At 52.4% G+C, this 69,671-nt stretch overlaps 1 protein-coding gene across 2 annotated transcripts; it reads right to left on the bottom strand.

Annotated features, from left to right (window-relative positions):
* Positions 1-48,864: 48,864 nt before the first annotated feature.
* LOC137670256 (membrane-anchored junction protein-like) lies at positions 48,865-64,615 on the bottom strand. 2 transcript variants are annotated; one of them, XM_068412965.1, is made up of 12 exons: positions 64,583-64,615; positions 63,711-63,835; positions 60,791-60,836; positions 59,451-59,526; positions 57,555-57,680; positions 57,080-57,111; positions 56,152-56,261; positions 53,713-53,767; positions 50,588-50,656; positions 50,345-50,353; positions 50,034-50,182; positions 48,865-49,202 (listed from the first exon to the last, which is right to left on the bottom strand). In XM_068412965.1, the coding sequence occupies exons 2-12, from the start codon at positions 63,809-63,811 to the stop codon at positions 49,157-49,159; spliced, it is 819 nt and encodes a 272-aa protein (XP_068269066.1). In that variant the 5' UTR covers positions 63,812-63,835; positions 64,583-64,615; the 3' UTR covers positions 48,865-49,156. The 2 variants fall into 2 exon arrangements, 1 of the variants encoding a protein (XP_068269066.1); XR_011049223.1 differs by lacking the exons at positions 48,865-49,202; positions 50,034-50,182; positions 50,345-50,353; positions 50,588-50,656; positions 64,583-64,615 and adding exons at positions 53,581-53,610; positions 55,228-55,469 and having other exon boundaries at positions 63,711-64,012.
* Positions 64,616-69,671: the final 5,056 nt, after the last annotated feature.

Genomic DNA, 69,671 nt, shown 5'->3' with positions numbered 1-69,671 from the left:
TTGAGGATCCACCTGAGACACCTCCCAGGCATCTCCCAGAGTCTTTTCATCTCCCCTTACAGGTAACTGAGATCCCGGGCAGCAGCCCCAGATTCCTCCAAGGAAGCTGCCTGAGATGATTTTTCTCTTTCAATACAAGTTCTTTCCTCCAGGATCCACCTGAGACTCCTTCCAAACATCTCCCAGAGTCATTTGGCCTCCTCTTTACAGACCTGAGATCCGAGGCAGCAGCCCCAGACTCCTCCAAGGAAGTTGCCCAAGGTGATTTTTTCCCCTTTTGGAGGAAACAGTCCGTTGGAATGCACCTGAAAATCGTCCAAGGCTTCTCCTGACCTCTTCTGACCTCTTCTAGTAGGCAGGTGAGATCCCAGGCAGCAGCCCCAGACTCCTCCAGGGAAGCTGCCCGAAGTGATTTTTCTGCTTTGGAGAAAACTCTCTCATCTGGGGTCCATTGGATAGTCCTCCCCAGCATCTGCTGGAGTCTCTTTACCTCTTCTTGTGGGAAGTGTGATCCTGGGTAGCAGCCCCAGACTGTTCCAAGGAAGCTGCCCGAGATGATTTTTCTCTTTCAATACAAGTTCTTTCCTCCAGGATCCACCCGAGACTCCTCCCAGGCATCTCCCAGAGTCCCTTGACCGCTTCTTTACGGACCTGAGATCCCAGGCAGCAGCCCCAGACTCCTCCAAGGAAACTGCCCAAGGTGATTTTTCCCCTTTTGGAGGAAACAGTCCTTTGGAATGCACCTGAAAATCGTCCGAGGCTTCTCCTGAACTCTTCTGACCTCTTCTAGTAGGCAGGTGAGATCCTGGGCAGCAGCGCCAGACTCCTCCAAGGAAGCTGCCCGAGGTGATTTTTCTCTTTCAATACAAGTTCTTTCCTTGAGGATCCACCTGAGACACCTCCCAGGCATCTCCCAGAGTCCCTTGACCACTTCTTTACGGACCTGAGATCCTGGGCAGCAGCCCCAGACTCCTCCAGGGAAGCTGCCCGAAATGATTTTTCTTTCTCAACGGAATATCTCTCCTTTGGGATCCACCTGAGACTCCTCCCAGGCATCTCCCAGAGTCCTTTGACCTCTTCTTTACGGACCTGAGATCCGGGTAGCAGCCCCAGACTCCTCCAAGGAAGCTGCCCGAGATGATTTTTCTCTTTCAATACAAGTTCTTTCCTCCAGGATCCAACTGAGAGTACTCCCAAGCATCCCCCAGAGTCCTTTGACCAGTTCTTTACGGACCTGAGACCCCGGGCAGCAGCCCCAGACTCCTCCAAGGAAGCTGCCAGAGATGATTTTTCTTTCTCAATGGAGTATCTCTCCTTCAGGATCCACCTGAGACTCCTTCCAAGGCATCTCCCAGAGTCTTTTCATTTCCCCTTAGAGGGACCTGAAATCCCGGGTAGCAGCCCCAGATTCCTCCAAGGAAGCTGCCTGAGATGATTTTTCTCTTTCAATACAAGTTCTTTCCTCGAGGATCCAACTGAGACTCCTTCCAAGCATCTCCCAGAGTCGTTTGGTCTCTTCTTTACGGACCTGAGATCCCAGGCAGCAGCCCGAGACTCCTCCAAGGAAGCTGTCCAAGGTGATTTTTCCCCTTTTGGAGGAAACAGTCCTTTGGAATGCACCTGAAAATCGTCCGAGGCTTCTCCTGAACTCTTCTGACCTCTTCTAGTAGGCAGGTGAGATCCCGGGCAGCAGCCCCAGACTCCTCCAAGGAAGCTGCCCGAGGTGATTTTTCTCTTTCAATACAAGTACTTTCCTTGAGGATCCACCTGAGACACCTCCCAGGCATCTCCCAGAGTCTTTTCATCTCCCCTTACAGGGACCTGAGATCCCGGGCAGCAGCCCCAGATTCCTCCAAGGAAGCTGCCTGAGATGATTTTTCTCTTTCAATACAAGTTCTTTCCTCCAGGATCCACCTGAGACTACTTCCAAGCATCTCCCAGAGTCATTTGGCCTCCTCTTTACAGACCTGAGATCCGAGGCAGCAGCCCCAGACTCCTCCAAGGAAGTTGCCCAAGGTGATTTTTTCCCCTTTTGGAGGAAACAGTCCTTTGCAATGCACCTGAAAATCATCAAGGCTTCTCCTGAACTCTTCTGACGTCTTCTAGTAGGCAGGTGAGATCCCGGGCAGCAGTCCCAGACTCCTCCAAGGAAGCTGCCCGAGGTGATTTTTCTGCTTTGGAGAAAACTCTCTCATCTGGGGTCCATTGGATAGTCCTCCTCAGCATCTGCTGGAGTCTCTTTACCTCTTCTTGTGGGAAGTGTGATCCTGGGTAGCAGCCCCAGACTGTTCCAAGGAAGCTGCCCGAGATGATTTTTCTCTTTCAATACAAGTTCTTTCCTCCAGGATCCACCCGAGACTCCTCCCAGGCATCTCCCAGAGTCCCTTGACCACTTCTTTACGGACCTGAGATCCTGGGCAGCAGCCCCAGACTCCTCCAGGGAAGGTGCCCGAAATGATTTTTCTTTCTCAACGGAATATCTCTCCTTTGGGATCCACCTGAGACTCCTTCCAAGCATCTCCCAGAGTCGTTTGGTCTCTTCTTTACGGACCTGAGATCCTGGGCAGCAGCCCCAGACTCCTCCAGGGAAGCTGCCCGAAATGATTTTTCATTCTCAACGGAATATCTCTCCTTTGGGATCCACCTGAGACTCCTCCCAGGCATCTCCCAGAGTCCTTTGACCTCTTCTTTACGGACCTGAGATCCGGGTAGCAGCCCCAGACTCCTCCAAGGAAGCTGCCCGAGGTGATTTTTCTCTTTCAATACAAGTTCTTTCCTTCAGGATCCACCTGAGACACCTCCCAGGCATCTCCCAGAGTCTTTTCACCTCCCCTTACAGGGACCTGAGATCCCGGGCAGCAGCCCCAGACTCCTCCAAGGAAGCTGCCCGAGATGATTTTTCTCCTCTGGAGAAAGCTCTCTGCTCCGGGGTCCATTGGACAGTCCTCCCTGGCATCTCCTGGAGTCTCTTGACCTCTTCTTGTAAGGAAGTGGGATCCTGGGTAGCAGCCCCAGACTCCTCCAAGGAAGCTGCCCGAGATGATTTTTCTCTTTCAATACAAGTTCTTTCCTCGAGGATCCAACTGAGACTCCTTCCAAGCATCTCCCAGAATCATTTGGTCTCTTCTTTACGGACCTGAGATCCCAGGCAGCAGCCCGAGACTCCTCCAAGGAAGCTGCCCAAGGTGATTTTTCCCCTTTTGGAGGAAACAGTCCTTTGGAATGCACCTGAAAATCGTCCAAGGCTTCTCCTGAACTCTTCTGACCTCTTCTAGTAGGCAGGTGAGATCCCGGGCAGCAGACCCAGACTCCTCCAAGGAAGCTGCCCGAGGTGATTTTTTCCCCTTTTGGAGGAAACAGTCCTTTGGAATGCACCTGAAAATCGTCCAAGGCTTCTCCTGAACTCTTCTGACCTCTTCTAGTAGGCAGGTGAGATCCCGGGCAGCAGCCCCAGACTCCTCCAAGGAAGCTGCCCGAGGTGATTTTTCTCTTTCCATACAAGTTCTTTCCTTGAGGATCCACCTGAGACTTCTTCCAAGCATCTCCCAGAGTCATTTGGCCTCTTCTTTACGGACCTGAGATCCCGGGCAGCAGCCCCAGACTCCTCCAAGGAAGCTGCCCGAGTTGATTTTTCTCTTTCAATACAAGTTCTTTCCTCGAGGATCCAACTGAGACTCCTTCCAAGCATCTCCCAGAGTCGTTTGGTCTCTTCTTTACGGACCTGACATCCCAGGCAGCAGCCCGAGACTCCTCCAAGGAAGCTGCCCAAGGTGATTTTTCCCCTTTTGGAGGAAACAGTCCTTTGGAATGCACCTGAAAATCGTCCGAGGCTTCTCCTGAACTCTTCTGACCTCTTCTAGTAGGCAGGTGAGATCCCAGGCAGCAGCCCCAGACTCCTCCAAGGAAGCTGCCCGAGGGGATTTTTCCCCTTTTGGAGGAAACACAGTCCTTTGGAATGCACCTGAAAATCGTCCAAGGCTTCTCCTGAACTCTTCTGACCTCTTCTAGTAGGCAGGTGAGATCCCAGGCAGCAGCCCCAGACTCCTCCAGGGAAGCTGCCCGAAGTGATTTTTCTGCTTTGGAGAAAACTCTCTCATCTGGGGTCCATTGGATAGTCCTCCTCAGCATCTGCTGGAGTCTCTTTACCTCTTCTTGTGGGAAGTGTGATCCTGGGTAGCAGCCCCAGACTGTTCCAAGGAAGCTGCCCGAGAAGATTTTTCTCTTTCAATACAAGTTCTTTCCTCCAGGATCCACCCGAGACTCCTCCCAGGCATCTCCCAGAGTCCCTTGACCACTTCTTTACGGACCTGAGATCCTGGGCAGCAGCCCCAGACTCCTCCAGGGAAGCTGCCCGAAATGATTTTTCTTTCTCAACGGAATATCTCTCCTTTGGGATCCACCTGAGACTCCTCCCAGGCATCTCCCAGAGTCCTTTGACCTCTTCTTTACGGACCTGAGATGCGGGTAGCAGCCCCAGACTCCTCCAAGGAAGCTGCCCGAGGTGATTTTTCTCTTTCAATACAAGTTCTTTCCTTCAGGATCCACCTGAGACACCTCCCAGGCATCTCCCAGAGTCTTTTCACCTCCCCTTACAGGTACCTGAGATCCCGGGCAGCAGCCCCAGACTCCTCCAAGGAAGCTGCCCGAGATGATTTTTCTCCTCTGGAGAAAGCTCTCTGCTCCGGGGTCCATTGGACAGTCCTCCCCGGCATCTCCTGCAGTCTCTTGACCTCTTCTTGTAAGGAAGTGGGATCCTGGGTAGCAGCCCCAGACTCCTCCAAGGAAGCTGCCCGAGATGATTTTTCTCTTTCAATACAAGTTCTTTCCTCCAGGATCCACCTGAGACTCCTCCCAGGCATCTCCCAGAGTCCCTTGACCACTTCTTTACGGACCTGAGATCCTGGGCAGCAGCCCCAGACTCCTCCAGGGAAGATGCCCAAGGTGATTTTTCCCCTTTTGGAGGAAACAGTCCTTTGGAATGCACCTGAAAATCGTCCGAGGCTTCTCCTGAACTCTTCTGACCTCTTCTAGTAGGCAGGTGAGATCCCGGGCAGCAGCCCCAGACTCCTCCAAGGAAGCTGCCCGAGGTGATTTTTCTCTTTCCATACAAGTTCTTTCCTTGAGGATCCACCTGAGACTTCTTCCAAGCATCTCCCAGAGTCATTTGGCCTCTTCTTTACGGACCTGAGATCCCGGGCAGCAGCCCCAGACTCCTCCAAGGAAGCTGCCCGAGTTGATTTTTCTCTTTCAATACAAGTTCTTTCCTCGAGGATCCAACTGAGACTCCTTCCAAGCATCTCCCAGAGTCGTTTGGTCTCTTCTTTACGGACCTGACATCCCAGGCAGCAGCCCGAGACTCCTCCAAGGAAGCTGCCCAAGGTGATTTTTCCCCTTTTGGAGGAAACAGTCCTTTGGAATGCACCTGAAAATCGTCCGAGGCTTCTCCTGAACTCTTCTGACCTCTTCTAGTAGGCAGGTGAGATCCCAGGCAGCAGCCCCAGACTCCTCCAAGGAAGCTGCCCGAGGGGATTTTTCCCCTTTTGGAGGAAACACAGTCCTTTGGAATGCACCTGAAAATCGTCCAAGGCTTCTCCTGAACTCTTCTGACCTCTTCTAGTAGGCAGGTGAGATCCCAGGCAGCAGCCCCAGACTCCTCCAGGGAAGCTGCCCGAAGTGATTTTTCTGCTTTGGAGAAAACTCTCTCATCTGGGGTCCATTGGATAGTCCTCCTCAGCATCTGCTGGAGTCTCTTTACCTCTTCTTGTGGGAAGTGTGATCCTGGGTAGCAGCCCCAGACTCATCCAAGGAAGCTGCCCGAGATGATTTTTCTCTTTCAATACAAGTTCTTTCCTCCAGGATCCACCCGAGAGTACTCCCAGGCATCTCCCAGAGTCCCTTGACCGCTTCTTTACGGACCTGAGATCCTGGGCAGCAGCCCCAGACTCCTCCAGGGAAGCTGCCCGAAATGATTTTTCTTTCTCAACGGAATATCTCTCCTTTGGGATCCACCTGAGACTCCTCCCAGGCATCTCCCAGAGTCCTTTGACCTCTTCTTTACGGACCTGAGATGCGGGTAGCAGCCCCAGACTCCTCCAAGGAAGCTGCCCGAGGTGATTTTTCTCTTTCAATACAAGTTCTTTCCTTCAGGATCCACCTGAGACACCTCCCAGGCATCTCCCAGAGTCTTTTCACCTCCCCTTACAGGTACCTGAGATCCCGGGCAGCAGCCCCAGACTCCTCCAAGGAAGCTGCCCGAGATGATTTTTCTCCTCTGGAGAAAGCTCTCTGCTCCGGGGTCCATTGGACAGTCCTCCCCGGCATCTCCTGCAGTCTCTTGACCTCTTCTTGTAAGGAAGTGGGATCCTGGGTAGCAGCCCCAGACTCCTCCAAGGAAGCTGCCCGAGATGATTTTTCTCTTTCAATACAAGTTCTTTCCTCCAGGATCCACCCGAGACTCCTCCCAGGCATCTCCCAGAGTCCCTTGACCACTTCTTTACGGACCTGAGATCCTGGGCAGCAGCCCCAGACTCCTCCAGGGAAGATGCCCAAGGTGATTTTTCCCCTTTTGGAGGAAACAGTCCTTTGGAATGCACCTGAAAATCGTCCGAGGCTTCTCCTGAACTCTTCTGACCTCTTCTAGTAGGCAGGTGAGATCCCGGGCAGCAGCCCCAGACTCCTCCAAGGAAGCTGCCCGAGGTGATTTTTCTCTTTCCATACAAGTTCTTTCCTTGAGGATCCACCTGAGACTTCTTCCAAGCATCTCCCAGAGTCATTTGGCCTCTTCTTTACGGACCTGAGATCCCGGGCAGCAGCCCCAGACTCCTCCAAGGAAGCTGCCCGAGGGGATTTTTCCCCTTTTGGAGGAAACACAGTCCTTTGGAATGCACCTGAAATTTGTCCAAGGCTTCTCCTGACCTCTTCTGACCTCTTCTAGTAGGCAGGTGAGATCCCAGGTACCATCCCCAGACTCCTCCAAGGAAGCTGCCTGAGGTGATTTTTCTTTTTCATTGGAATATCTCTCCTTTGGGATCCACCTGAGACTCCTCCCAGGCATCTCCCAGAGTCCTTTGACCTCTTCTTTACGGACCTGAGATCCGGGTAGCAGCCCCAGACTCCTCCAAGGAAGCTGCCCGAGGTGATTTTTCTCTTTCAATACAAGTTCTTTCCTTCAGGATCCACCTGAGACACCTCCCAGGCATCTCCCAGAGTCTTTTCACCTCCCCTTACAGGTACCTGAGATCCCGGGCAGCAGCCCCAGACTCCTCCAAGGAAGCTGCCCGAGATGATTTTTCTCCTCTGGAGAAAGCTCTCTGCTCCGGGGTCCATTGGACAGTCCTCCCCGGCATCTCCTGCAGTCTCTTGACCTCTTCTTGTAAGGAAGTGGGATCCTGGGTAGCAGCCCCAGACTCCTCCAAGGAAGCTGCCCGAGATGATTTTTCTCTTTCAATACAAGTTCTTTCCTCCAGGATCCACCCGAGACTCCTCCCAGGCATCTCCCAGAGTCCCTTGACCACTTCTTTACGGACCTGAGATCCTGGGCAGCAGCCCCAGACTCCTCCAGGGAAGATGCCCAAGGTGATTTTTCCCCTTTTGGAGGAAACAGTCCTTTGGAATGCACCTGAAAATCGTCCGAGGCTTCTCCTGAACTCTTCTGACCTCTTCTAGTAGGCAGGTGAGATCCCGGGCAGCAGCCCCAGACTCCTCCAAGGAAGCTGCCCGAGGTGATTTTTCTCTTTCCATACAAGTTCTTTCCTTGAGGATCCACCTGAGACTTCTTCCAAGCATCTCCCAGAGTCATTTGGCCTCTTCTTTACGGACCTGAGATCCCGGGCAGCAGCCCCAGACTCCTCCAAGGAAGCTGCCCGAGGGGATTTTTCCCCTTTTGGAGGAAACACAGTCCTTTGGAATGCACCTGAAATTTGTCCAAGGCTTCTCCTGACCTCTTCTGACCTCTTCTAGTAGGCAGGTGAGATCCCAGGTACCATCCCCAGACTCCTCCAAGGAAGCTGCCTGAGGTGATTTTTCTTTTTCATTGGAATATCTCTCCTTTGGGATCCACCTGAGACTCCTCCCAGGCATCTCCCAGAGTCCTTTGACCTCTTCTTTACGGACCTGAGATCCGGGTAGCAGCCCCAGACTCCTCCAAGGAAGCTGCCCGAGGTGATTTTTCTCTTTCAATACAAGTTCTTTCCTTCAGGATCCACCTGAGACACCTCCCAGGCATCTCCCAGAGTCTTTTCACCTCCCCTTACAGGTACCTGAGATCCCGGGCAGCAGCCCCAGACTCCTCCAAGGAAGCTGCCCGAGTTGATTTTTCTCCTCTGGAGAAAGCTCTCTGCTCCGGGGTCCATTGGACAGTCCTCCCCGGCATCTCCTGCAGTCTCTTGACCTCTTCTTGTAAGGAAGTGGGATCCTGGGTAGCAGCCCCAGACTCCTCCAAGGAAGCTGCCCGAGATGATTTTTCTCTTTCAATACAAGTTCTTTCCTCCAGGATCCACCCGAGACTCCTCCCAGGCATCTCCCAGAGTCCCTTGACCACTTCTTTACGGACCTGAGATCCTGGGCAGCAGCCCCAGACTCCTCCAGGGAAGATGCCCAAGGTGATTTTTCCCCTTTTGGAGGAAACAGTCCTTTGGAATGCACCTGAAAATCGTCCGAGGCTTCTCCTGAACTCTTCTGACCTCTTCTAGTAGGCAGGTGAGATCCCGGGCAGCAGCCCCAGACTCCTCCAAGGAAGCTGCCCGAGGTGATTTTTCTCTTTCCATACAAGTTCTTTCCTTGAGGATCCACCTGAGACTTCTTCCAAGCATCTCCCAGAGTCATTTGGCCTCTTCTTTACGGACCTGAGATCCCGGGCAGCAGCCCCAGACTCCTCCAAGGAAGCTGCCCGAGGGGATTTTTCCCCTTTTGGAGGAAACACAGTCCTTTGGAATGCACCTGAAATTTGTCCAAGGCTTCTCCTGACCTCTTCTGACCTCTTCTAGTAGGCAGGTGAGATCCCAGGTACCATCCCCAGACTCCTCCAAGGAAGCTGCCTGAGGTGATTTTTCTTTTTCATTGGAATATCTCTCCTTTGGGATCCACCTGAGACTCCTCCCAGGCATCTCCCAGAGTCCTTTGACCTCTTCTTTACGGACCTGAGATCCGGGTAGCAGCCCCAGACTCCTCCAAGGAAGTTGCCCAAGGTGATTTTTTCCCCTTTTGGAGGAAACAGTCCTTTGGAATGCACCTGAAAATCGTCCAAGGCTTCTCCTGAACTCTTCTGACCTCTTCTAGTAGGCAGGTGAGATCCCAGGCAGCAGCCCCAGACTCCTCCAGGGAAGCTGCCCGAAGTGATTTTTCTGCTTTGGAGAAAACTCTCTCATCTGGGGTCCATTGGATAGTCCTCCTCAGCATCTGCTGGAGTCTCTTTACCTCTTCTTGTGGGAAGTGTGATCCTGGGTAGCAGCCCCAGACTGTTCCAAGGAAGCTGCCCGAGATGATTTTTCTCTTTCAATACAAGTTCTTTCCTCCAGGATCCACCCGAGAGTACTCCCAGGCATCTCCCAGAGTCCCTTGACCGCTTCTTTACGGACCTGAGATCCTGGGCAGCAGCCCCAGACTCCTCCAGGGAAGCTGCCCGAAATGATTTTTCTTTCTCAACGGAATATCTCTCCTTTGGGATCCACCTGAGACTCCTCCCAGGCATCTCCCAGAGTCCTTTGACCTCTTCTTTACGGACCTGAGATGCGGGTAGCAGCCCCAGACTCCTCCAAGGAAGCTGCCCGAGGTGATTTTTCTCTTTCAATACAAGTTCTTTCCTCGAGGATCCACCTGAGACTTCTTCCAAGCATCTCCCAGAGTCATTTGGCCTCTTCTTTACGGACCTGAGATCCCGGGCAGCAGCCCCAGACTCCTCCAAGGAAGCTGCCCGAGTTGATTTTTCTCTTTCAATACAAGTTCTTTCCTCGAGGATCCAACTGAGACTCCTTCCAAGCATCTCCCAGAGTCGTTTGGTCTCTTCTTTACGGACCTGACATCCCAGGCAGCAGCCCGAGACTCCTCCAAGGAAGCTGCCCAAGGTGATTTTTTCCCCTTTTGGAGGAAACAGTCCTTTGGAATGCACCTGAAAATCGTCCGAGGCTTCTCCTGAACTCTTCTGACCTCTTCTAGTAGGCAGGTGAGATCCCAGGCAGCAGCCCCAGACTCCTCCAAGGAAGCTGCCCGAGGGGATTTTTCCCCTTTTGGAGGAAACACAGTCCTTTGGAATGCACCTGAAAATCGTCCAAGGCTTCTCCTGAACTCTTCTGACCTCTTCTAGTAGGCAGGTGAGATCCCAGGCAGCAGCCCCAGACTCCTCCAGGGAAGCTGCCCGAAGTGATTTTTCTGCTTTGGAGAAAACTCTCTCATCTGGGGTCCATTGGATAGTCCTCCTCAGCATCTGCTGGAGTCTCTTTACCTCTTCTTGTGGGAAGTGTGATCCTGGGTAGCAGCCCCAGACTGTTCCAAGGAAGCTGCCCGAGAAGATTTTTCTCTTTCAATACAAGTTCTTTCCTCCAGGATCCACCCGAGACTCCTCCCAGGCATCTCCCAGAGTCCCTTGACCACTTCTTTACGGACCTGAGATCCTGGGCAGCAGCCCCAGACTCCTCCAGGGAAGATGCCCAAGGTGATTTTTCCCCTTTTGGAGGAAACAGTCCTTTGGAATGCACCTGAAAATCGTCCGAGGCTTCTCCTGAACTCTTCTGACCTCTTCTAGTAGGCAGGTGAGATCCCGGGCAGCAGCCCCAGACTCCTCTAAGGAAGCTGCCCGAGGTGATTTTTCTCTTTCCATACAAGTTCTTTCCTTGAGGATCCACCTGAGACTTCTTCCAAGCATCTCCCAGAGTCATTTGGCCTCTTCTTTACGGACCTGAGATCCCGGGCAGCAGCGCCAGACTCCTCCAAGGAAGCTGCCCGAGGGGATTTTTCCCCTTTTGGAGGAAACACAGTCCTTTGGAATGCACCTGAAATTTGTCCAAGGCTTCTCCTGACCTCTTCTGACCTCTTCTAGTAGGCAGGTGAGATCCCAGGTACCATCCCCAGACTCCTCCAAGGAAGCTGCCTGAGGTGATTTTTCTTTTTCATTGGAATATCTCTCCTTTGGGATCCACCTGAGACTCCTCCCAGGCATCTCCCAGAGTCCTTTGACCTCTTCTTTACGGACCTGAGATCCGGGTAGCAGCCCCAGACTCCTCCAAGGAAGCTGCCCGAGGTGATTTTTCTCTTTCAATACAAGTTCTTTCCTTCAGGATCCACCTGAGACACCTCCCAGGCATCTCCCAGAGTCTTTTCACCTCCCCTTACAGGTACCTGAGATCCCGGGCAGCAGCCCCAGACTCCTCCAAGGAAGCTGCCCGAGATGATTTTTCTCCTCTGGAGAAAGCTCTCTGCTCCGGGGTCCATTGGACAGTCCTCCCCGGCATCTCCTGCAGTCTCTTGACCTCTTCTTGTAAGGAAGTGGGATCCTGGGTAGCAGCCCCAGACTCCTCCAAGGAAGCTGCCCGAGATGATTTTTCTCTTTCAATACAAGTTCTTTCCTCCAGGATCCACCCGAGACTCCTCCCAGGCATCTCCCAGAGTCCTTTGACCTCTTCTTTACGGACCTGAGATGCGGGTAGCAGCCCCAGACTCCTCCAAGGAAGCTGCCCGAGGTGATTTTTCTCTTTCAATACAAGTTCTTTCCTTCAGGATCCACCTGAGACACCTCCCAGGCATCTCCCAGAGTCATTTGGCCTCTTCTTTACGGACCTGAGATCCCAGGCAGCAGCCCGAGACTCCTCCAAGGAAGCTGCCGAAGGTGATTTTTCCCCTTTTGGAGGAAACAGTCCTTTGGAATGCGCCTGAAAATTGTCCGAGGCTTCTCCTGACCTCTTCTGACCTCTTCTAGTAGGCAGGTGAGATCCCAGGCAGCAGCCCCAGACTCCTCCAAGGAAGCTGCCCGAGGGGATTTTTCCCCTTTTGGAGGAAACACAGTCCTTTGGAATGCACCTGAAAATCGTCCAAGGCTTCTCCTGAACTCTTCTGACCTCTTCTAGTAGGCAGGTGAGATCCCGGGCAGCAGTCCCAGACTCCTCCAAGGAAGCTGCCCGAGGTGATTTTTCTCTTTCAATACAAGTTCTTTCCTTGAGGATTCACCTGAGACTTCTTCCAAGCATCTCCCAGAGTCATTTGGCCTCTTCTTTACGGACCTGAGATCCGGGTAGCAGCCCCAGACTCCTCCAAGGAAGTTGCCCAAGGTGATTTTTTCCCCTTTTGGAGGAAACAGTCCTTTGGAATGCACCTGAAAATCGTCCAAGGCTTCTCCTGAACTCTTCTGACCTCTTCTAGTAGGCAGGTGAGATCCCAGGCAGCAGCCCCAGACTCCTCCAGGGAAGCTGCCCGAAGTGATTTTTCTGCTTTGGAGAAAACTCTCTCATCTGGGGTCCATTGGATAGTCCTCCTCAGCATCTGCTGGAGTCTCTTTACCTCTTCTTGTGGGAAGTGTGATCCTGGGTAGCAGCCCCAGACTGTTCCAAGGAAGCTGCCCGAGATGATTTTTCTTTCTCAACGGAATATCTCTCCTTTGGGATCCACCTGAGACTCCTCCCAGGCATCTCCCAGAGTCCTTTGACCTCTTCTTTACGGACCTGAGATCCGGGTAGCAGCCCCAGACTCCTCCAAGGAAGTTGCCCAAGGTGATTTTTCTGCTTTGGAGAAAACTCTCTCATCTGGGGTCCATTGGATAGTCCTCCTCAGCATCTGCTGGAGTCTCTTTACCTCTTCTTGTGGGAAGTGTGATCCTGGGTAGCAGCCCCAGACTGTTCCAAGGAAGCTGCCCGAGATGATTTTTCTCTTTCAATACAAGTTCTTTCCTCCAGGATCCACCCGAGACTCCTCCCAGGCATCTCCCAGAGTCCCTTGACCGCTTCTTTACGGACCTGAGATCCTGGGCAGCAGCCCCAGACTCCTCTAGGGAAGCTGCCCGAAATGATTTTTCTTTCTCAACGGAATATCTCTCCTTTGGGATCCACCTGAGACTCCTCCCAGGCATCTCCCAGAGTCCTTTGACCTCTTCTTTACGGACCTGAGATGCGGGTAGCAGCCCCAGACTCCTCCAAGGAAGCTGCCCGAGATGATTTTTCTCTTTCAATACAAGTTCTTTCCTTCAGGATCCACCTGAGACACCTCCCAGGCATCTCCCAGAGTCATTTGGCCTCTTCTTTACGGACCTGAGATCCCAGGCATCAGCCCGAGACTCCTCCAAGGAAGCTGCCGAAGGTGATTTTTCCCCTTTTGGAGGAAACAGTCCTTTGGAATGCACCTGAAAATTGTCCGAGGCTTCTCCTGACCTCTTCTGACCTCTTCTAGTAGGCAGGTGAGATCCCGGGCAGCAGCCCCAGACTCCGCCAAGGAAGCTGCCCAAGGTGATTTTTTCCCCTTTTGGAGGAAACAGTCCTTTGGAATGCACCTGAAAATCGTCCAAGGCTTCTCCTGAACTCTTCTGACCTCTTCTAGTAGGCAGGTGAGATCCCGGGCAGCAGTCCCAGACTCCTCCAAGGAAGCTGCCCGAGGTGGTTTTTCTCTTTCAATACAAGTTCTTTCCTTGAGGATCCACCTGAGACTTCTTCCAAGCATCTCCCAGAGTCATTTGGCCTCTTCTTTATGGACCTGAGATCCCGGGCAGCAGCCCCAGACTCCTCCAAGGAAGTTGCCCAAGGTGATTTTTTCCCCTTTTGGAGGAAACAGTCCTTTGGAATGCACCTGAAAATCGTCCAAGGCTTCTCCTGAACTCTTCTGACCTCTTCTAGTAGGCAGGTGAGATCCCAGGCAGCAGCCCCAGACTCCTCCAGTGAAGCTGCCCGAAGTGATTTTTCTGCTTTGGAGAAAACTCTCTCATCTGGGGTCCATTGGATAGTCCTCCTCAGCATCTGCTGGAGTCTCTTTACCTCTTTTTGTGGGAAGTGTGATCCTGGGTAGCAGCCCCAGACTGTTCCAAGGAAGCTGCCCGAGATGATTTTTCTCTTTCAATACAAGTTCTTTCCTCCAGGATCCACCCGAGACTCCTCCCAGGCATCTCCCAGAGTCCTTTGACCTCTTCTTTACGGACCTGAGATGCGGGTAGCAGCCCCAGACTCCTCCAAGGAAGCTGCCCGAGGTGATTTTTCTCTTTCAATACAAGTTCTTTCCTTGAGGATCCACCTGAGACACCTCCCAGGCATCTCCCAGAGTCTTTTCATCTCCCCTTACAGGGACCTGAGATCCCGGGCAGCAGCCCCAGACTCCTCCAAGGAAGCTGCCCGAGATGATTTTTCTCTTTCAATACAAGTTCTTTCCTCCAGGATCCAACTGAGAGTACTCCCAAGCATCTCCCAGAGTCCTTTGACCAGTTCTTTACGGACCTGAGATCCCGGGCAGCAGCCCCAGACTCCTCCAAGGAAGCTGCCCGAGATGATTTTTCTCCTCTGGAGAAAGCTCTCTGCTCCGGGGTCCATTGGACAGTCCTCCCCGGCATCTCCTGGAGTCTCTTGACCTCTTCTTGTAGGGAAGTGGGATCCCGGGCAGCAGCCCCAGACTCCTCCAAGGAAGCTGCCAGAGATGATTTTTCTTTCTCAATGGAGTATCTCTCCTTCAGGATCCACCTGAGACTCCTTCCAAGGCATCTCCCAGAGTCTTTTCATTTCCCCTTATAGGGACCTGAGATCCCCGGTAGCAGCCCCAGACTCCTCCAATGAAGCTGCCCGAGATGATTTTTCTCTTTCAATACAAGTTCTTTCCTCCAGGATCCAACTGAGAGTACTCCCAAGCATCTCCCAGAGTCCTTTGACCAGTTCTTTACGGACCTGAGATCCCGGGCAGCAGCCCCAGACTCCTCCAAGGAAGCTGCCCGAGATGATTTTTCTCCTCTGGAGAAAGCTCTCTGCTCCGGGGTCCATTGGACAGTCCTCCCCGGCATCTCCTGGAGTCTCTTGACCTCTTCTTGTAGGGAAGTGGGATCCCGGGCAGCAGCCCCAGACTCCTCCAAGGAAGCTGCCAGAGATGATTTTTCTTTCTCAATGGAGTATCTCTCTTTCAGGATCCACCTGAGACTCCTTCCAAGGTATCTCCCAGAGTCTTTTCATTTCCCCTTATAGGGACCTGAGATCCCGGGTAGCAGCCCCAGATTCCTCCAAGGAAGCTGCCTGAGATGATTTTTCTCTTTCAATACAAGTTCTTTCCTCGAGGATCCAACTGAGACTCCTTCCAAGCATCTCCCAGAGTCGTTTGGTCTCTTCTTTACGGACCTGATAAAGGTCCGATGAGATAAAGGAAAACTCATCGAAAAAGAGGAAAGAGACACAAGTCAAGAGGAAATGAAAGATACATGCATCTATAACTCAGACGTGGGGTTTGATAACTTTTCAGCAAATTATGAAGATGATTTTGAAGATTATGAAGATGATTTTGATGATGATGAAGACAAAAGTGATGAAGAAAGAGATGCAGAAGAAAACCTAAGAGAGATTCTGTTTTCCAGAACATCAGAAATTGAAGAAATTCAAAGAGCAATTAGTGCAGAAAATGATAGAATTTGTATTTCACTGCCAAAGAAAATTGAAAATGAAAAAAAGGAACCAATCATGGAAAGGCAATACCCTTCTGTCAGAAACTCTTTTTGTGGAATATTCATGGATTTTCAAATGGCAAACCAACGACAAAGTAGCCGACGTATGGCTAGTAAGCAGAAAAAACGGAGTTCAGAACTTCTTCCACTAATTGATCTGGACTTCTCAGTTAGTTTTTCTTTATTGGATTTTTTTCTTTATTGGATCTTTATTGCTGCCTGAGATCCCGGGCAGCAGCCCGAGACTCCTCCAAGGAAGCTGCCCAAGGTGATTTTTCCCCTCTTGGAGGAAACAGTCCTTTGGAATGCACCTGAAAATCGTCCGAGGCTTCTCCTGAACTCTTCTGACCTCTTCTAGTAGGCAGGTGAGATCCTGGGCAGCAGCCCCAGACTCCTCCAAGGAAGCTGCCCGAGGCGATTTTTCTCTTTCCATACAAGTTCTTTCCTTGAGGATCCACCTGAGACTTCTTCCAAGCATCTCCCAGAGTCATTTGGCCTCTTCTTTACGGACCTGAGATCCCGGGCAGCAGCCCCAGACTCCTCCAAGGAAGTTGCCCAAGGTGATTTTTTCCCCTTTTGGAGGAAACAGTCCTTTGGAATGCACCTGAAAATCGTCCGAGGCTTCTCCTGAACTCTTCTGACCTCTTCTAGTAGGCAGGTGAGATCCTGGGCAGCAGCCCCAGACTCCTCCAAGGAAGCTGCCCGAGGCGATTTTTCTCTTTCAATACAAGTTCTTTCCTTGAGGATCCACCTGAGACACCTCCCAGGCATCTCCCAGAGTCTTTTCATCTCCCCTTACAGGGACCTGAGATCCCGGGCAGCAGCCCCAGATTCCTCCAAGAAAGCTGCCCGTGATGATTTTTCTCCTCTGGAGAAAACTCTCTCACCTGGGTTCCATTGGACAGTCCTCCCTGGCATCTCCTGGAGTCTCTTGATCTCTTCTAGTAGGGAAGTGGGATCCCGGGCAGCAGCCCCAGACTGCTCCAAGGAAGCTGCCCGAGGGGATTTTTCCCCTTTTGGAGGAAACACAGTCCTTTGGAGTGCACCTGAAATTTGTCCAAGGCTTCTCTTGAACTCTTCTGACCTCTTCTAGTAGGCAGGTGAGATCCCAGGTACCAGCCCCAGACTCCTCCAAGGAAGCTGCCTGAGGTGATTTTTCTTTCTCATTGGAATATCTCTCCTTTGGGATCCACCTGAGACTCCTCCCAGGCATCTCCCAGAGTCCCTTGACCACTTCTTTACGGACCTGAGATCCTGGGCAGCAGCCCCAGACTCCTCCAGGGAAGCTGCCCGAAATGATTTTTCTTTCTCAACGGAATATCTCTCCTTTGGGATCCACCTGAGACTCCTCCGAGGCATCTCCCAGAGTCCTTTGACCTCTTCTTTACGGACCTGAGATCCGGGTAGCAGCCCCAGACTGTTCCAAGGAAGCTGCCCGAGGTGATTTTTCTCTTTCAATACAAGTTCTTTCCTTCAGGATCCACCTGAGACACCTCCCAGGCATCTCCCTTTTCATCTCCCCTTACAGGGACCTGAGATCCCGGGCAGCTGCCCCAGACTCCTCCAAGGAAGCTGCCCGAGATGATTTTTCTCCTCTGGAGAAAACTCTCTCACCTGGGTTCCATTGGACAGTCCTCCCTGGCATCTCCTGGAGTCTCTTGACCTCTTCTAGTAGGGAAGTGGGATCCCGGGCAGCAGCCCCAGACTCCTCCAAGGAAGCTGCCCGAGATGATTTTTCTTTCTCAATGGAGTATCTTTCCTTCAGGATCCACCTGAGACTCCTTCCAAGGCATCTCCCAGAGTCTTTTCATCTCCCCTTATAGGGACCTGAGATCCCGGGCAGCAGCCCCAGACTCCTCCAAGGAAGCTGCCCGAGATGATTTTTCTCCTCTGGAGAAAGCTCTCTGCTCCGGGGTCCATTGGACAGTCCTCCCCGGCATCTCCTAGAGTCTCTTGACCTCTTCTTGTAGGGAAGTGTGATCCTGGGTAGCAGCCCCAGACTCCTCCAAGGAAGCTGCCCGAGGCGATTTTTCTCTTTCAATACAAGTTCTTTCCTTGAGGATCCACCTGAGACACCTCCCAGGCATCTCCCAGAGTCTTTTCATCTCCCCTTACAGGGACCTGAGATCCCGGGCAGCAGCCCCAGATTCCTCCAAGAAAGCTGCCCGTGATGATTTTTCTCCTCTGGAGAAAACTCTCTCACCTGGGTTCCATTGGACAGTCCTCCCTGGCATCTCCTGGAGTCTCTTGATCTCTTCTAGTAGGGAAGTGGGATCCCGGGCAGCAGCCCCAGACTGCTCCAAGGAAGCTGCCCGAGGGGATTTTTCCCCTTTTGGAGGAAACACAGTCCTTTGGAGTGCACCTGGAATTTGTCCAAGGCTTCTCTTGAACTCTTCTGACCTCTTCTAGTAGGCAGGTGAGATCCCAGGTACCAGCCCCAGACTCCTCCAAGGAAGTTGCCTGAGGTGATTTTTCTTTCTCATTGGAATATCTCTCCTTTGGGATCCACCTGAGACTCCTCCCAGGCATCTCCCAGAGTCCCTTGACCACTTCTTTACGGACCTGAGATCCTGGGCAGCAGCCCCAGACTCCTCCAGGGAAGCTGCCCGAAATGATTTTTCTTTCTCAACGGAATATCTCTCGTTTGGGATCCACCTGAGACTCCTCCGAGGCATCTCCCAGAGTCCTTTGACCTCTTCTTTACGGACCTGAGATCCGGGTAGCAGCCCCAGACTGTTCCAAGGAAGCTGCCCGAGGTGATTTTTCTCTTTCAATACAAGTTCTTTCCTTGAGGATCCACCTGAGACACCTCCCAGGCATCTCCCTTTTCATCTCCCCTTACAGGGACCTGAGATCCCGGGCAGCTGCCCCAGACTCCTCCAAGGAAGCTGCCCGAGATGATTTTTCTCCTCTGGAGAAAACTCTCTCACCTGGGTTCCATTGGACAGTCCTCCCTGGCATCTCCTGGAGTCTCTTGACCTCTTCTAGTAGGGAAGTGGGATCCCGGGCAGCAGCCCCAGACTCCTCCAAGGAAGCTGCCCGAGATGATTTTTCTTTCTCAATGGAGTATCTTTCCTTCAGGATCCACCTGAGACTCCTTCCAAGGCATCTCCCAGAGTCTTTTCATCTCCCCTTATAGGGACCTGAGATCCCGGGCAGCAGCCCCAGACTCCTCCAAGGAAGCTGCCCGAGATGATTTTTCTCCTCTGGAGAAAGCTCTCTGCTCCGGGGTCCATTGGACAGTCCTCCCCGGCATCTCCTAGAGTCTCTTGACCTCTTCTTGTAGGGAAGTGTGATCCTGGGTAGCAGCCCCAGACTGTTCCAAGGAAGCTGCCCGAGATGATTTTTCTCTTTCAATACAAGTTCTTTCCTCCAGGATCCACCCGAGACTCCTCCCAGGCATCTCCCAGAGTCCTTTGACCTCTTTTTTACGGACCTGAGATCCGGGTAGCAGCCCCAGACTCCTCCAAGGAAGCTGCCCGAGGTGATTTTTCTCTTTCAATACAAGTTCTTTCCTCCAGGATCCAACTGAGAGTACTCCCAAGCATCCCCCAGAGTCCTTTGACCAGTTCTTTACGGACCTGAGATCCCGGGCAGCAGCCCCAGACTCCTCCAAGGAAGCTGCCAGAGATGATTTTTCTTTCTCAATGGAGTATCTCTCCTTCAGGATCCACCTGAGACTCCTTCCAAGGCATCTCCCAGAGTCTTTTCATTTCCCCTTATAGGGACCTGAGATCCCGGGTAGCAGCCCCAGATTCCTCCAAGGAAGCTGCCTGAGATGATTTTTCTCTTTCAATACAAGTTCTTTCCTCGAGGATCCAACTGAGACTCCTTCCAAGAATCTCCCAGAGTCATTTGGTCTCTTCTTTACGGACCTGAGATCCCAGGCAGCAGCCCGAGACTCCTCCAAGGAAGCTGTCCAAGGTGATTTTTCCCCTTTTGGAGGAAACAGTCCTTTGGAATGCACCTGAAAATCGTCCGAGGCTTCTCCTGAACTCTTCTGACCTCTTCTAGTAGGCAGGTGAGACCCCGGGCAGCAGCCCCAGACTCCTCCAAGGAAGCTGCCCGAGGTGATTTTTCTCTTTCCATACAAGTTCTTTCCTTGAGGATTCACCTGAGACACCTCCCAGGCATCTCCCAGAGTCTTTTCATCTCCCCTTACAGGGACCTGAGATCCCGGGCAGCAGCCCCAGACTCCTCCAAGGAAGCTGCCCGAGATGATTTTTCTCCTCTGGAGAAAACTCTCTCACCTGGGTTCCATTGGACAGTCCTCCCCGGCATCTCCTGCAGTCTCTTGACCTCTTCTTGTAAGGAAGTGGGATCCTGGGTAGCAGCCCCAGACTCCTCCAAGGAAGCTGCCCGAGATGATTTTTCTCTTTCAATACAAGTTCTTTCCTCCAGGATCCACCCGAGACTCCTCCCAGGCATCTCCCAGAGTCCCTTGACCACTTCTTTACGGACCTGAGATCCTGGGCAGCAGCCCCAGACTCCTCCAGGGAAGATGCCCAAGGTGATTTTTCCCCTTTTGGAGGAAACAGTCCTTTGGAATGCACCTGAAAATCGTCCGAGGCTTCTCCTGAACTCTTCTGACCTCTTCTAGTAGGCAGGTGAGATCCCGGGCAGCAGCCCCAGACTCCTCCAAGGAAGCTGCCCGAGGTGATTTTTCTCTTTCCATACAAGTTCTTTCCTTGAGGATCCACCTGAGACTTCTTCCAAGCATCTCCCAGAGTCATTTGGCCTCTTCTTTACGGACCTGAGATCCCGGGCAGCAGCCCCAGACTCCTCCAAGGAAGCTGCCCGAGGGGATTTTTCCCCTTTTGGAGGAAACACAGTCCTTTGGAATGCACCTGAAATTTGTCCAAGGCTTCTCCTGACCTCTTCTGACCTCTTCTAGTAGGCAGGTGAGATCCCAGGTACCATCCCCAGACTCCTCCAAGGAAGCTGCCTGAGGTGATTTTTCTTTTTCATTGGAATATCTCTCCTTTGGGATCCACCTGAGACTCCTCCCAGGCATCTCCCAGAGTCCTTTGACCTCTTCTTTACGGACCTGAGATCCGGGTAGCAGCCCCAGACTCCTCCAAGGAAGCTGCCCGAGGTGATTTTTCTCTTTCAATACAAGTTCTTTCCTTCAGGATCCACCTGAGACACCTCCCAGGCATCTCCCAGAGTCTTTTCACCTCCCCTTACAGGTACCTGAGATCCCGGGCAGCAGCCCCAGACTCCTCCAAGGAAGCTGCCCGAGATGATTTTTCTCCTCTGGAGAAAGCTCTCTGCTCCGGGGTCCATTGGACAGTCCTCCCCGGCATCTCCTGCAGTCTCTTGACCTCTTCTTGTAAGGAAGTGGGATCCTGGGTAGCAGCCCCAGACTCCTCCAAGGAAGCTGCCCGAGATGATTTTTCTCTTTCAATACAAGTTCTTTCCTCCAGGATCCACCCGAGACTCCTCCCAGGCATCTCCCAGAGTCCCTTGACCACTTCTTTACGGACCTGAGATCCTGGGCAGCAGCCCCAGACTCCTCCAGGGAAGATGCCCAAGGTGATTTTTCCCCTTTTGGAGGAAACAGTCCTTTGGAATGCACCTGAAAATCGTCCGAGGCTTCTCCTGAACTCTTCTGACCTCTTCTAGTAGGCAGGTGAGATCCCGGGCAGCAGCCCCAGACTCCTCTAAGGAAGCTGCCCGAGGTGATTTTTCTCTTTCCATACAAGTTCTTTCCTTGAGGATCCACCTGAGACTTCTTCCAAGCATCTCCCAGAGTCATTTGGCCTCTTCTTTACGGACCTGAGATCCCGGGCAGCAGCCCCAGACTCCTCCAAGGAAGCTGCCCGAGGGGATTTTTCCCCTTTTGGAGGAAACACAGTCCTTTGGAATGCACCTGAAATTTGTCCAAGGCTTCTCCTGACCTCTTCTGACCTCTTCTAGTAGGCAGGTGAGATCCCAGGTACCATCCCCAGACTCCTCCAAGGAAGCTGCCTGAGGTGATTTTTCTTTTTCATTGGAATATCTCTCCTTTGGGATCCACCTGAGACTCCTCCCAGGCATCTCCCAGAGTCCTTTGACCTCTTCTTTACGGACCTGAGATCCGGGTAGCAGCCCCAGACTCCTCCAAGGAAGTTGCCCAAGGTGATTTTTTCCCCTTTTGGAGGAAACAGTCCTTTGGAATGCACCTGAAAATCGTCCAAGGCTTCTCCTGAACTCTTCTGACCTCTTCTAGTAGGCAGGTGAGATCCCAGGCAGCAGCCCCAGACTCCTCCAGGGAAGCTGCCCGAAGTGATTTTTCTGCTTTGGAGAAAACTCTCTCATCTGGGGTCCATTGGATAGTCCTCCTCAGCATCTGCTGGAGTCTCTTTACCTCTTCTTGTGGGAAGTGTGATCCTGGGTAGCAGCCCCAGACTGTTCCAAGGAAGCTGCCCGAGATGATTTTTCTCTTTCAATACAAGTTCTTTCCTCCAGGATCCACCCGAGAGTACTCCCAGGCATCTCCCAGAGTCCCTTGACCGCTTCTTTACGGACCTGAGATCCTGGGCAGCAGCCCCAGACTCCTCCAGGGAAGCTGCCCGAAATGATTTTTCTTTCTCAACGGAATATCTCTCCTTTGGGATCCACCTGAGACTCCTCCCAGGCATCTCCCAGAGTCCTTTGACCTCTTCTTTACGGACCTGAGATGCGGGTAGCAGCCCCAGACTCCTCCAAGGAAGCTGCCCGAGGTGATTTTTCTCTTTCAATACAAGTTCTTTCCTTCAGGATCCACCTGAGACACCTCCCAGGCATCTCCCAGAGTCATTTGGCCTCTTCTTTACGGACCTGAGATCCCAGGCAGCAGCCGGAGACTCCTCCAAGGAAGCTGCCGAAGGTGATTTTTCCCCTTTTGGAGGAAACAGTCCTTTGGAATGCGCCTGAAAATTGTCCGAGGCTTCTCCTGACCTCTTCTGACCTCTTCTAGTAGGCAGGTGAGATCCCAGGCAGCAGCCCCAGACTCCTCCAAGGAAGCTGCCCGAGGGGATTTTTCCCCTTTTGGAGGAAACAGTCCTTTGGAATGCACCTGAAAATCGTCCGAGGCTTCTCCTGAACTCTTCTGACCTCTTCTAGTAGGCAGGTGAGATCCCGGGCAGCAGCCCCAGACTCCTCTAAGGAAGCTGCCCGAGGTGATTTTTCTCTTTCCATACAAGTTCTTTCCTTGAGGATCCACCTGAGACTTCTTCCAAGCATCTCCCAGAGTCATTTGGCCTCTTCTTTACGGACCTGAGATCCCGGGCAGCAGCCCCAGACTCCTCCAAGGAAGCTGCCCGAGGGGATTTTTCCCCTTTTGGAGGAAACACAGTCCTTTGGAATGCACCTGAAATTTGTCCAAGGCTTCTCCTGACCTCTTCTGACCTCTTCTAGTAGGCAGGTGAGATCCCAGGTACCATCCCCAGACTCCTCCAAGGAAGCTGCCTGAGGTGATTTTTCTTTTTCATTGGAATATCTCTCCTTTGGGATCCACCTGAGACTCCTCCCAGGCATCTCCCAGAGTCCTTTGACCTCTTCTTTACGGACCTGAGATCCGGGTAGCAGCCCCAGACTCCTCCAAGGAAGCTGCCCGAGGTGATTTTTCTCTTTCAATACAAGTTCTTTCCTTCAGGATCCACCTGAGACACCTCCCAGGCATCTCCCAGAGTCTTTTCACCTCCCCTTACAGGTACCTGAGATCCCGGGCAGCAGCCCCAGACTCCTCCAAGGAAGCTGCCCGAGATGATTTTTCTCCTCTGGAGAAAGCTCTCTGCTCCGGGGTCCATTGGACAGTCCTCCCCGGCATCTCCTGCAGTCTCTTGACCTCTTCTTGTAAGGAAGTGGGATCCTGGGTAGCAGCCCCAGACTCCTCCAAGGAAGCTGCCCGAGATGATTTTTCTCTTTCAATACAAGTTCTTTCCTCCAGGATCCACCCGAGACTCCTCCCAGGCATCTCCCAGAGTCCTTTGACCTCTTCTTTACGGACCTGAGATGCGGGTAGCAGCCCCAGACTCCTCCAAGGAAGCTGCCCGAGGTGATTTTTCTCTTTCAATACAAGTTCTTTCCTTCAGGATCCACCTGAGACACCTCCCAGGCATCTCCCAGAGTCATTTGGCCTCTTCTTTACGGACCTGAGATCCCAGGCAGCAGCCCGAGACTCCTCCAAGGAAGCTGCCGAAGGTGATTTTTCCCCTTTTGGAGGAAACAGTCCTTTGGAATGCGCCTGAAAATTGTCCGAGGCTTCTCCTGACCTCTTCTGACCTCTTCTAGTAGGCAGGTGAGATCCCAGGCAGCAGCCCCAGACTCCTCCAAGGAAGCTGCCCGAGGGGATTTTTCCCCTTTTGGAGGAAACACAGTCCTTTGGAATGCACCTGAAAATCGTCCAAGGCTTCTCCTGAACTCTTCTGACCTCTTCTAGTAGGCAGATGAGATCCCGGGCAGCAGTCCCAGACTCCTCCAAGGAAGCTGCCCGAGGTGATTTTTCTCTTTCAATACAAGTTCTTTCCTTGAGGATTCACCTGAGACTTCTTCCAAGCATCTCCCAGAGTCATTTGGCCTCTTCTTTACGGACCTGAGATCCGGGTAGCAGCCCCAGACTCCTCCAAGGAAGTTGCCCAAGGTGATTTTTTCCCCTTTTGGAGGAAACAGTCCTTTGGAATGCACCTGAAAATCGTCCAAGGCTTCTCCTGAACTCTTCTGACCTCTTCTAGTAGGCAGGTGAGATCCCAGGCAGCAGCCCCAGACTCCTCCAGGGAAGCTGCCCGAAGTGATTTTTCTGCTTTGGAGAAAACTCTCTCATCTGGGGTCCATTGGATAGTCCTCCTCAGCATCTGCTGGAGTCTCTTTACCTCTTCTTGTGGGAAGTGTGATCCTGGGTAGCAGCCCCAGACTGTTCCAAGGAAGCTGCCCGAGATGATTTTTCTTTCTCAACGGAATATCTCTCCTTTGGGATCCACCTGAGACTCCTCCCAGGCATCTCCCAGAGTCCTTTGACCTCTTCTTTACGGACCTGAGATCCGGGTAGCAGCCCCAGACTCCTCCAAGGAAGTTGCCCAAGGTGATTTTTCTGCTTTGGAGAAAACTCTCTCATCTGGGGTCCATTGGATAGTCCTCCTCAGCATCTGCTGGAGTCTCTTTACCTCTTCTTGTGGGAAGTGTGATCCTGGGTAGCAGCCCCAGACTGTTCCAAGGAAGCTGCCCGAGATGATTTTTCTCTTTCAATACAAGTTCTTTCCTCCAGGATCCACCCGAGAGTACTCCCAGGCATCTCCCAGAGTCCCTTGACCGCTTCTTTACGGACCTGAGATCCTGGGCAGCAGCCCCAGACTCCTCCAGGGAAGCTGCCCGAAATGATTTTTCTTTCTCAACGGAATATCTCTCCTTTGGGATCCACCTGAGACTCCTCCCAGGCATCTCCCAGAGTCCTTTGACCTCTTCTTTACGGACCTGAGATGCGGGTAGCAGCCCCAGACTCCTCCAAGGAAGCTGCCCGAGGTGATTTTTCTCTTTCAATACAAGTTCTTTCCTTCAGGATCCACCTGAGACACCTCCCAGGCATCTCCCAGAGTCATTTGGCCTCTTCTTTACGGACCTGAGATCCCAGGCATCAGCCCGAGACTCCTCCAAGGAAGCTGCCGAAGGTGATTTTTCCCCTTTTGGAGGAAACAGTCCTTTGGAATGCACCTGAAAATTGTCCGAGGCTTCTCCTGACCTCTTCTGACCTCTTCTAGTAGGCAGGTGAGATCCCGGGCAGCAGCCCCAGACTCCGCCAAGGAAGCTGCCCAAGGTGATTTTTCCCCTTTTGGAGGAAACAGTCCTTTGGAATGCACCTGAAAATCGTCCAAGGCTTCTCCTGAACTCTTCTGACCTCTTCTAGTAGGCAGGTGAGATCCCGGGCAGCAGTCCCAGACTCCTCCAAGGAAGCTGCCCGAGGTGGTTTTTCTCTTTCAATACAAGTTCTTTCCTTGAGGATCCACCTGAGACTTCTTCCAAGCATCTCCCAGAGTCATTTGGCCTCTTCTTTATGGACCTGAGATCCCGGGCAGCAGCCCCAGACTCCTCCAAGGAAGTTGCCCAAGGTGATTTTTTCCCCTTTTGGAGGAAACAGTCCTTTGGAATGCACCTGAAAATCGTCCAAGGCTTCTCCTGAACTCTTCTGACCTCTTCTAGTAGGCAGGTGAGATCCCAGGCAGCAGCCCCAGACTCCTCCAGTGAAGCTGCCCGAAGTGATTTTTCTGCTTTGGAGAAAACTCTCTCATCTGGGGTCCATTGGATAGTCCTCCTCAGCATCTGCTGGAGTCTCTTTACCTCTTTTTGTGGGAAGTGTGATCCTGGGTAGCAGCCCCAGACTGTTCCAAGGAAGCTGCCCGAGTGGATTTTTCTCTTTCAATACAAGTTCTTTCCTCCAGGATCCACCCGAGACTCCTCCCAGGCATCTCCCAGAGTCCTTTGACCTCTTCTTTACGGACCTGAGATCCGGGTAGCAGCCCCAGACTCCTCCAAGGAAGCTGCCCGAGGTGATTTTTCTCTTTCAATACAAGTTCTTTCCTTGAGGATCCACCTGAGACACCTCCCAGGCATCTCCCAGAGTCTTTTCATCTCCCCTTACAGGGACCTGAGATCCCGGGCAGCAGCCCCAGACTCCTCCAAGGAAGCTGCCCGAGATGATTTTTCTCTTTCAATACAAGTTCTTTCCTCCAGGATCCAACTGAGAGTACTCCCAAGCATCTCCCAGAGTCCTTTGACCAGTTCTTTACGGACCTGAGATCCCGGGCAGCAGCCCCAGACTCCTCCAAGGAAGCTGCCCGAGATGATTTTTCTCCTCTGGAGAAAGCTCTCTGCTCCGGGGTCCATTGGACAGTCCTCCCCGGCATCTCCTGGAGTCTCTTGACCTCTTCTTGTAGGGAAGTGGGATCCCGGGCAGCAGCCCCAGACTCCTCCAAGGAAGCTGCCAGAGATGATTTTTCTTTCTCAATGGAGTATCTCTCCTTCAGGATCCACCTGAGACTCCTTCCAAGGCATCTCCCAGAGTCTTTTCATTTCCCCTTATAGGGACCTGAGATCCCCGGTAGCAGCCCCAGACTCCTCCAATGAAGCTGCCCGAGATGATTTTTCTCTTTCAATACAAGTTCTTTCCTCCAGGATCCAACTGAGAGTACTCCCAAGCATCTCCCAGAGTCCTTTGACCAGTTCTTTACGGAACTGAGATCCTGGGCAGCAGCCCCAGACTCCTCCAAGGACGCTGCCCGAGATGATTTTTCTCCTCTGGAGAAAGCTCTCTGCTCCGGGGTCCATTGGACAGTCCTCCCCGGCATCTCCTGGAGTCTCTTGACCTCTTCTTGTAGGGAAGTGGGATCCCGGGCAGCAGCCCCAGACTCCTCCAAGGAAGCTGCCAGAGATGATTTTTCTTTCTCAATGGAGTATCTCTCCTTCAGGATCCACCTGAGACTCCTTCCAAGGTATCTCCCAGAGTCTTTTCATTTCCCCTTATAGGGACCTGAGATCCCGGGTAGCAGCCCCAGATTCCTCCAAGGAAGCTGCCTGAGATGATTTTTCTCTTTCAATACAAGTTCTTTCCTCGAGGATCCAACTGAGACTCCTTCCAAGCATCTCCCAGAGTCGTTTGGTCTCTTCTTTACGGACCTGATAAAGGTCCGATGAGATAAAGGAAAACTCATCGAAAAAGAGGAAAGAGACACAAGTCAAGAGGAAATGAAAGATACATGCATCTATAACTCAGACGTGGGGTTTGATAACTTTTCAGCAAATTATGAAGATGATTTTGAAGATTATGAAGATGATTTTGATGATGATGAAGACAAAAGTGATGAAGAAAGAGATGCAGAAGAAAACCTAAGAGAGATTCTGTTTTCCAGAACATCAGAAATTGAAGAAATTCAAAGAGCAATTAGTGCAGAAAATGATAGAATTTGTATTTCACTGCCAAAGAAAATTGAAAATGAAAAAAAGGAACCAATCATGGAAAGGCAATACCCTTCTGTCAGAAACTCTTTTTGTGGAATATTCATGGATTTTCAAATGGCAAACCAACGACAAAGTAGCCGAAGTATGGCTAGTAAGCAGAAAAAACGGAGTTCAGAACTTCTTCCACTAATTGATCTGGACTTCTCAGTTAGTTTTTCTTTATTGGATTTTTTTCTTTATTGGATCTTTATTGCTGCCTGAGATCCCGGGCAGCAGCCCGAGACTCCTCCAAGGAAGCTGCCCAAGGTGATTTTTCCCCTTTTGGAGGAAACAGTCCTTTGGAATGCACCTGAAAATCGTCCGAGGCTTCTCCTGAACTCTTCTGACCTCTTCTAGTAGGCAGGTGAGATCCTGGGCAGCAGCCCCAGACTCCTCCAAGGAAGCTGCCCGAGGCGATTTTTCTCTTTCCATACAAGTTCTTTCCTTGAGGATCCACCTGAGACTTCTTCCAAGCATCTCCCAGAGTCATTTGGCCTCTTCTTTACGGACCTGAGATCCCGGGCAGCAGCCCCAGACTCCTCCAAGGAAGTTGCCCAAGGTGATTTTTTCCCCTTTTGGAGGAAACAGTCCTTTGGAATGCACCTGAAAATCGTCCGAGGCTTCTCCTGAACTCTTCTGACCTCTTCTAGTAGGCAGGTGAGATCCTGGGCAGCAGCCCCAGACTCCTCCAAGGAAGCTGCCCGAGGCGATTTTTCTCTTTCAATACAAGTTCTTTCCTTGAGGATCCACCTGAGACACCTCCCAGGCATCTCCCAGAGTCTTTTCATCTCCCCTTACAGGGACCTGAGATCCCGGGCAGCAGCCCCAGATTCCTCCAAGAAAGCTGCCCGTGATGATTTTTCTCCTCTGGAGAAAACTCTCTCACCTGGGTTCCATTGGACAGTCCTCCCTGGCATCTCCTGGAGTCTCTTGATCTCTTCTAGTAGGGAAGTGGGATCCCGGGCAGCAGCCCCAGACTGCTCCAAGGAAGCTGCCCGAGGGGATTTTTCCCCTTTTGGAGGAAACACAGTCCTTTGGAGTGCACCTGGAATTTGTCCAAGGCTTCTCTTGAACTCTTCTGACCTCTTCTAGTAGGCAGGTGAGATCCCAGGTACCAGCCCCAGACTCCTCCAAGGAAGCTGCCTGAGGTGATTTTTCTTTCTCATTGGAATATCTCTCCTTTGGGATCCACCTGAGACTCCTCCCAGGCATCTCCCAGAGTCCCTTGACCACTTCTTTACGGACCTGAGATCCTGGGCAGCAGCCCCAGACTCCTCCAGGGAAGCTGCCCGAAATGATTTTTCTTTCTCAACGGAATATCTCTCGTTTGGGATCCACCTGAGACTCCTCCGAGGCATCTCCCAGAGTCCTTTGACCTCTTCTTTACGGACCTGAGATCCGGGTAGCAGCCCCAGACTGTTCCAAGGAAGCTGCCCGAGGTGATTTTTCTCTTTCAATACAAGTTCTTTCCTTGAGGATCCACCTGAGACACCTCCCAGGCATCTCCCTTTTCATCTCCCCTTACAGGGACCTGAGATCCCGGGCAGCTGCCCCAGACTCCTCCAAGGAAGCTGCCCGAGATGATTTTTCTCCTCTGGAGAAAACTCTCTCACCTGGGTTCCATTGGACAGTCCTCCCTGGCATCTCCTGGAGTCTCTTGACCTCTTCTAGTAGGGAAGTGGGATCCCGGGCAGCAGCCCCAGACTCCTCCAAGGAAGCTGCCCGAGATGATTTTTCTTTCTCAATGGAGTATCTTTCCTTCAGGATCCACCTGAGACTCCTTCCAAGGCATCTCCCAGAGTCTTTTCATCTCCCCTTATAGGGACCTGAGATCCCGGGCAGCAGCCCCAGACTCCTCCAAGGAAGCTGCCCGAGATGATTTTTCTCCTCTGGAGAAAGCTCTCTGCTCCGGGGTCCATTGGACAGTCCTCCCCGGCATCTCCTAGAGTCTCTTGACCTCTTCTTGTAGGGAAGTGTGATCCTGGGTAGCAGCCCCAGACTGTTCCAAGGAAGCTGCCCGAGATGATTTTTCTCTTTCAATACAAGTTCTTTCCTCCAGGATCCACCCGAGACTCCTCCCAGGCATCTCCCAGAGTCCTTTGACCTCTTTTTTACGGACCTGAGATCCGGGTAGCAGCCCCAGACTCCTCCAAGGAAGCTGCCCGAGGTGATTTTTCTCTTTCAATACAAGTTCTTTCCTCCAGGATCCAACTGAGAGTACTCCCAAGCATCCCCCAGAGTCCTTTGACCAGTTCTTTACGGACCTGAGATCCCGGGCAGCAGCCCCAGACTCCTCCAAGGAAGCTGCCAGAGATGATTTTTCTTTCTCAATGGAGTATCTCTCCTTCAGGATCCACCTGAGACTCCTTCCAAGGCATCTCCCAGAGTCTTTTCATTTCCCCTTATAGGGACCTGAGATCCCGGGTAGCAGCCCCAGATTCCTCCAAGGAAGCTGCCTGAGATGATTTTTCTCTTTCAATACAAGTTCTTTCCTCGAGGATCCAACTGAGACTCCTTCCAAGAATCTCCCAGAGTCATTTGGTCTCTTCTTTACGGACCTGAGATCCCAGGCAGCAGCCCGAGACTCCTCCAAGGAAGCTGTCCAAGGTGATTTTTCCCCTTTTGGAGGAAACAGTCCTTTGGAATGCACCTGAAAATCGTCCGAGGCTTCTCCTGAACTCTTCTGACCTCTTCTAGTAGGCAGGTGAGACCCCGGGCAGCAGCCCCAGACTCCTCCAAGGAAGCTGCCCGAGGTGATTTTTCTCTTTCCATACAAGTTCTTTCCTTGAGGATTCACCTGAGACACCTCCCAGGCATCTCCCAGAGTCTTTTCATCTCCCCTTACAGGGACCTGAGATCCCGGGCAGCAGCCCCAGACTCCTCCAAGGAAGCTGCCCGAGATGATTTTTCTCCTCTGGAGAAAACTCTCTCACCTGGGTTCCATTGGACAGTCCTCCCTGGCATCTCCTGGAGTCTCTTGACATCTTCTAGTAGGGAAGTGGTATCCCGGGCAGCAGACCCAGACTCCTCCAAGGAAGCTGCCTGAGGTGATTTTTCTTTCTCATTGGAATATCTCTCCTTTGGGATCCACCTGAGACTCCTCCCAGGCATCTCCCAGAGTCCTTTGACCTCTTCTTTACGGACCTGAGATGCAGGTAGCAGCCCCAGACTCCTCCAAGGAAGCTGCCCGAGGTGATTTTTCTCTTTCAATACAAGTTCTTTCCTTGAGGATCCAACTGAGACTCCTCCCAAGCATCTCCCAGAGTCCTTTGACCAGTTCTTTACGGACCTGAGATCCCGGGCAGCAGCCCCAGACTCCTCCAAGGAAGCTGCCCGAGATGATTTTTCTCCTCTGGAGAAAACTCTCTCATCTGGGGTCCATTTGACAGTCCTCCCCGGTATCTCCTGGAGTCTCTTGACCTCTTCTTGTAGGGAAGTGGGATCCCAGGCAGCAGCCCCAGACTCCTCCAAGGAAGCTGCCCGAGGTGATTTTTCTCTTTCAATACAAGTTCTTTCCTCGAGGATCCACCTGAGACTCCTTCCAAGCATCTCCCAGAGTCGTTTGGCATCTCCCCTTACAGGGACCTGAGATCCCGGGCAGCAGCCCCAGACTCCTCCAAGGAAGCTGCCCGAGGTGATTTTTTCCCCTTTTGGAGGAAACAGTCCTTTGGAATGCACCTGAAAATCGTCCAAGGCTTCTCCTGAACTCTTCTGACCTCTTCTAGTAGGCAGGTGAGATCCCAGGCAGCAGCCCCAGACTCCTCCAGGGAAGCTGCCCGAAGTGATTTTTCTGCTTTGGAGAAAACTCTCTCATCTGGGGTCCATTGGATAGTCCTCCTCAGCATCTGCTGGAGTCTCTTTACCTCTTCTTGTGGGAAGTGTGATCCTGGGTAGCAGCCCCAGACTGTTCCAAGGAAGCTGCCCGAGATGATTTTTCTCTTTCAATACAAGTTCTTTCCTCCAGGATCCACCCGAGACTCCTCCCAGGCATCTCCCAGAGTCCCTTGACCACTTCTTTACGGACCTGAGATCCTGGGCAGCAGCCCCAGACTCCTCCAGGGAAGCTGCCCGAAATGATTTTTCTTTCTCAACGGAATATCTCTCCTTTGGGATCCACCTGAGACTCCTCCCAGGCATCTCCCAGAATCCTTTGACCTCTTCTTTACGGACCTGAGATCCGGGTAGCAGCCCCAGACTCCTCCAAGGAAGCTGCCCGAGGTGATTTTTCTCTTTCAATACAATTTCTTTCCTTGAGGATCCACCTGAGACACCTCCCAGGCATCTCCCAGAGTCTTTTCATCTCCCCTTACAGGGACCTGAGATCCCGGGCAGCAGCCCCAGACTCCTCCAAGGAAGCTGCCCGAGATGATTTTTCTCCTCTGGAGAAAACTCTCTCACCTGGGTTCCATTGAACAGTCCTCCCTGGCATCTCCTGGAGTCTCTTGACCTCTTCTAGCAGGGAAGTGGGATCCCGGGCAGCAGCCCCAGACTCCTCCAAGGAAGCTGCCCGAGATGATTTTTCTTTCTCAATGGAGTATCTTTCCTTCAGGATCCACCTGAGACTCCTTCCAAGGCATCTCCCAGAGTCTTTTCATCTCCCCTTATAAGGACCTGAGATCCCGGGCAGCAGCCCCAGACTCCTCCAAGGAAGCTGCCCGAGATGATTTTTCTCTTTCAATACAAGTTCTTTCCTCCAGGATCCAACTGAGAGTACTCCCAAGCATCTCCCAGAGTCCTTTGACCAGTTCTTTATGGACCTGAGATCCCGGGCAGCAGCCCCAGACTCCTCCAAGGAAGCTGCCCGAGATGATTTTTCTCTTTCAATACAAGTTCTTTCCTCGAGGATCCACCTGAGACTCCTTCCAAGCATCTCCCAGAGTCATTTGGCCTCTTCTTTACGGACCTGAGATCCTGGGCAGCAGCCCCAGACTCCTCCAAGGAAGTTGCCCAAGGTGATTTTTTCCCCTTTTGGAGGCAACAGTCCTCTGGAATGCACCTGAAAATCGTCCAAGGCTTCTCCTGAACTCTTCTGACCTCTTCTAGTAGGCAGGTGAAAAACCAGGCAGCAGCCCCAGACTCCTCCAGGGAAGCTGCCCGAAGTGATTTTTCTGCTTTGGAGAAAACTCTCTCATCTGGGGTCCATTGGATAGTCCTCCCCAGCATCTGTGTAGTCTCTTTACCTCTTCTTGTGGGAAGTGTGATCCTGGGTAGCAGCCCCAGATTCCTCCAAGGAAGCTGCCTGAGATGATTTTTCTCTTTCAATACAAGTTCTTTCCTCCAGGATCCACCCGAGACTCCTCCCAGGCATCTCCCAGAGTCCTTTGACCTCTTCTTTACGGACCTGAGATCCGGGTAGCAGCCCCAGACTCCTCCAAGGAAGCTGCCCGAGGTGATTTTTCTCTTTCAATACAAGTTCTTTCCTTCAGGATCCACCTGAGACACCTCCCAGACATCTCCCAGAGTCTTTTCATCTCCCCTTCCAGGGACCTGAGATCCCGGGCAGCAGCCCCAGACTCCTCTAGGGAAGCTGCCCGAAGTGATTTTTCTGCTTTGGAGAAAACTCTCTCATCTGGTGTCCATTGGATAGTCCTCCCCAGCATCTGCTGGAGTCTCTTTACCTCTTCTTGTGGGAAGTGTGATCCTGGGTAGCAGCCCCAGACTGTTCCAAGGAAGCTGCCTGAGATGATTTTTCTCTTTCAATACAAGTTCTTTCCTCCAGGATCCACCCGAGACTCCTCCCAGGCATCTCTCAGAGTCCTTTGACCTCTTCTTTACGGACCTGAGATCCGGGTAGCAGCCCCAGACTCCTCCAAGGAAGCTGCCCGAGGTGATTTTTCTCTTTCAATACAAGTTCTTTCCTTGAGGATCCAACTGAGACACCTCCCAGACATCTCCCAGAGTCTTTTCATCTCCCCTTACAGGGACCTGAGATCCCAGGCAGCAGCCCCAGACTCCTCCAAGGAAGCTGCCCGAGATGATTTTTCTCCTCTGGAGAAAACTCTCTCACCTGGGTTCCATTGGACAGTCCTCCCTGGCATCTCCTGGTGTCTCTTGACCTCTTCTAGTAGGGAAGTGGGATCCTGGACAGCAGCCCCAGACTCCTCCAAGGAAGCTGCCCGAGATGATTTTTCTTTCTCAATGGAGTATCTCTCCTTCAGGATCCACCTGAGACTCCTTCCAAGGCATCTCCCAGAGTCTTTTCATCTCCCCTTATAGGGACCTGAGATCCCGGGCAGCAGCCCCAGATTCCTCCAAGGAAGCTGCCTGAGATGATTTTTCTCTTTCAATACAAGTTCTTTCCTCGAGGATCCAACTGAGACTCCTTCCAAGCATCTCCCAGAGTCGTTTGGTCTCTTCTTTACGGACCTGAGATCCCAGGCAGCAGCCCGAGACTCCTCCAAGGAAGCTGTCCAAGGTGATTTTTCCCCTTTTGGAGGAAACAGCCCTTTGGAATGCACCTGAAAATCGTCCAAGGCTTCTCCTGAACTCTTCTGACCTCTTCTAGTAGGCAGGTGAGATCCCAGGCAGCAGCCCCAGACTCCTCCAGGGAAGCTGCCCGAAGTGATTTTTCTGCTTTGGAGAAAACTCTCTCGTCTGGGGTCCATTGGATAGTCCTCCCCAGCATCTGCTGGAGTCTCTTTACCTCTTCTTGTGGGAAGTGTGATCCTGGGTAGCAGCCCCAGACTCCTCCAAGGAAGCTGCCCGAGGTGATTTTTCTCTTTCAATACAAGTTCTTTCCTTGAGGATCCACCTGAGACACCTCCCAGACATCTCCCAGAGTCTTTTCATCTCCCCTTACAGGGACCTGAGATCCCGGGCAGCAGCCCCAGACTCCTCCAAGGAAGCTGCCCGAGATGATTTTTCTCCTCTGGAGAAAACTCTCTCACCTGGGTTCCATTGGACAGTCCTCCCTGGCATCTCCTGGAGTCTCTTGACCTCTTCTTGTAGGGAAGTGGGATCCCGGGCAGCAGCCCCAGACTCCTCCAAGGAAGCTGCCCGAGATGATTTTTCTTTCTCAATGGAGTATCTCTCCTTCAGGATCCACCTGAGACTCCTTCCAAGGCATCTCCCAGAGTCTTTTCATCTCCCCTTATAGGGACCTGAGATCCCGGGCAGCAGCCCCAGATTCCTCCAAGGAAGCTGCCCGAGATGATTTTTCTCTTTCAATACAAGTTCTTTCCTCCAGGATCCAACTGAGAGTACTCCCAAGCATCTCCCAGAGTCCTTTGACCAGTTCTTTACGGACCTGAGATCCCGGGCAGCAGCCCCAGACTCCTCCAAGGAAGCTGCCCGAGATGATTTGTCTCCTCTGGAGAAAGCTCTCTGCTCCGGGGTCCATTGGACAGTCCTCCCCAGCATCTCCTGGAGTCTCTTGACCTCTTCTTGTAGGGAAGTGGGATCCCGGGCAGCAGCCCCAGACTCCTCCAAGGAAGCTGCCCGAGGTGATTTTTCTCTTTCAATACAAGTTCTTTCCTTGAGGATCCACCTGAGACACCTCCCAGGCATCTCCCAGAGTCTTTTCATCTCCCCTTACAGGGACCTGAGATCCCGGGCAGCAGCCCCAGACTCCTCCAAGGAAGCTGCCCGAGATGATTTTTCTCCTCTGGAGAAAGCTCTCTGCTCCGGGGTCCATTGGACAGTCCTCCCCGGCATCTCCTGCAGTCTCTTGACCTCTTCTTCTAGGGAAGTGGGATCCCGGGCAGCAGCCCCAGACTCCTCCAAGGAAGCTGCCAGAGATGATTTTTCTTTCTCAATGGAGTATCTCTCCTTCAGGATCCACCTGAGACTCCTTCCAAGGTATCTCCCAGAGTCTTTTCATTTCCCCTTATAGGGACCTGAGATCCCGGGTAGCAGCCCCAGATTCCTCCAAGGAAGCTGCCTGAGATGATTTTTCTCTTTCAATACAAGTTCTTTCCTCGAGGATCCAACTGAGACTCCTTCCAAGCATCTCCCAGAGTCGTTTGGTCTCTTCTTTACGGACCTGATAAAGGTCCGATGAGATAAAGGAAAACTCATCGAAAAAGAGGAAAGAGACACAAGACAAGAGGAAATGAAAGATACATGCATCTATAACTCAGACGTGGGGTTTGATAACTTTTCAGCAAATTATGAAGATGATTTTGAAGATTATGAAGATGATTTTGATGATGATGAAGACAAAAGTGATGAAGAAAGAGATGCAGAAGAAAACCTAAGAGAGATTCTGTTTTCCAGAACATCAGAAATTGAAGAAATTCAAAGAGCAATTAGTGCAGAAAATGATAGAATTTGTATTTCACTGCCAAAGAAAACTGAAAATGAAAAAAAGGAACCAATCATGGAAAGGCAATACCCTTCTGTCAGAAACTCTTTTTGTGGAATATTCATGGATTTTCAAATGGCAAACCAACGACAAAGTAGCCGACGTATGGCTAGTAAGCAGAAAAAACGGAGTTCAGAACTTCTTCCACTAATTGATCTGGACTTCTCAGTTAGCTTTTCTTTATTGGATTTTTTTCTTTATTGGATCTTTATTGCTGCCTGAGATCCCAGGCAGCAGCCCGAGACTCCTCCAAGGAAGCTGCCCGAGGCGATTTTTCTCTTTCAATACAAGTTCTTTCCTTGAGGATCCACCTGAGACACCTCCCAGGCATCTCCCAGAGTCTTTTCATCTCCCCTTACAGGGACCTGAGATCTCGGGCAGCAGCCCCAGATTCCTCCAAGAAAGCTGCCCGAGATGATTTTTCTCCTCTGGAGAAAACTCTCTCACCTGGGTTCCATTGGACAGTCCTCCCTGGCATCTCCTGGAGTCTCTTGACCTCTTCTAGTAGGGAAGTGGGATCCCGGGCAGCAGCCCCAGACTCCTCCAAGGAAGCTGCCCGAGGGGATTTTTCCCCTTTTGGAGGAAACACAGTCCTTTGGAGTGCACCTGGAATTTGTCCAAGGCTTCTCTTGAACTCTTCTGACCTCTTGTACTAGGCAGGTGAGATCCCAGGTACCAGCCCCAGACTCCTCCAAGGAAGCTGCCCGAGATGATTTTTCTCCTCTGGAGAAAACTCTCTCACCTGGGTTCCATTGGACAGTCCTCCCTGGCATCTCCTGGAGTCTCTTGACCTCTTCTAGTAGGGAAGTGGGATCCCGGGCAGCAGCCCCAGACTCCTCCAAGGAAGCTGCCCGAGATGATTTTTCTTTCTCAATGGAGTATCTCTCCTTCAGGATCCACCTGAGACTCCTTCCAAGGCATCTCCCAGAGTCTTTTCATCTCCCCTTATAGGGACCTGAGATCCCGGGTAGCAGCCCCAGACTCCTCCAAGGAAGCTGCCCGAGATGATTTTTCTGCTTTGGAGAAAACTCTCTCATCTGGGGTCCATTGGATAGTCCTCCCCAGCATCTGCTGGAGTCTCTTTACCTCTTCTTGTGGGAAGTGTGATCCTGGGTAGCAGCCCCAGACTGTTCCAAGGAAGCTGCCCGAGATGATTTTTCTCTTTCAATACAAGTTCTTTCCTCCAGGATCCACCCGAGACTCCTCCCAGGCATCTCCCAGAGTCCCTTGACCACTTCTTTACGGACCTGAGATCCCAGGCAGCAGCCCCAGACTCCTCCAAGGAAGCTGCCCAAGGTGATTTTTCCCCTTTTGGAGGAAACAGTCCTTTGGAATGCACCTGAAAATCGTCCGAGGCTTCTCCTGAACTCTTCTGACCTCTTCTAGTAGGCAGGTGAGATCCTGGGCAGCAGCCCCAGGCTCCTCCAAAGAAGCTGCCCGAGGTGATTTTTCTCTTTCAATACAAGTTCTTTCCTTGAGGATCCACCTGAGACACCTCCCAGGCATCTCCCAGAGTCTTTTCATCTCCCCTTCCAGGGACCTGAGATCCCGGGCAGCAGCCCCAGACTCCTCCAAGGAAGCTGCCCGAGATGATTTTTCTCCTCTGGAGAAAACTCTCTCACCTGGGTTCCATTGGACAGTCCTCCCTGGCATCTCCTGGAGTCTCTCGACCTCTTCTAGTAGGGAAGTGGGATCCCGGGCAGCAGCCCCAGACTCCTCCAAGGAAGCTGCCCGAGATGATTTTTCTCCTCTGGAGAAAACTCTCTCACCTGGGTTCCATTGGACAGTCCTCCCTGGCATCTCCTGGAGTCTCTTGACCTCTTCTAATAGGGAAGTGGGATCCCGGGCAGCAGCCCCAGACTCCTCCAAGGAAGCTGCCCGAGGGGATTTTTCCCCTTTTGGAGGAAACACAGTCCTTTGGAGTGCACCTGAAATTTGTCCAAGGCTTCTCCTGAACTCTTCTGACCTCTTCTAGTAGGCAGGTGAGATCCCAGTTACCAGCCCCAGACTCCTCCAAGGAAGCTGCCAGAGATGATTTTTCTTTCTCAATGGAGTATCTCTCCTTCAGGATCCACCTGAGCCTCCTTCCAAGGCATCTCCCAGAGTCTTTTCATTTCCCCTTATAGGGACCTGAGATCCCGGGTAGCAGCCCCAGATTCCTCCAAGGAAGCTGCCTGAGATGATTTTTCTCTTTCAATACAAGTTCTTTCCTCGAGGATCCAACTGAGACTCCTTCCAAGCATCTCCCAGAGTCATTTGGTCTCTTCTTTACGGACCTGAGATCCCAGGCAGCAGCCCGAGACTCCTCCAAGGAAGCTGTCCAAGGTGATTTTTCCCCTTTTGGAGGAAACAGTCCTTTGGAATGCACCTGAAAATCGTCCGAGGCTTCTCCTGAACTCTTCTGACCTCTTCTAGTAGGCAGGTGAGACCCCGGGCAGCAGCCCCAGACTCCTCCAAGGAAGCTGCCCGAGGTGATTTTTCTCTTTCAATACAAGTTCTTTCCTTGAGGATCCACCTGAGACACCTCCCAGGCATCTCCCAGTCTTTTCATCTCCCCTTACAGGGACATGAGATCCCGGGCAGCAGCCCCAGACTCCTCCAAGGAAGCTGCCCGAGATGATTTTTCTCCTCTGGAGAAAACTCTCTCACCTGGGTTCCATTGGACAGTCCTCCCTGGCATCTCCTGGAGTCTCTTGACATCTTCTAGTAGGGAAGTGGTATCCCGGGCAGCAGCCCCAGACTCCTCCAAGGAAGCTGCCTGAGGTGATTTTTCTTTCTCATTGGAATATCTCTCCTTTGGGATCCACCTGAGACTCCTCCCAGGCATCTCCCAGAGTCCCTTGACCACTTCTTTACGGACCTGAGATCCTGGGCAGCAGCCCCAGACTCCTCCAGGGAAGCTGCCCGAAATGATTTTTCTTTCTCAACGGAATATCTCTCCTTTGGGATCCACCTGAGACTCCTCCCAGGCATCTCCCAGAGTCCTTTGACCTCTTCTTTACGGACCTGAGATCCGGGTAGCAGCCCCAGACTCCTCCAAGGAAGCTGCCCGAGGTGATTTTTCTCTTTCAATACAAGTTCTTTCCTTGAGGATCCAACTGAGACTCCTCCCAAGCATCTCCCAGAGTCCTTTGACCAGTTCTTTACGGACCTGAGATCCCGGGCAGCAGCCCCAGACTCCTCCAAGGAAGCTGCCCGAGATGATTTTTCTCCTCTGGAGAAAACTCTCTCATCTGGGGTCCATTTGACAGTCCTCCCCGGTATCTCCTGGAGTCTCTTGACCTCTTCTTGTAGGGAAGTGGGATCCCAGGCAGCAGCCCCAGACTCCTCCAAGGAAGCTGCCCGAGGTGATTTTTCTCTTTCAATACAAGTTCTTTCCTCGAGGATCCACCTGAGACTCCTTCCAAGCATCTCCCAGAGTCGTTTGGCATCTCCCCTTACAGGGACCTGAGATCCCGGGCAGCAGCCCCAGACTCCTCCAAGGAAGCTGCCCGAGATTATTTTTCTGCTCTGGAGAAAACTCTTTCATATAGGTTCCATTGGACAGTGTTCTCCAGCATCTCCTGGAGTCTCTTCACCTCTTCTAGTAGGGAAGTGTGATCCCGGGCAGCAGCCCCAGACTGCTCCAAGGAAGCTGCCCGAGTGGATTTTTCCCCTTTTGGAGGAAACACAGTCCTTTGGAATGCACCTGAAATTCGTCCAAGGCTTCTCCTGAACTCTTCTGACCTCTTGTAGTAGGCAGGTGAGATCCCAGGTGCCAGCCCCAGACTCCTCCAAGGAAGCTGCCTGAGGTGATTTTTCTTTCTCATTGGAATATCTCTCCTTTGGGATCCACCTGAGACTCCTCCCAGGCATCTCCCAGAGAGGTCTCTTGACCTCTTCTTGTGGGAAGTGTGATCCTGCGTAGCAGCCCAGACTCCTCCCAGGAAGCTGCCCGAGGTGATTTTTCTCTTTCAATACAAGTTCTTTCCTCCAGGATCCACCTGAGACTCCTTCAAGCATCTCCCAGTGTCCCTTGACCAGTTCTTTACGGACCTGAGATCCTGGGCAGCAGCCCCAGAATCCTCCAAGGAAGCTGCCTGAGGTGATTTTTCTTTCTCAACAGAATATCTCTCCTTTGGGTTCCACCTGCGACTCCTCCCAGACATCTCCCATAGTCCTTTGACCTCTTCTTTACGGACCTGAGATCCGGGTAGCAGCCCCAGACTCCTCCAAGGAAGCTGCCCGAGATGATTTTTCTCGTTTGGAAGAAACACACTTTTCCTTTCTCCATAATCCCCTGCAGCTCCTCATCCCCCCTCGCCCACATGCCCAGGACTAAAAATCATCTGTGTGTGTCTGTATCCAGCCCCCTGCAGCCAGGAATCGCTGCAGCTCCCAGCGCCGTATTGTGCCAGGGTTAAAGAAGCAAATGTCTGTGTCTGTATCCAAATCGTCTGCAGCAGCACTGAGCACATGTACAGTGTTACAGGGGAACATAAACGGAACAGCAGATGTACTTGGGACAGGTCACTGATCTGTCTGCATCTGGTACCCAGAGCATGAGACAGAGCCCAGAAGGCACCCACCCATCCCAGAGGTAGGGGGGACAACCTGAGCCGCCCCCAGCAGTGGGCTCAGAGGGGGACCGAGAGAGGAGCAGACAGCGGGATCGAGGGCACCCTCAGCAAGTTTGCAGATGGCACCAAGGTGAGTGGTGCAGCTGACGCTCCTGAGGGACAGGGTGCCATCCAGAGGGACCTGGACAGCCTCCTCAAGTGGGCCCATGTGAACCTCCTGAGGTTCAAGAAGGCCCAGGGCAAGGTCCTGCACCCAGCACCAAGAGAGGCTGGGCACGAAGGGACTGAGAACAGCCCTGCGGGGCAGGACTGGGGGGTCCTGGTGGGTGAAAACCTGGACACGAGCCGGCAACATGCGCTCGCAGCCCAGAAAGCTCCTGGGCTGCATCCCCAGCAGCGTGGCCAGCAGGGCAAGGGAGGGGATTCTGCCCCTCTGCTCCGCTCTCGTGAGACCCCCGCAGTCTGTGAGACCCACAGCAGTGCTGTGTCCAGCTCTGGGGTCCTCAGCACAGGAAAGACGTGGAGCTGTGGGAGTGGGTCCAGGGAAGGCCACAAATGATCAGAGGGCTCAGAGCAACAGGCTGAGGGCCCTCGCTAGCACCCCGTCCCTCTCACCTTGGCCTGTCATCCCACAGCTTGTCATGGGCAAGCCTGATACGATCCCCCTTCCCCTGCAAGTCTAGGTTAAAGCTCTGTCCATGACCCCTGCTTGCTCCTGAGCAAAGACCCTCATACCCCTTTGAGAAAGGTGAATCCCCTCTGACACCAGCAGGCCATCCTGTTATCGAAAACCCGTAGTTGTGGCGGTGACACCAGCCACGGAGCCGTGCAGCAGTAGGCTGGGCCCGTCTAGGTCTGTTAGACCTGGACAGGCTGGAGAGTTGGGCGGGGAGAAATTTAATGAAATATAACAAGGGCAAGTGTAGAGTCCTGCATCTGGGCAAGAACAACCCCATGTACCAGTACAAGTTGGGGACAGACCTGTTGGAGAGCAGCGTAGGGGAAAGGGACCTGGGGGTCCTAGTGGACAACAGGATGACCATGAGCCAGCAGTGTGCCCTTGTGGCCAAGAAGGCCAATGGCATCCTGGGGTGTATTAGAAGGGGTGTGGTCAGCAGGTCAAGAGAGGTTCTCCTCCCCCTCTACTCTGCCCTGGTGAGGCCACATCTGGAGTATTGTGTCCAGTTCTGGGCCCCTCAGTTCAAGAAGGACAGGGAACTGCTAGAGAGAGTCCAGCGCAGAGCCACGAAGATGATTAAGGGAGTGGAACATCTCCCTTATGAGGAGAGGCTGAGGGAGCTGGGTCTCTTTAGCTTAGAGAAGAGGAGACTGAGGGGTGACCTCATTAATGTTTATAAATATGTAAAGGGCAAGTGTCAAGAGGATGGAGCCAGGCTCTTCTCAGTGACATCCCTTGACAGGACAAGGGGCAATGGGTGCAAGCTGGAACACAGGAGGTTCCACTTAAATTTGAGGAAAAACTTCTTTACTGTAAGGGTGACTGAACACTGGAACAGGCTGCCCAGAGAGGTTGTGGAGTCTCCTTCTCTGGAGACATTCAAAACCCGCCTGGACGCATTCCTGTGTGATATGGTCTAGGCAGTCCTGCCCTGGCAGGGGGATTGGACTAGATGATCTTTCGAGGTCCCTTCCAATCCCTAACATTCTGTGATTCTGTGATTCTGTGATTCTGTCTGTTGCTCCCAGTGTTGGTGCCTGCAACTGGAAGGAGAGAGGAAAAAGTAACCTGGGCTCCAGCTTCCCCCACCAACCATCCCAAGGCCCTGAAGTCCCTTTTGATCGACCTTGGACCACGCACTGTGATCCCATCAAGGGTGTACCAGGCTGGGAGGGTTCCTAGCGCCGTCCTTACCGCGGGCCCCAGGGAGGCAGCGGACTTCCCCACGAGGGGGGTCTGTCTGGCACATGGGACCCTCTGTTCCCCTCAGACGGGAGTCGCCTACAGCTCTAACCCATCTTTTCTTCCTTGTGGAGGTGGCCATGACATGGGGGCGAGGCCTTCCTGACCTTGGCAACACCTCTGGTGTAGGTGGGCCCTCATCCCCATCATCCCTTGCCTGGCCTTGCCCAGCCAGAGCCTCGTGCCTGCTGCACAGGGCACCTGGGGAGGGGAGGTGGGCAAGGAGGGGGGTCGCCTGCCAGCCTGAGCGGGGATTCGCCTCCAGTCGCTCCTTTCCTTGGAGCTGCTGCCTTCAGCCTGGTGGGAAGGGTACCGGGTCCCCCTGAGCTTGGGTTTGTCTGGTGGCTGCTCCTGTCCCTGCCCCGGGGAGGGCAGAGCACGGCTCCCCCAGCCCCTCTCTCCCAGCCCCCCCCCGCGATGCTCCTGACCCTCTCCCCTCCCTCCGGCAGCCCCAGCCCGGCCCCTGCTCCCCCCTCTCCCCGCTGCTCTCACCTCACACCTCCGGCACCAGCGCAGGGCTCCGGCTCGCCCTGAGCCCCGGGCCCGGGGAGCTGCAGGGTTGGGGGGAGCCCTGTCTGGGCAGCCACAGCCCTTGTGGCGAGCGCGGGGGACGCGGCTTCGTGCCGGGGGGGGCCGCAGCCCGGCTGCTGCCGAGCGGGGCGGGGGCGACTCCGGAGCAGCTCCCTCCTCCCCCGGGCCTGGGCCCGCAGCAGCTCCCCCCGGCCCCGGCCCCCGGGCCCCGGCCCCGCAGCGGCCGCTCCGCCCGGGTCCGCAGCCCATTTAACGCTCCCGCCGTTGCCCCCCAACGCCCCGGCCCCGCGGCGGCTCTCACGAGAGCTGCGGCTGCCGGCGCGTCCCGGCGCTGCCCCGGCGCTGCCCGGCCCCGGGAGAACCTCCCGGTGCGCCGGGAGCTGCCGCTGCGCCGCGGGCTGGGCCGGGCCGGGGGGTGCCGGTGCCCCCGGGAGAGCCCCCGGGCCGGGCGGGGACCGGCTCTGTCCCGGCGGCGACCCCCCGCTGGCGGGGCAGCCCGGCGGGGGGCACGGGAGGGTCCGGCCCCCCTTGCCTGCCCCGGGGCTCGGTGGCGGCGCTGCCCTCGCAGCGGGTGACCGCGGCGTCGCGCACACAGCCCCGGGGAGCTGCCCCGGAGGAGGGGGTCGCAGCCCCTACCGGCGCTGGGGGACCGCACCGCAGCCCCCTCGGCCGCCCCTTCCCCAGGCAGCAGCAGCCCAGCGCCCTCCTGCTGTGCTCTGGGGGGGCCGGACCCAAAGGGCTCCCCGGGGGCGGGGGTGGGGGCGAGACCGCGACCGGGGGTCCCTCGCGTCCCCCGAGACACGGGGGCACGGGGACTTCCTCCCCTGACCCTCCCTGCTGTGTCACAGGGGGCCACCAACGCCGCAAAGCCCCCACCAGCGAGTGTGCCCGGCATTAAAAAAGCAAATGTGGTGTCTGTGTCTGTGTCTCTGTCAAGTTATTATAAATAATTATCAGCAATAACAGCAACAATCAGCGACAGCAGCGATCGATAACAGGAGCACCGAGTATCTGTACAGTGTTGCAGGTTAATACACACTTACCTCTAGTAAAGTAAATGTACCAACGACGGACCAGCAGATGCTTGGGACAGGTCACGGATCTGTCTGCAGCTGGTACCCAGCGCATGAGGCAGAGCCCAGAAGGGGACCCCCCGTCCCAGAGGTGGGGGGGGACAACGTGAGCCGCCCCCAGCAGTGGGCTCAGAGGGGCACCGAGAGAGGAGCAGACAGAGGCTCACATCTTACTCCACTGCGGGTGAAAATTAAGTCATTTTTATAGTACAGAGACCTAAGAGGGCGTAGGACACCGCCACTTCCAGCAGCCAAGAGATGCTGGTAATTTCTGTGTTCCACCTGGGACAGATGATGTTTTCTGTTCCCTCAGACCAATTTTTATTTTCCACACAGTTTTCCTGTTCTTGCAGTGAGAACGGCCAGTGGCAGGTACCGATCCTCACTTTCTCAGGGCATCTTCCTCTTCTTCCACGCTATTTGTCACCTTTTCAGCCATAAGGTGCTGTTACAGTCCCCGGTTTTGCGCTTATCAATGGTACCTCAGGACACCTCCTGTTTATCGGTGCTGTGACCGAAATGGATTTGCTCCCATTTTCTTCTCTCCTAGTTGGTGTGCGGGTACCGGAGAGAAGGCAGCCAAAGCACACACTGGCTAAAACCCCTTTTTACTGCTGGCAACAGAGGCCCCCCTCGGCAGGGAGCACAAGGAGGACCCTGTACTGCAGCTCCTTCAGTTTTCCCAACCCCAGCAGCTGCTGCCTTAACACCCCAGCCGGCATTGCAGCCGTAGTGGCAGAGAGGTCACCACGGTGCCAGTGGGAAAGCCGGGGAGAACTGCAAGGTGGAGAAGTACCTCTTAGCCAAAAAGTGGGCTCTGACTGTCAGCCCGCAGCCAGCCTGCCCCCCACGTCCATCACCGGTCCCAGGACAGAGCCTGCTGCAGCCGTCCTGTTGATGATCGTTCCTCCCCACAGCAGCAGGACACCCACCCAGGTGGGAAGCAAAGGGTCTTCCCTTGTTTTTCCCTTCTCCCCTGGACAACGTGTTTCTTATTCCCCTGTTTCCCCAGGCATTTCTTTCTTTTCTCATTTTTAGGGATTTCCAACCCTCCCACCCCCCCCCCCCCAACCCCACCCCCGCACTTGAATATCACATTTCCCTCCTCAGGTTCACGTGCAGAGGAGATTTAAGCATCTTCTCAGACAGACCCACCGCACCATCCTGCGCCTGAGCAGGTAACTCCTGGTCAGCCCTTGCCTACGGCAAGAGGAGCCTGCTCAGGGCTGGAGCTCTCCCACTCCTCTTGCTGGTAAGAGCAAGATGAGAGCACCCACCCTGTGCAGTGCTGGGCCTTCTCCTGCAAGGAGAAAGGCTGCCTGGACATCCAGCTCTGGGGCCCCCAACAGAAGAAGGACATGGAGCTGTTGGAGCGAGTCCAGAGGAGGCCACGAAAATGCTCAGAGGGCTGGAGCACCTCTGCTGTGGAGACGGGCTGGGAGAGCTGGGGCTGTTCAGCCTGGAGAAGAGAAGGCCCCGGGGAGACCTTCTAGCACCTTTCAGTACCTGAAGGGGCTACAGGAAAGCAGGAGAGGGACTTTTTACAAGGGCTTGGAGTGATGGGACGAGGGGGGGAACAGTTTTAAACTGAAAGAGGGGAGATTGAGATGAGATATGAGGAAGAAATTCTTTGCTGTGAGGGTGGTGAGACCCTGGCCCAGGTTGCCCAGAGCAGCAGTGGCTGCCCCCTCCCTGGCAGTGTTCAAGGGCAGGTTGGATGGGGCTGGGAGCAACCTGGTGTGGTGGAAGGTGTCCCTGCCCATGGCAGGGAGTTGGAACTAGATGGTCTTTAAGGTCCCTTCCAGCCACAGTCTGTGGTCTGTGACATGCTCTCTCTGAGGGAGTTGTCAGGCACTGCACAGACTATCTACTCTGTGTAAGCACTTTACACAAGTGTGTGAGCAATGGGACCACCTCCGGGGCAGGCAGAGCCACGTAGAGCCACACACAGGAGGCATTCAAATGCCAGAAGTTGCAAGATAAAGAACAAAATAAGCACAAGGGATCGCAGAGAGGCCGGACACCCCCCTGAACACACACGACGGACCGGCAAAGCCAGAAGCAGGACAAGCAGCATCAGGGCAGATGAGATCCCCACTTTTGGGGGGTGGGTAAGTAGCACAAAAATGTCCCGCGTGAAGAGGAAAAACGCAGCAGCCTTTTCCCGTTCCGACTTCTCTCACCACGAGCTCTCTGGCCCGATCACGCTGACCTCAGCAGCTGGGAGCATCAAGGTGCGCAGTCACCGGTGCCAACAATACGGCATCAGTGCCCTGAGCCCAGGTACCTCTGGAAATGTCTGGCTTTTTCCAGCGTTTATGGGATGCCAAGGGGAAGAGAGGGAAGAGTTCCATGAGAAATAGCCCGGCTCGCGTGGTTCTGCTTGTTAAGTACCTTTCCCTTTCCTTTTAGAATAAGAAAAAAGAACCAGCTGTTCCTTTAAGGAACAAGCAGCTTTCTCAAAGTTAAAAGAAGGCTTATCCTAGTTAAAATAAAAAATATTTTTGTTTAGATTTAATTAAACCATTTTATTTATCACCTAAAATGGTTGTCCAAAATGGATGCACATCTGGCAAATATTGCCCATAATTCTGTAATGGCATTTTTGCAGACTGAGAAATCACAATGTCTGTATGTGCTGTAGCTTCAGACAGGGAAGGATTCCCCTCTGCCGACCTCACCGCTGACACCAGCACATGGCCAGCTGCTGGCGTGTCTTTGCTAACAATTCATCACACATTTTTTTTTCTCTTTCTGACACCTGTCCTACCTTACACTTGTCTAATTCTTGGCCAGATTTCCTCTACTGACCCTTGTCAGTAATCCAGGTCTATAATCATCTCTCTGTCCACCCTCCTGGGTTCACACGTACTGTCTGTCCGTGACTCCTGAGCCTGGGTCCATCTGTGTCCGTCTGGTTTACGGGTGCAGTTCAGACTCAGATGAAAATGCTGAATTTTGATTTTTTTGAGCCATGCCATGGCTTTTGGTAACCACAGGTGGTGATTCCTCCTGACCTGGCCTGCAGGGGAGTTTACAGGAAAGGCTCTGGACGGACTTGAAGCCCTCATGGGCTGTTCCCAGGCTGCGTTGTGTTCTGCTCTGGCAAGGCTCGGTGAGAGGGAAGATCACAAGGTACAGCTCAGTCCTTGGTGCCTGAGCAGAAAAACAGCCCGCGCCAGACTGCCCAGGAGATGCTCGGCCTCAGGGATGACGGTGCTCCTCCACGTGGGACAGTGGCACAGTCCCCCGCAGAGGCACACACGAAACAGCTCATTGGCAGCAGAGCGATTTAACTTCTTTCCTCCCCTTTCCCAGGCTCAGCTTCCCCCCGCAGTCTCCTCTCCTCCCACTCCTCACTGCTGCAGGTCACACTCGGTCCCATCAGCCAGGCAACGAGGCTGCAGGGTCAGGGTCTGTGCACAGCCGTGTCTCACGCTTTGCCTGTGCTCCCGCCTGGGCGCTCTGCAGGCTGCAGCCCCTTCAGGGGGTGGTGGGTTGACCCTGGCTGGCACGTGAGCACCCATCCAGCTGCTCACACCCCCCCTCGGTGGGATGAGGGAAAGAATTGGAAGGGCAAAAGCGAGAAAAAACACTCATGGATGGAGCTACAGACGGTTGAACAGGGGAAGGAAACTCCCTCAGGAAACAGTCATAGAATCAAACCGGGGTTGAGGGCGGAAGGGACCTCTGGAGGTCATCGGGACCAAGCCTGTGCCCAAGCAGGGCCACCTACAGCCAGCTGCCCCGGACCACATCCAGACAGCATTTGAGCATCTCCAAGGTGGGAGACTCTGAAACCTCCCTGGGCAACCTGTGCAGGGGCTTGGTCACCCGCACAGGGGAAAAGTGTCTCCTGACATGCAGAGAGAACCTCCTGTGCTCCGGTTTGAAACCATGGCCACCAGTCCTGCCCCTGAGCACCAGTGAAATGAGCCAGGCTCTGTCCTCTCTGCACACTCCCTCCAGGGATTTCACACATTGACAAAATGCCCTGAGCCGCCTCTTCTCCAGGCTGAACGGTCCCAGCTCTCGCAGGGTAAAGGCCCTTTTTCATGCAGCTGCATGGAAGATCAGGAAAGTGGGACATCATCTTCCTGACACCACCAGTGCTAGAGAAGATCAGCTCATGGATATCTTCCCTTAGTTAGGGCTTGTTGTCCACCTGGTCAACTCTATCCATTTCCTGCTCCTCACCATTGTCCCTCTCACTGTACAGTCCCCCAGTAGAAGGGATTGAGCCCTGGTGCACTCAGCCTTCACCAGGGTGCATGGGACAGGACGAAGGAGAACAGGATAAATGGAACTAGTTTCCCAACTCCATTGCTGCCTGGAAGGAAAGCATTGTTTCACTGCTGATGGGAGCCCAGCAATGAATACATTGCTATGGAGGGTGGATAATCTGTTGGCCAGGGTGGAAACAAGCCCAACAGACCACGTGTTGCGTTATCCAACTCGATTACAGCATCATCTCATTCTGCCAGACAAGTTACCCCCAAGATGCAGTAAACGGCCACGCTTTGTTACTGGTAAAGTAACAACCACGCAGCGTTATGTGTTAGACCAGCGTTGTGCAGGTACACGCTTACGGTGTCTCAGCTCGGGAGATGGCTGAAGAATGATGGTTTATTGTAAACCCACTGGCGTGATGGTGAAAAGCTGCCTGAGCATGCCCCAGGCACGGCTGAAATCTTAACTCCCAGCCTCATCCCACCACATATCGAATGCACGCACAGATAATTACACAAGTTGTAGTGTAGTGGTAAAATGTAATCCAAAATATTTTCACCAATTTGGACCTTTTTACTGCTGCGTAGTACAGGAGTCCATCCAATACCAGAAACCTCTGTTTCTTCTTGGAGGGAAGGAGTGTTTTCTGCCAGGGTAAGACTGATTAAAATAACACGCAGTTCCAAGTTGATGCTTGTTTTATTAGAATCTCCTGTAACGATTTTAAAATGTAAAATTCCCAATTTATGACACTCAAGGATCAAAGTCTTCAAGCTTATTGCTTTTTCCAAAAACTCCAGGTTGTGAAGAAAAAGACACTCTAACCCAACGTGTTCAGTACGTTAATTTGAAAATGTAAACAGAGCAGAATTTCATGTAAAGCATGTGACAGCTGGACAAGGAACGTGAAAAGCTGAACTACAAAAGAACCAATGCTACCCAACATTCATACTACAAGTTTACCTTTCCACAACTATTAGTACTTCCAGGTCAGTTCTTCCCACCAAAAAGATGCTGCAGTGGCGAAAAGATCATGCTGGGGAAACAACAACAAAGAGAGCACATTATGCTTAAATACTTCTCTGAGAATTGTACTAACAGGGTCATTTCTGTCCACTAGAAAGACACAACCCCAGCACAAAATAATACAGAGGAAGACCAAAAAGTAGAGGAAACACAAAGAACAACTTGTGCCCTAACGGTCCAGTCTCAATAGTTGAAGGCACTGGCACACATTATGATCAGCAAGGGGCTGTATTTCTTCCAGCACTAACTCACCTCCCAGGCAGTGCTGCCCAGGGAACAGACCCCTCTCGCAGGACACGGCTCCGGCAGCTCTGGAGCGCTCGTTCAGTCACCAACGCCCAGCAGCTGTTTGTGGGGGGACTTTAATTTCCGTTTAAAACGGTGTCTTTGGGAGTCAAAGTTACAAAGGCCACAGTCGCTGAGCGGCCAACTAAAGGTCACACTTACCTTAACGGGACTGAAGGTCCCTCCTGGGAAGGCCCTGCTAGAAGGGGGAGTGTTTAAGGCCTTTAGAAATCGGGCTGGAGATGGCACCCCTCAGCTGATAAAAGCCACATTGTCCGAGGGCTGTGACTGAGGCGTCACCCTCCCGTCAGGAGCTTTTTCCCCAAAGACAGCTCAGAAGAGGAACATTTAATGTGAATGTTCCACCTTACCACAAGACCAAAGGACACCCCTGAATGCTCCTTTGCCTTGGGAGACCGTGCTTTCACCACAGAAAAGAGGTCCCCGTTCTTCAAGATAACGTAGAATCACCTGAACTGCCAGAATCAGGCACAGCCTCTGACACGGACGCGGACACAGCCAGGACTGCATCTGCTCACGGCTGCAACATTAGTACCTTCTCCAGAACTTGGAGAGACCTCTTCTTCCTTCTGACTCCACGTTTCCTTCCTCTACTACTCGGTCCATTTGCTGCGGCGGCTGCATCGCACCCTCAGCGCGACTGGCTGCTCTTCTTTGTTCGTCGTTAAGGTTCCTCGGGTCCCCCTGTCAGAAACAGCAGCAAGAACAAAAACACAAGCTCGCGCTCTCCGCACTCCCGGCAGACCCAGACACCGAGAGGTGGGTCCAGGCTCTGACTGACAAGACGCCTGGGAGGTTTCAAAGCAATCACACTGCAGACTGGTTTAGAGGTAGCTCCCATCTCACAGTCCAGCTCTGAGAGCCGCGTAGCCCAGCTCCACGGGTGGGAATTCGTTACGCAGGATGACAGTCTCAGCCAAAATCAGCCCTCGGTGACCTACCACTTTACGGGGGTTGTAATTCCTAATCTCACCTGCTGGAAAATACCAGACACGGTTTTTAAAGGAAAACTAACCCCAGTGTAATCCTTGCAGCTTTGGATGTGCTGTGACCAATCTGAATGAAACAATCCAGGGATTCCTTACTTACACTCACTTGGTTACAGCCCACGGGAAGGGATGCTGGACTGAACTCACACTCATTTTCTTTGGAGGAATTCTGAAAGGAAAAGGAACCCAAGAACTGTTATGTGATGTAAAATTCCACTGTACAGGAGATTTTTGTTTGCTTGCTTGCTTTAAGAACTAAAAGGCAAGCTCTACTCTCTTGTTCTGTGATTTTATTTTTTCCCCTGCTACTATAAGGACTTTCTTCACCAATATATTTCTACCTCTCCCTCCTCCGGACATTCACAGGCCCAACCTAAAACTGTAATTCATTGAGTAGACTTTGATAGAGCAGATAGTGACATAATAACAGTAGCTCCGGCATAGACAGAGATTTTAAAAACCATGAACAGAGATGCTGCGGGAAATAACAGCCGCTGGACACTACAGGCCCCTCGACATCAGCCCTGCTGAGACACAGTCACAGGGAACAGAGTAACAGGGAAGGGACAAAAGTGAAAAGCGCCAGGAGCAAGAGGTGAGCCAGAACACCCACGAGGAAGGCCATCAGCAATACAAAGGACCACAAACAACAAAATCCGCACGTCAGCTTCTTTGAGAGAGAGTAAACCAACATTGTCATAAAGAGAAGATAACAGAAGAAGAACAGATCCACTCCCGATGGTGTTTCTCTTGCACTAAGCTCAGGTTCTCACAAAATTCCAAACTTCAGATGGCCTGAGACCTTTGCAGGTTAGTCTCAGAGCATTAACTAAGGCAGGAAAATTATCTGCAGTGACAGGCTGAGCGTCTCTCTGTTCTTTCTTCCTTTCTTTCCCTGACTTCTACTGGTGCACTTGGTAAGTAGCAAGATGGGCAGGCTCGACCCCACTCCTCCTGCTGTCCAAATCGCAGCCCTAGAAGGCATTTGGACAGAGCTGAAAATGCCATCTCTGTGACAGCCACGCGACTGCGGCACTTCCACGCTCCTCCTCCTGAACTGAGTGCCAATGTTGTAACGTCAGCCCTACCTGAACTAAGCAGATTTCCTTCATGTTTAACGAGAGCCTTGCCTTTTCTGAGATGCATTCTGAAACACCAGGTGGACTTGGATCCAAGGTCACACACTGCTGATCAACTGAACAAGACCCCTGGAGGACTGATCAGAACAATCCTGAGAAAGTACTGGAGCTACTGATACGTTTTTTCCTAAACCTCATCTCTCTTCTCATCCTGAATCCCAAAAGAAACCGAATGGAAAGGATGACACAGACGCACCTGCCTCTGATCTCCTAAAAATGGACCTGAGGGAGAGGTCATCTGCCCGTGATTTCAAGCGGTACTCGTGGTATCTGGTCTGGTATTCATAAAGACAACAGTTTGTGTCTGGACATCCCTCTCAGTGTAACAGTGCCCTGACTAGTGCAAATTTCAGGGACAAGCATCTGTTCTGGAGAAGGTTCTTCTCACCTGCGTTGGTATTTGCTGAGCTGACAAGTCATTCATCATAGTTTCAGTTTACCTGGAAAGAGCTCAGGACGTGTCATGAGGTTACGGTGATCTGCCACTTACCACATTACTTCTGAGGGTCCAACATGCCAACCTGGAGCGCCAGCTTTCAAGGACTCTCATGTTTGGGAAATTCAGCCACTGTACAAGGAGCAGAGCCATTCTGGGGACAGTGACCACAGCAAAGCGGGGAATTAAAAAGCATCTTTCAGAGGATGACCCTTATCCCACCAACAGTGTTTGGAGCACCTGAGAAAAGAAGCCAGAAAGGGCACGTGTAGAGACCTGTCACTAATCCTGCAAAGGTGAGCTGAGGGAACAAAAAGCCATACAGGTCTGAGAGACAAATACACCCGCTGTATTAGAGAAGTTCTTCTGTACTGAATGCACCTGAGGAGTTACCAGGCAGCCTCCTTCCTATCTTGAAAATCCAACAAACCTGTCAAAAACCCCTCTTCTGAAAGTAAGTTGTGGGCTTACAACAAGGTGAGGGCTGTTTCAATGCAGGAGTTTATGTCTGCAGGCTGAAGGTACCCATCCAACAAGTGGCACCTGAAATTGCAGGCTGTTGCACATGCAGTGAATCCCTGCACAGCAGTTATGCTGGGATTGGCCCTTTGCAACCAGTTCTACAGGAGCCAGCAGGCAGTGTGCTCTGGCCAGCTGAGCCTTCAAGCAAGCCCACAGACGGCATTTGCGTAAAGGCTCAGCCAGTTGTGGAGCGGTCCAAAAGCTTCCTGAAATGGGGGCAGCAGGTCATTGTGCAGAAACACACAGAAATCCAGGTATTTGATGCAACTTGTGGATAATCCCAAGAGGAATGAGCTTGCCTCCTGGGAAAAGACTCTCTCCAAAGAGTTGGAGAGGGAAAAAGGCCAGGAAGGTGATAGTGTGACAGGGATTTGAACTATGTTTAGAATGGGCATTAACAGCCAGAAAATGGATGAAATGCACTGGGACATTTGGGAGGACAGGCAACAGCCAGGAGGAGAACACGGGCGTTAGGGAAGACCCTGTCACATAAAGGGTTGCCTAACAGCAGCTGTCAGAGCAGCCTTTTAGCCTGGGGGCTGAAAGAGGAAGACTCTTCCCCTCCTGACAAGGTCTCTGGAGAACAGCAGGTTCAGAAAGCAACTGCCAATCCCCCTGGAACAATCCTGTCGTAAATCTGCCTTTGATGCCACAGTGGGAAAAGGCATGACACTATTCAAAGAAGAGGAATGTGCCTGCAAGGCCATCTGCACAGAGAGAGGGCACTGGTGGGAAGCAGCAAGTACTCACACTGCAGCCACTGTCAAGGTGCCAGCACCTACTGTTGGCTCCTAATGGAGTTCTGCACGAAGGGGCATCTGAGGTAAGAGAGGACTGGAGTCTTGACGACAAGGCAGGGCACCCTTCAGGTTCATCTCTGAGAGGCTGAGCTCACCCCCACAGTTCTCAGCTTGACACTCAGAAAAGCTTGTGTCGTCTCCTGGTAAAGCTCATCCCTTGGCTAAGTTTGATGAGCAGGAATCACAAACATCTTGATGCAGGTGATGCAGGTAAGGAGGCTGCTGTCTAGGCAAAAAAAATTACCCAAAGGCACTTTTATGCTTGCGACTTCAAGAATCTAGGACAAAAGAGATGCTGTTGTCTCTTTCTGAATACACTGTAACTTACCGTTTCAAATCCATGCTTTGCTTTACTCATATGGTGAGCACACTCGGTTCCAGTTCTGAAAATAAGTCAAATAAGTAAGAACTGAGTTTACAAAAAGTCACAAAAATGAAGCAATCTTGTAAATGGCTACTCCAAGTATTTCATTAGAAATCAGGATTTTAGTACCTCCAGCCAACAAGATAGATACCCTTAATCTGTATTTGTACTCACGTTTCAAAGTTTCATTTAAAACCCAAAAATACACACTCATTCCAGCATTAGGCTTTCTGCTTTTCTAGTCAAACCAACAAGCAGTTAAAGAGAAAAAAAGTGTTACATGACATGGAAAGGGGGACGAGCAGCGAGTCGAGAAAGCTTGCCAATCCTACAAGGTTACTGACACACAGAGCAGGGCAGGTAGCAAAGAACCACAGAAAGATCTTACAAGACTCGGCCATGGAGCAATAAAATGGCAGAGGAAACTCTGTACAGAGAGGTACAAAGTGATGCACATGGGGAAAAAACAGCCCTGGCTTCCCACGCAGAATAGTGCTCTTTGGGCTGATCAGTGTCACTGGGCAGTGACACCTGGAGATTCTGACAGTTCAACACTCAACAGCACCCCAAGAAAACCCAAATCAAATCCCCCATGAGGAATTATGAGCAAAAGAGCTTGTCCAAAAAGAAAAAAGATCAAGAGGAGGTCTGAATACAGTCGACAAACTCCTTCCCAGGGGGGCAATGCTCAGGCTGAATGAGCTCTTCAGTCGAACAGAGTCATCGGAAAAACATGACAGAAGGCTTGAAGTTGACTCCTCCCCAATTTGATTTTGAAATCAAGAATGCACTTTGGAATGTTTTACTGTTTTAATCTTTCCTGGAATAGCGTAATTGCTGGGGCAAGATACAGGACTAAGAGAGAACTGCCAGACTGGGTCATGAAAGAGCCATTTCTGGCCCTGTATTTTATGAATCTACAACTCAGGTCTTGGCTAAAAGAGATTCGAAAGCGTTTGAGACCCTGCTCTCATTCTTCACTCATTTCCAGCAGTTTTATTGTGACTAGAAACTGGTGGGAGTGCAGGGAGGCAATGAAAGACTACATCTGCATGAGCAGGAAAAGAACTGGCTTCAGACTTCTCCCGTTATAATCTCGGCATGAAACACATGTGGGAATTGGGTAGAATATAAGGCAACACGGGAGATTATTTGTCGTGGCCTGTGCATCGCCATGCAAGGGGAAAGGTGAGCGTGAACACTTCCGATCACAACGCTGGATCTGGGGCTCTCTGCCACGTACTTGTGAATATTAAGTACAGACACGAATTCTCTTTTTTCAAAACCTACACTCCATGAAATAAAGCTGCCTGCTAGACTAGAACTAACAATGGGCCTGCCTCTGAAAGGTAATCAAGAACTAAGCTTGCAGTTAGCCACCAGGAGCCAGCCTTGCACCCCCGTGCTGAAGGCAGCCAACAACATCCTGAGCTGCACTAGAAAGAGTTTTGCCAGTAGCTCGAGGGAGGTGATCCTTACCCTCTGCTCAGGGCTGCTGAGGCCAGTCCATGTGCTCTGTCCAGACTGGGCTCCCCAGGACAAGACTGGGACTCACTGGGGTGAGCCCAGCAAAGGGCCACCAAGATGATGAAGGGACTGGAGCAGAGAGGTGGGAAGAGCTGGGACTTTCAGCCTGGAGAAGGCTCAGGGGGGATCTTCTCAACATACATCTGACGGGAGGGAATGAAGAAGAGGGAGCCGGGCTCTCCCAGCAGCGCCTTCTGGCAAGACAAGAGGCAAAGGGCAGAAATTGCAACACACGAAATTAAATCTGAACACAAGAAAAAACCTTTTTGACTGCAACTGTGGTCAAGCCCTGCAACCAGCTGCCTGCACAAGTTGTGGCATCTCCACCCTTGGAGTCCACTCAAAACCTGAAGGGACACGTCCTGGGCAACCTGCTCTGGGTGACCCTGCTTGAGCAGGACGGGTTGGACTCGATGATATCTAAGGTCCTGTCCAACCTCAATGATTCTGTGAAATCCACAGATACAGATCTCGGCCTCAAGCTGGGAGGCAGCATTCATCAGCTGGCTCAGAGGAAGAGGCTGGGATGCAGCTAGAGAACTGTTCCCACTTCTTCCCTTGTCACCCTGGCTCAGGTGTGCGAGCCCGTGCGCTGCTTTGTCGAGCTGCTGAGTTCTCATCCCACTGGGATTCTACACATAACGCTAACCAAAGGAGATAAACAGGAAGACCTCTAGTTAATGGCATGGGAACCTGAAAGCAGATGACAACTTTTCTCCAAACATGGGCAATGCTGCTTAGATTCTGTCACCTATGGAGCAGAAGGAAGACAACAAATGGGGCAAAGGATTACACAGGAATGAAACATGAGGAAGGTACAAGAGACATTAAAAATATTGATATGTGCCCTGGAAGACTGTTTTATAGTCAACTGACCTGTCCATACCCGACCGTGGGCATGAGGTCTCTGCTCCCACTTCCACTCTTCTCCTCTTCACCGCTTCTTCCACTGCAGTACTTTCTGACACTTCACTTCTTCTCTTGGCCTTCAAAACATTGCAAACTTGGTATTGAGAAAATTTGAGTTTGACTTTTCTATTTTAGAACAAAATTCAGAGTCAATACACATTCAGATTTCGCAAATTGTTCATGTTTGTGCAATGAAAACAAAAAAATGATTCAGGAATAAAAGATGAGCTGCCTTATTCAAAGAGAACACAAACACTGAGAGGCCATCCAGAGAATTATGCCCAACAGTTTTAAACAAGAAATACTGCTTTCCAGCAAATCCTATTTGCTCCATTTTGAGAGAAGAGCCTAGGAATGTAATTAGCAGGAATGTAATGCTAGCAGAGAGAGTGGGGTTTTCTTTGGGGGAATTTGGACAGGACATCTTCACTAACTCACTCCATTTTCAGACACTTACTCATATCGAAAACAAACCAACCCCGAGCTCTCCTTCAACAAAAACTTTCCAAAGAAGTTTAACTTGGTTGTTTATGACAATACAGCACCTAGGAAATCACTTAATTATTCAGCAATATTGACCTCATACAGACTTCCACAGTGACGAAACCGTTGGACAGCTCAGCTCAGACTTGTAGAAAACACATCTAACTGAAGCCAGCGGGGCTGTCAGGGCCTGAGGCAGGACTTCATTCAAAGTCCGCAGGAACTGACAGGAAGATTCCTCCCAAGTTGGATGGTTCTAGGGGAGAATTCAGTGCCACCTTCCATTGCCTGATGGACACCCAGAAATAGGAGAACTATCGCATTGCCTAGATACAGATTCAGCTTCTCCAGAGTATTTAGAATGTAACTTAAAAAAAAACCCAAACAAATGAAAAACACGCACACAACTTACAAATTCACCACTGCCCGTGTTTACTTCTTTACCTGTAAAAGAGGTATTATAAAAGTTGGTGACGCATTCTTTCTTTAGGAAAATAGAAACAGAGAGTGTGAAGTTCAACCTCAACTACAGTAGTCAGGCACAAGGAAGAAAAACATGCGTTCCATATACATGTGCTGGCTCCAGACGGGCTACTGACATTAAAGAATGAAGGCTGGGAGCCACTGGGCATTGCTTCATACCAATACGAGCTCAAGAGTCAGCAGTGGTTGAAAAGGCAAAGAGAGATTCAGGACAGTTTAGAAAAGCAACACAGGACAAAAGAGAACACACTGTTCTGCTCTATTTCAAATCCACAGTACGGCCACGCTGCACACAGCTTTGCTCCCTCCGATTCAAAGACACGGTAGATGAAGGGAAAGGGAAAAGCAAGACACAGATCACAGACGTTTCCAGAAATTACCCAAACATAACCACAGTCACTTACCGCACGATATGTTTTGCTGAAATGAGTTGAGTTCTAGATACATCGTGCAAATGTAGGGATAAGGCACAAGATGGACATTCTCATGTTTGAATCTCATCTTTGATACTCTCTCCCATTTACTCAAATCTGAGAATGAAGATAAGACTTAAGAACGCAGCATTAACACTGCAAAGGAGCAGGAATCCTGACAACATCTTCTTGTAAAGCTTCAAAAGCCACACCACATGGCACAGGTGTGTAAGGGAGCAAGTACAATCTGTCGGTATGAGCTTTGTGAAAAACACCAGTAACACACCCCAAGAAACGCTCACCCAGGAGATACTCTCCCCTCAGTCACTTGCATTAATAGTGCTGTGTTCCCTTAACTGTATTTGGCTTCAGTGCTGACATTCTCCCACAAGAAACAACACGCCAGGCTCTTCCAACCCCATGAATAAAACCTCATCAGCTTTCCTAACTAAAAAGTAATTCTTTTAAAGATTATTACAAAAACTGAAAAGAACCAGGATTCATAGGAGTGGCATCATTACATTTACTTCACAGTTCAAAATGGGAGGAAAAAAGACAACTGACATGACAACCACCACAGTTACAGACGCTCCTTCCTGCGGGTGCAGTTCTGACATCCAGGAGCTCATGCACACAAGAATGTATGACGCTAGACAGCAGCCTCCTTACATGCCCCTGATCTCAGGAAGAAACAGGTACAATGAATACTTCTAGTCCATTTGCTAGCAGAAACTAACACCCTGGGGACTGGAGATGGAGCCCAAGATTTGACTAGATGAAACACTGACACCAGCAGTTCTTTAAGGGATGAAGTTGCTCATTTGACTTTGGCTTCAAGGACTCCCACAGCTGGTGACTTAAGAGTTATGCCACAGCGAGGAGCCCAACACACAGATTGCAGGACAACTCATCACGCCAGGCCTCTGAGCTTGCAATTCTCATCAGAGCCCAGTGCTGGCTGAGCATGTGGGTGGACTTCCAAATTCCAGAAATAGAAGTTCAGGAATCAAATACTCCTCAAGCACGCGGGCAAAACTGGCTGAGATTTAGTGAAGCAAATCAACAACGAGGCTTCGTTTGTTTGGGTGCTGCCTCTCTGACGATGCTCTTAGCTACTCTCTCTTCCTGTCAGTAGCAGGAAGAAGTTGATATCATATGTACCAGCTTCTGACAGAGAAAGAGGATGACCTCCTTCTTGCCTGCTCTTATGAGATGTGGCAATAACACAGTCTTCCAAGGCTGGAAGGGAACGCCTCGGAGGCGGAAACATGTGGGGGTGTTCACTACTCCTGGGCACCCAGAACCCCAGGTGGTGATGCCAAAGGTCCTGATCCGATTCACAAACTGACACACCTTGGGACTGAAAAGGCTTCTCATTTAACTCACTTTTCTCTTCAACAAGAGCCACAGGACAGTAACTTCTTCTTAACCCTTTACACTACAGCAACTACAATACTCAATCCTAATGTACCTTACCAGAAAACTACTGCAGACTTCTCTACTAGTGGGCCAAAGCTGCTGAGCCTGTAAGGAGTGTTTTACATTTTATTAACCTTTTTAAGCAATGCACTAGCTTTGCTTGCAATCGCTTTAGCTGGGCTTCCTCTGACTTTATACAGACACGTTCATTTTCTCAGGCTAAATCTGATTTGGAACACAGGGCTGTTCATCTGAAAACACTGCACAACGCTCTTGTCACATCAGTTCTCTCTCTGGTGAAGGCAACAACTGAGCAGGATCTTCAGCTAATGAAAAACTGCAAAGCTCAAAGTAGTCGTACTCCAGCTAAAGATCTGCACACTACTAGGCATGAACGTCGAATTAAGCAATGCCCAGCACATACAAGTCATTGAAGCTTTTCTTTTACAAGTAGGAAAGAAAGGATACATGGAAAGACAGTGAAGTGCTCTGTAGAAAATGGATGTAAATCATCAAGATTTCCAAGAATTACTCGAATCGCTTCCTGGAGAGGCCAAAACAAGAAATGAAGATTATCAATATAGCCACAGTTCCACTGTCAAGTACAGTTTCAAGGCTTGGGAAAAATTTAAAATTACTTTACAGTTTGCATAAATCACGGAAGAGCAGGTTCTAGATATTTTGCTTTTCCTCCTCCCCTTCTTCTCCCCACTCCCTCCCATCACCTTAGAGTGTGCTGCACTAACAGACCCATAGAAATTTAAGTCAATTAATATCTTGATCTTGAATTAACACAGCAGCATTACAGTGCAGAGTGAAAGTGTGCCTTTAAAATCAAGAGGTTGTAAATTTAAGAAGCCTCCTTTTTGCCAGCAAAACACATATAGTATTGACGTGTTGCAAAAATAAAACATATTCCTCTTTTTCTAAATATTGACCCAATTCAGTTACAAAGGAACCGTAATTCAGTCCCAACAAACTCCTGCTTTACAAACCAGAAACGTTTTCTAGTAACATCTTTCAGTATTTTCAAAAGTGAAAAAGAAAAAAATAATTAAACGATAATTTTCCATATCAATTAAAACCAGCACATTTTCTTCAATAATACTTATAATGCTATCAATTTTTTAAAATTATGTAATAGGAGCATTTTTAAGCAGGCAGGGTATTTGTCTCATTTCCTCGGGAACAGCAGGGGCTTTCTTCTCTCTCAGGAAGAAGATGACAACAACAGAACTCATGGGCTGCAACCAAGTCTGGTCACAAAGTAATGGCACCATTAAAAGAACGTCCACTGGTTCCACTAGCTCCACACCTACGAGGAAAGCATGTGTAACCAAGCATTAGATCAGCCTCTGTCAAGCTAGCGCACCAGCACTGCCACAGCTCCTGAAAAAACAGGTCGTCTGACAGCCAGTCAAGCCTGAGAAGTCAAAAGCAGTGCTCAGGTCTGGGGCTGAGAGCAAAACCACGGGAAAGTGCTACTGCAGAGTGAATCTGAACAGCAATCAGAAAGGAACGGGGCGCAACCAGCTCAACAAACAGGAGCTGTCATTTGCCCCATTTTATCAGGCAGTAGCTGCTTTGAAATATTTCAAATAAAACCATTACTCTTCTACGCTAACGCTGCCTGTTGGTGACCGTTTTCATTGACGTCATTTTTTTCACCCTCGTACTCTCCAGAGAAGTTCCCCAGGACTCTCACTGGAAATGCTGCATGTGACAAAATGTCCTCAGTCCATCACGAACAAAAGATTTGCTCAGCTTAACATTCAGCTGAGGTCCCGGGGACCTGCTTCATCTCCTACCTCTAACTCCCCGGCAGCACTTTCAGTGTGGTCAAGATCAGGAGCACTGTGAAACAAACAGAGACAGTCAGTCCCACCCCAGTCAAAAAGCAATGGAGTTACATTAGTTGTAAAGGTTTAAACAACAACAAAACGTCATTCCCATTGCACAGAGAAAATACATAGCAGGCAGACGAATCCCTAATTTATTGTTCTTAAAAAACATCCATCATTCCACAAGGGCTGTTTCTTTTCCATTTTCTGCCCATTTGTATTTTGTGTGTCTGAGGATACAATGGATGAGAGATCAGATCTTCTCAGTCGATCCTCAGGAACCTTTAGGATTGGTTTTTGGACAAGGTGCCCTCAAACCAGTCTTCCAGCCTATCACGACGCCACTCTGCTTGAGGGACTAAAAGAAGGAATTGGCAGCACACGTCTCTTATCCCCTCCACGGTGCAAACTGCAGAGGAACGGGCCTTCGCAGCACTGGAGCTACGCCCTGTGATGCTGGGAGTTGTGTCCTGCCTGCATCAAACTGCGTTCCCAAGTATTAACTACCTCTTCTGTAAGCCAGCTTCTCAAAAGGTGTTTGCTGCTAGGTATCAACCAACAAGAAAATGCAGAGGGAGAGAGAAGGTCTTAAAGGAAATCCAAACCCATTAAAAAGTAAAAAAATTCACATCACTGTTATATTTACAGAACTTTCCTTCCTCTTCAGAAAGGCCCTCTCCTTGCTTGACATGGAACAAGTTAATGAAAGGAATCACACAGCATGCCACAGCAGACGGACAGATGTCACCCACCCAAGACTTAAGCTGTGGTCATGAAGTCTTCACGAATCAGCAGGGAAACAAAAGTACGATCCAGGAAGGGATGTTGTCATGGTGATGAGGAGAAGAGGGTGGAAAGAGTGGAAGAAAGCAAGGCACCATCCAGGGTCTCATGACAAGGATGTCAAACCCACTATGTGACTGTGGGGGATTCACTGGTTGGGTTGGGGGGGCTCAGGGAGGAGGGGGTGATTATTTTCTTTTAAGCCTGGACTGTAGAGACGCAAAAATGGAGTCATCTTTGAATCGTTAAAGAAGGGAAGAACCTTCATTGTTACCTGGTTTTTCCTGGGAATTCAGGAGGCCTTCAGTGAAGATGACCTCGCTCTAGCAAAAGCTTGCACGCGTGTGGAGATAATCAGCTCTGTGAGCAGCTGGGATCAGCTCCCGCAACTCTTTCAATGCTCTTTTGGGAACCTGTCCTCAGATTGGTCACCATCTTACTGTGGGAAAAGGGAGTTTCACTTCCCAAATCTGCAGGCTGACTGACAGCATTGCTTTGGCCCTAAGACTACGTATGCACTTAGGACTGACTCCTTTACTCTCTCTTATGAATTGGGAGTGAAGCCAGATGCTTTGAGTAAGTACCCCCTATTCACAACCATGACATGATGGGGAAGAGCTTCACAAGTTTCACTGTAAAAGGAATTGCTTTTGCTATGTTTGACCATGTTGACGAGAAGACCAACTCGATGAGCTCACTACCAATGCCAGAAGTTATGATGAAATACAAAAGGTGCCGCAAAAGTGTTGTGTCCTGTTCCCCCAAGTGTAACAATGAACTGCAAGAACTGGTGTTGCAATGCACACAACCTGTGATACGTGCAGGGGCAATGACAGACTGCTAAACTCCCAGCAAAGGGAGTGCTCTCTTACCATCAGGAGATCAAACACCCACAGGCTGTTCAGAAACCTGCGCACACTACTGACAGTGCCTTCCAGAGAGGTTACGCCGAGGGAAAGAGCTTTTACTCACAAACAAGAACAACATTTCAAGGATCTTCTGAACACCACACGACACCACAAGACAGACAATGCACCTTCCTCTCCAAAATCAATGCAGAGAACAAAACAAGGAGGAAGGTTAATCCTCCTGGATCTGGATTCCAGCAAAATGCTAATAAGCAAAGCTAAAGAAACAATTGTGTTTCAATGTATCCCAAAATCAAGCTATGCAACAGAATTTCAAAAAAGCCAGCCAACAAAGGAAAGGTGGTGCTGGTTCTGACTGGGGTAGAGTTAATTTTCTCCACAGTAGCTTGGCTGGGGCTGTGTTTTGGATTTGTGCTGGCAACAGTGTTGACAACACAGGGATGTTTCAGTCACTGCTGAGCAGCACTTACACAGAGTCAAGGCCTTTCCTGCTCCTCACATCACCCCACCAGCAAGTAGGCTGGGGATGCACAAGAGGCTGGGAGGGACAAGGCTGGGACAACTGACCCCAACTGACCCAAGGGATATTCCAGACCATATGACGGCATGCTCAGCAATAAAACTGGTGAAAGAAGACGCAAGGGGGAACACTTGCGTTATGCATTCATCATCCCAAGTAACTGTCACGCGTGATGGTGCCCGGCTTTCCTGGAGATTAAACACCCGCCCGCCGATGGGAAGCAGTGAATGAATTCCGTGTTTTGCTTGGCTTGCACGCACAGCTTTTGCTTTACTTATTAAACTGTCTTTATTTCAACCCACAAGTTTTTTCACTTTTACCCTTCCGATTCTCTCCCCATCCCATGCGGGGCAGTGAGTGAGTGGCCCTGTGGGGCTTAGTTGCCAGCTGGGGTTAAACCACTACAAAGGCTCTAGAGCTTCTCAGTGAAATACTTAGAAAATACTGTCAATAAAAACAGCCTCTTTTTCCACTGAAGCCCAAAACCCACACAGGGCAGTGAAACAGGAGCGTTTTACAGCTCAAATTACTCTCTCAGGCCAATGCTCAGCCTGTGCAAGTGCAGTGGCAACTTTTAAGTGACCACCTTCATGGTCAGTGAAAGAAGGCAGGAGATAAGGAGCCCCCAAGGTCTGAATTTAGGGGTCTCCTATTAACTCACTGGTACATGCAGCCATCAAACTGCAGGTTGACTTTTCAGCTTTACCGCGCTTACCTGTTGAAGTTGCCATACCGGATTTTAAATTTGTACACCAGCCTGCCTGCATGAAGAAACCTTGTCTCAGGCAGTGGGTATGTAAATGGTTTCAACGACATCTTTCGTTCTCCCTGAACGCCAGCCTAGGGAAGGAGGAGAGTCAGACGTCCGCCACTAAAACCCTTCACCAGATCTCATGCTGTCACACGAGAAGACCCCACGCCGGTTTTCCTCCAGAGGACGTTTGCAGAGACAACAGATTTCCTGCCAGCACCTCCTCCAAGCCAGAGCACCGCGGTTCCAGCGCCCGGGCCAACAGAGACGGGTGTTTTGGAGCAGGATCAGGGGACAGACTCCGAGCCGACAGCTGCCCCGCCTTCAGCGCCGCTGCTCTGGCCATGTCACCGCAGCGGCCCTGAAGCTGTCCCGGCCTCTCGCCCCGGGGGCTGGCCAGAAAGCCCGGGCAGGGCCGTGCCGCAGCCCGGGACCGACCCCGGGCCGTGAAGGGCCCCCCGGCTGAGCGGGGCCCCTCAGCCCCCGCGGGGACGGCCCGGAGAAGCCCGTTTCTCCCCACACCCGCACGGCCCCCGCTGCCCCCCGGCCCCGCCGGACAGCCACCCGCGGGAGGCAGCCCCTGCGGCCCCGCAGCCCCGGGGCGGGCGGGAGGCGCCAGGGCCGGCCGGGCCTGCGGGCAGAAGGCCGGGACCCGCCGCGGATCCCGGCCAAGCACCCCGGCCTGCCCCGAGGGGAGATACCTCCGCCGCCACCGCCGCCTCCTCAGCCCCGCTGCCGGCGGCAATGGCGACCACCGGGCAGGCACCGCCGCGGGGACGAGCAGGAGCCCCCGACACGGCCCCGGGCCCGCCGCGCCCGCCCCGCCCTGCCCTTACCTCAGGTGCCTCAGGCCGGGGCTGCGGCCGGAGCGGGCCGCAGCCGAAAGGGGCCGAGAGGAGCCGAGCGGTGCCGGGAGGAGCCGAGCGGGGCCGGGAGTGGCCGAGCGGGGCCGAAAGGTGACGAGCGGGGCCGAAAGCTGACGAGCGGGGCCGAGTCGAGCGGAGCGGAGGCGACCCGAGCTGAGCCGAGAGGCGACGAGAGGAGCCGAGGCGAGCAGCAGGAGCGGCGCCGGCAGAGAGCCCCGCCCCCCAGCGGCGCGGAGGTCCGCGCCCCGCCCCGCCGCCGGGCCAGGGGCCGGTGCCCGCCTGGGGCGGGGGGTCCCGGCGGTGCCGGAGCCGGGGGCGGCTGCAGGCGGGGCCGGGCTCTGCTCGGGGGGCTGGCGGTGACAGGGGCTGACGGGCAGGACTGTGCTGCCCGGGGGTGGGTGTGCAGCCCTGCGGACCCGCGGCCTTCCCCTGGGAACAGCCCTGCCGCCGGTGGCGGGGGGAACCCCCCGGCTGCGTGTTCGTGCTGTGAGCTGATCCGGTGGGTCAGAGCGACCGGCGACCGGCTGTGCACACCGGGACGGGGCCGGACTGTGACCGGCGGGGACAGGGAATGGCCCCTGCGGCGTCCTCCGAATGAGAGCTGTCCATGGGATGCCGGGGGCTCCAGTCCAGCCAGAGAGCCCCGTGAGGAGACCTGCTGGGGGGGACCCCAGCCAGCACAGCTCGGAGGGGACGGGGCAGCTTGTCGGCGAGCTTTCTGACCAGGGGGACCCCCGTCTCAGAGGGCCCCGGCGACGCTCGCATCAGCAGCACGTGGCTGCGTGTTCGCACAGCAGGACTCTGGGCCAGTCCCTGGGGGCGCTGGGGACTGGCCCCAGCTGCAGATGGGAAGGGTGGACGTGGCGTGACATGGCGTGACGTGACATGGCACAAAGTGCCCCGTGTGCCCCAGCGTGGCAACCCCTTTCCAGCCCTGGCACAAGCGTGGGAGGGGGCAGGGGGCAGGACGTGCTGGTGGCGGGTGCTGGAGGAGGCCGGGGGCTGTGCTGCAGACAGTGGCTTCGCAGGTGTGGGGAGGCTCCAGGAGACGTCTGACCTGCTGCAAGGGAGCCTGGGGGTCGATCCTCAGCTGCTACAATGCTCCTTTCTTCCCTTTCTGCCCCACAGAGCTCCCTGATGCATCCATGGCCACGTGCTGCTCCGCGTTGGGCTGCTGCTGCACTTCAGAGGCAGCTGCATTTTGGGGCTTGGAGCGCTTTGGGTTCCAGTGTGAGCCGAAGCACCAGAGAAGTTGGCCCTTACCTTGTGGCAGCTCTTGCAGCTGCTTTCAAAGGGCTCTGGGCTCTGCCCGGGCCTCTCAAGTCAACGTTAACTCTGGTGCCTAATGACAGGCCCTTGACAGTGGCCCTGCTGGCTCACCCCTTTCTCTCCCAAATTACGATGAGGTCAGGTTTGCCTTTGCTCGGCTTAGGCACCTTTCATGCAAAGGTTCCCGGAGATTCTTTCCTTCCTCCTTTACACACAGAGTGGGATTCCTGGAGGGCCCCAGAAATGCAACAGCCTCACCGGGGGTTTTGGAGAGGAAACCCCCTCTTACATGGCTGCATCGAGCCTTTCCGGCAGCCACCTCGTGCTTCTCACGTGCAGGTGATGCCGGTCGCTGCCCGGCCCCCGGCAGTGTCCGTCTGCACCCGCTCACCCCGCCCCTGCCGCGGGCAGGAGCTCCCCGAGCCCGCGCTCCCCGCCGGAGCGGAGCGGGACGAGGAGCTGCAGCGCCCGGTGCACGGGGCCGAGGGCCGAGGGGCCGGTTCCCGCCCGCCATTGCCTGCGGCGGGAGGGGCCGCACGGCGCCCGCAGGGGGCGCTGCCCGCCCGGGCCGGATCGGGCGCGATCGGATCCGCTCGGCTCGGCTCGGCTCGGCCCGGCCCAGTGCCGGAGCCCCCGCTCAGCCGAGCCCTTCCAGGCGCTGCCCGAGCAGCAGGTCCGTTCGGCGGGTCCCGGGACACCCCTGCTGAGTTCGCCGAACCCTCCTCGGGGGGCAGCGGCTGGCAGGACACCGACACTCCGATGGGCGCAGGGCACAGACACTGCGAAAACAGCCTGCCCCTGCCCGGGAAAGAGGAGTCCGCAACGGCTGTCCCGGGACTGATGTCCCACGGCCACCCGTGTGTCTGCACCAAACAGGGCCGAAAAGGTACCAGGTGCTGCCCCCACCCGCACGGCCCCGGAGGAGCTCCCCAGGCCCTGCTCAGGGAACAGCTGATCACCAGGTCTGGGGTCAGGAAGGAATTTTTTCCCCTGGGGCAGATTGGCACAGGTCCCCGGGGGTTTTACACCTTCCTCTGCAGCACTGAGCACGGCCCCTTGCCAGGGCTCCTCGGGGCCATTTCAGTCCAGAGATCCCCTGCTCTCGCAGGACCAGGAGTCCCGCTGTGCCCTCCACCCCTGCACCTCTCTCCCCTGGGCCAGGTTGGCAGGGGAACCTCAAGGACCTCCATGCATTAGGCCACCTGGGGGTCTTCTGCCCTGTGCAAACCATGGCCTGCTTGGAAAGGCTGCAGGAGCGATGCTCCCTCAGGAAGGAGCCGCCACTCGCCGCCGCCTGGCCGTGCAGCAGCATTGGTCTCCTCTGCCAGAGCTGCTGTTCCTGCTCTCAGTCACCACCCTCGGCGGAGGACCTGGTCTCTCACATATAGTGCATCGTCACTAATTGAAACACAAGTGAATACCTTCTCACAACTTCTCCATTTTTGAGCAATCATGGTGGTGGTGTGCGGTAGAAATTAGGAAGACAACAAAGAACACAACCCTGACTTACCTCTGTGCGGGATGGAGGTGTGCTGCGATGCTCATGGGGCTCCTCCTCCATTTCTATTTGTGCTTTCCAAGAAAAAGAGCCAGCTCCCCGTTGACCACGGTGTGAATCCAAAAGAGACTGATGAAAATGAGACCTTGTCCCTTGCCTGCCCAGAGATCCTCTGGCGCAGAGCGCAGCGGAGGTGACTGACAGCCCCGGAGGGTGAGAGGTTATAGGGTGACTGTGCATGTGGTGAGGCCACAGCCGTAAAGGCAGTCCCAAGGCTCGAGAGCTTGTGAAGCTGCCCTGGCCCTCCAAGTTGACTGACACGAACACCAGGTTGAATTAAAGCAACGTTGGAGGTGCTGTGAGTATTGAAAATAAAAACAAGCCACCTTCTGACCAGCCCTTGCCCTTTCTTCAGGGATACTCCAGTAGCAGATTTCTGGAAGAGCAGATGGATTTGCTCATTAACTCGGTGGTTTTCAAAGCCAGGTTCACTTCTCTTCCGTGGGCTCCCTCTGTTGCTCACAAAACTTTGGTGCTACTGCTAAGCCACCATCCCTGACAGCGGCACAGGCACAGGATGCTGTCTTTGGCAGGGGACAGGGAAGCTCCAGAGTCCCGGTCCCCTTCATGCAATCCCTTGTGTTGGTAACATTGCCTTGTCTCCAGGCTCCACGGCTCGCTCAGTGAATTGCTGCTCTGTGTTACTGCCCTGCTCTGTCACTACTGACACCTTTAGCACCCTTGGACACAGCTGACCTCATCCTGCTGCTGGTAAACATCTGCAGCTTCTTCTCCGGAGGCTCCGTGGTGTGGCTGTTTCTCATGCTCACCCTCTGTGGAAATTGCTGTAGAAACTGTGTGTCGTGTGTATCTATCTGCCTTGCTTCTAGGCTGGACCTACAAATGGGAACCACGACCACCATTTCATTGGACTGAGCCAGGAGAAGCCCATGGTCTGGTTGCACCAGACTTAGCTCTAGCAGAAAGGAGAAATCCCCTGGGGCCCAAAGCCAACTGAATTTGGCTACTTTCTTTACCAAAACCAGGGAAACGGACTTTATCAGGAGATATGCGGGGTTCAAGGAGGAAACCTCAAGCTTTTAGGCTTGTTCTGCACTTGCTACCCCTTTGCTGAACTGAATGATGATGTTGATGTCAGTCGCAGATGGCTGCGGTCCAGGGCAGCCAGGCTGCAGCCCTGCCAGCAGAAGGACCCCACGAGGCTGCTGGGCTCCAGGCAGAGCTGGCTGCACGGCAGGCCCCGACTGCTCACGCTGGGAGTGATGCAGACGACACGCTGTTAGCCTTATTCTGCAGGTTAATGATTCACCTAGCGCAATACAACGCTTCCCGCTGGAGGCACTCAAACCTCCCCATCAATCGTAGAAGCTCACAGTCAGCTCCAACATACACAACACTAAGCAAACCTGAAGCATGCGGGAATTTCTTCTCTTCTCAAGCTGCTTTGGATGCTTCATCTCATTTCCAAAGAGATGAAAACACCGGCAGACGGTTTACTTTGGACACCAAAAGAAAGGAGACTGTGTTTTCCAGAAATGACCCAACCCTGTGACCTTTTCTGCTCTGCTCTTGCCAGCCCACACGATTTCTGCCAAGCCTCGACATGTGCTGACAAGCGGGTCCCTGCTTCTGCGCTGCTCCTCCTCATAATGTTGGTCAACCCAGGACCTGCTGACTCATCACTTTACCTGACCTTCACCTGGAAGCGCAGTGATATGGATCAACCAGGTACCAGCTCCTGCTTGCAGAGCTGCTTCCTCCTGGGTAGTTCCCGTAATTTGAAGGAAGGTGTTTGCCAGGGCAATAAAACCAGGCGTACCCCAAGTACATCATTGAGAATTGCCTAGGGGCTAAGGGAAAACAGAAAATGGTGGGAATCTCCTCCTAGCATCAGGATCTGACCTCTTACAAGGAACCTGTGTGTCTTGGGGAGGTTTTGGGGTAGTTTTCATCTTCATTTTTCTATGTCTTGAGGCGTTCTGTATTTTCTTATAGGCATGGCTGTTTAACAGAGACCACGGGTGGTTATTGCTGGAAGCCGCTCCAGAAGCCCAGCACACACCACCTTGCTGAGGGTGGAGATTGTCTAGTCCCTGACTCAAGCAGGGTCACCCAGACCAGGCTGCCCAGGACCTTCAGGTGCTCCTTGACCCTTGGAAAAGGCCTTGAGGTTGCACTCCTAGCTGGGGACCTCGGGCAGGAGAGGACTCCTGTGAGCCGCAGGACCCGCAGATGACCATGGAGCCTGATCTGACTCCCCATCATCTCCAC

This window comes from Nyctibius grandis, chromosome 14, assembly GCF_013368605.1.
Source record: "Nyctibius grandis isolate bNycGra1 chromosome 14, bNycGra1.pri, whole genome shotgun sequence".
NCBI lineage: Eukaryota > Metazoa > Chordata > Aves > Nyctibiiformes > Nyctibiidae > Nyctibius > Nyctibius grandis.
The sequence above is the reverse complement of the archived record's forward strand: the minus strand, read 5'-3'. Positions and strand labels throughout refer to the sequence as shown.

What these genes read in the sequence shown, in the direction of transcription:
- LOC137670256 (XM_068412965.1), bottom strand. Translation starts at nt 63,811, where the DNA reads ATGTCGTTGAAACCATTTACATACCCACTGCCTGAGACAAGGTTTCTT. An exon ending in TCAGCAAAACATATCGTGCG is followed by an intron (nt 57,112 to 57,554) that starts GTAAGTGACTGT and finishes CCTCTTTTACAG; the next exon opens with GTAAAGAAGTAAACACGGGC. An exon ending in CAAAGCATGGATTTGAAACG is followed by an intron (nt 50,657 to 53,712) that starts GTAAGTTACAGT and finishes TTTTCCTTTCAG; the next exon opens with AATTCCTCCAAAGAAAATGA.